This window comes from Brachypodium distachyon, chromosome 4 (assembly GCF_000005505.3).
Source record: "Brachypodium distachyon strain Bd21 chromosome 4, Brachypodium_distachyon_v3.0, whole genome shotgun sequence".
Lineage (NCBI taxonomy): Eukaryota > Viridiplantae > Streptophyta > Magnoliopsida > Poales > Poaceae > Brachypodium > Brachypodium distachyon.
In genome coordinates, this window is record NC_016134.3 from 21,400,220 (window position 1) to 21,470,675 (window position 70,456).

Genomic DNA, 70,456 nt, shown 5'->3' on the forward strand with positions numbered 1-70,456 from the left:
CCGAAGGCGTGCACATGGAGTGAAGCTCCTCTGCGTGCCCCAAGACGAAGGGCGCGCACTCCTAGAAGAGATACACCGAGGTACATGTTCCCACCATGTGGCCTCCCGGGCTCTGGCCGGCAAGGCTTTCCGGCACGGCTTCTACTGGCCTACGACGCTAGCCGATGCCGAGCAACTGGTCAAGACCTGTGAGGCGTGTCAGTTCCATGCGAAGAAGAGCAACCAGCCGGTGCAGGCCCTGCAAGTCATTCCATCCTCCTGGCCGTTCGCGGTCTGGGGGCTGGACATCGTCGGCAAGTTGCCGAGAGCGGTTGGCGGCTACGAGTACTTGCTCGTGGCCATCGACAAGTTCTCCAAGAGGGTGGAAGTGGAGCCAGTGCGGAAGGTGACCGCTCTGGCAGCCATCAAATTCTTCAAGGGCATTGTGTGCCGGTTTGGTGTGCCCAATGGCATCATCACCGACAATGGCACACAATTTACGAGCACCGTGTTCCAAGCCTACTGCGAGGACATGGGCATCAAGATCCACTTCCCTTCTGTTGCTCACCTGAGGAGCAACGGACAGGCGGAGCGAGCCAACGCAGAGGTGTTGTGGGGGCTCAAGATGAGAACCTTTGACAAGCTCAAAGGCCACGGGAAGCGCTGGGTCGAAGAACTCCAGTCCGTGCTGTGGTCAATCAGGACCACACCTAGTCGAGCAATGGGTGAAACTCCTTTCGCCCTTGTCTACGGGGCGGAAGCGGTGTTGCCCCTCGAGCTCAACCATGGATCCCCTCGAGTACGCGCGTACGGCAACCATAGCCAACACGAGCAGAGGGTTGACGATCTAAACTTCATCGAAGAACTTCGATGCCGGGCTGCACGCTACCAGCAGGGACTCCGCCGTTACCATGACAGGCGGGTCCGTCCCTAGGAGCTCGAGATCGGAGACCTTGTCTTGCGCCGGATACAAGGAACGAAGGCCAGGAACAAGCTGGCTCCGAAATGGGAGGGCCCCTTCCGGGTAGTGCAGGTAACCAGGCCGGGGGTTGTCCGGCTGGAAACCGAAGAAGGCTTGCCGGTGCAAAACAGTTGGAACCTTGAGCAGTTGCGTAAGTTCTACCCGTGAAGCGGCGGAGCCCGACCCAGAGGTGATGCTCCAGCAGCATGCCTCTCGAACTAGTGTAGCCGGGCAACCCCCGATTGTAAACCGCTAGTTTCTATGAATAAAGATAAGTGCTTTTCTTTGAGTTTCAAGTTGTCTCGATTATTTGCATGTTTTTCCTTCTGTCTCCTACTTTAGGTGCACAGAAGTATCGTTCCATCCTTGGTTGTGAGCAGGGGCCTGCCGGAGCCTCGAAAACAAAAACCCGTTGCCGGAACGCTCCGGCACGGGCCCATGCCGTTGCCGGGCTCCCCGCAACATGCATCACGCAGAAGCTGCATCCTGGAATGGAAGAGTGCTCACACCCAAGTTTGGCATCGACCCTTCTGTGCCCGGGGGCGGGGAGGCAGGAGGGTTACTTGTGCTCTATCTGTGTTGCGTCTTTTTCGTGCATTTCGAAAAAAATTGCAGTATCTTGGGCCAATCTGACATGCAGGGCAAAGATGGAATCGGGCGCACTCTAGTGCTCGTGGACCGCTCATGGGTTGTGTCTTTTAGTGGTGCCCAGTAGTGCGTGGCGACCGCACTTCAAGGTCCTCACCGCACTCCGAGGCTCCTGCTGCAGGAGGGAGCCGCCACGGGTGCCGCGGTGACTCGGTGCGCATGGTGGCAGGGTTCTTCGCCGCGCCTATAAAGGGCGTGGTGGACATGGAGCAACTCAAAGCGAGGCCAAGAAGATAGCTTCCGAGGCGAGGGAGGCCGCGGAGGCACGGTGGGGGTGCATGCCATCAGCGCTCAACGCTGATGGGTGCACTGCCGCCGTGCCCTTGCCGCACCCCTCCGACAGGTTGTTCCGAGGCGAGGGCTGTCGCGGAGACGCTGTGGTGGAGCCGCCCTCCGCGCTTGGCGCCGACGGCGGCCCTGCCCCAGCGTTCCTGCCGCATCCCTCCAGCGAGCGTTCCAAGTGGGAGAACAGACAGCTAGCTAAGTACATGGCCCTGATCACCTAACTTTCTGACGCTTAGCATTGACTCGCTGGTGTGGATTGAGCCCTCCGTGTGGCTGGGGTGTTAGAAGGACGCTTGCAGGGGGAGTGCGCCCCTCATGCCGCTCGCAGGTCCGTCGCGTGAGCGCATGCTTGGGAGTAGCTATCCCGCAAGCGGAGTGGCTCGCCGCGGCTACTTGACCCCAGGTCGGAATTGCGGGTCCGTCCCAATCCCTGGTCCGGTTAGGTGTGTCGCGCGCGAGTCCCCGGCAACACAAGGCATAGCACACGAAGGCTAGTAGATCCACCCTGCGAGTCAATCCCGGGAACAAGATACGAGTAACAAGTAGAACCGGAAAACGAAATTCATAAAAAGCAGTGAACGATTACACGAGCTAATAAAACGTTAATTGTTCGAACGGCGCCAAGCGTGGTACTTGCAGGAATCAAAAACAAAGACACAAAGATAAAACAAGGATCGGCAGGGGGCGGCGGCGGCTAGTTGCCGGGGTCTTCGGGTGGGGGCTCCGCCTCTAGCTCCGGCTCCGGCTTCCTCTGCATCCAGTCCGCCACCTCCTCAACAAACCTTGCAGTGCGTAGGGCCGTCTTGCAGTGAGTAGGGCCGTCCTCGCTGTCTGACCAGGCGTCCAGTAGCGTCTCGAAGGGGAAGTCCGGGTGGTGGAGGTGCACCCGGGGGAGGATTGTCTCAGCGATCTTCCCTAGCGCACGAGTCTATCTCCCCGTCGCAGAACTTGGAGATCCACACGTCAAGCGCCCCAAGCTTCCCCACCATGTCGGAGAAGAAGGGGATCAATGTGCTGACATCCGTGCCATCCACCTTTGCGGCCCGCATCTCGAACCTCGGCAGCAGGTCGTGCACTGCTTGGGCGATCTGGTGGAGCTTCTTGGTCTCCCTCCGCCGCTGCTCCGCCAACTTGTCGTGGCTGCCGTGCGCCTACAGCACCTCCTTCTTGGCCTGCTGGAGGAGTTCTCCTCGCCGCGAGATCTCCGTGGCCTTGGCCACGTTGTCCTCGCCCATCTTGACGAGCTCGCCCCGGGCAGTGGCCAGTTCGGCCTCGAGTTGGGCGCTCTTCTCCTTGGCAGAGTTGAGCTCCTTCTCCCGCCGTGCCGACACCGCTGCCGCGTCTTCCGCAGCCTTGGTCTGCTCCTCCAGCTTGGTGCGCAGCCCCTGGAGCTGGGAGAGGTAGCTACAGACCAGCTCGCTCTTCTCGTTGAGGCGAGCTTGGGCCGTAGCGAGCACCTCCTCGTGCTCCTTCTTGGCCTTCTCCTGCCTCGTGGCTAGCGAGTCCAGGGCTCGCTGGTGCTCGGCGCGTTGGGCCTCCAGTTGTCGGTGGAGCTCCGCCTCGGGGACAACCGGCGCTGCGGCCTCATCCCTGGCCTCTCAGGCCAGGCGCGTCTCCTCCCGTAGCCAGGAGAGCTCCTGCCGCTCCCTCTCGACGGCCTGCCGCACCTCGCCAAGCTGGCCCTTTGCGAGCTCGTGGCACTCCCTCACCTGGTTTAAGGAGGTGACGAACGCCAGTTACTGCTCCTTGATGGTGTCAAGGAACTGGTGCCCCTGGTCGTAGATGCTCGGGTCCCAGGTGATTGGGTCCCAAGTCGACCCGGCAAGAATGCCGAAATCTGGGCCGGTGGTAGCAGCGGATGACGACGAAGTCCCTGCCACCACTATTTGGCTGGGAAGGGCGTCGTTCACTTGCGGCGGAGCCTCCCGTTGCTCCCCTGCCGCAGCCTCCTCCACACCCACGGCCACGGGTTGCGGGACTATTGGAGTTGTTGCGCCCCCGGCAGGAAACGCCTCCTGCTGGGAGACCGCGGGATCCGCGTCATCGTGTCGCTGGCAGGAAACGCCTCCTGCACGGCCCAGGACGTGTCGCCGAGCTCCGCCTCGGTAGCGACGGTGGGCGCTGCCACCGTAGTGTCCGGCGCGGTAGAGCTTGGCGCGGGAGCCTCTTCCGGCTCCTCTCTCGTCCCCACGTCTTCGACGTCCGAGCCGAGATCGACCACCGCGATGCCCGCTCCCGTCGCGGGCGCAGTCGGGACTGCGACAAAGAAAAGAATTAGGATCCAAAAATAAACTAAATTACCAGGTGGTGAATGCAAGAAAGCTCTGAACGAGTACCTTGCGGTGCCGCCGAGGTTGCGGGAGGAGCCTCCTCCTCCTCCGTCCCAGCCTCTGTTGCCGGGGCGCCCGCCGTAGGCTGGACTTCGCCTCCGAGTCAGCAAAGCAGTACAGTTGCGGATCAACAGGCAGGAGAAGCGTAAACAATGGAACCAGAGGAGGGGTCAGTACCTGTTGCCGGCTCCTCCACTGGGATCGGGTCGGTGGCAGGCGCAGTGGTGGCGCCACTGGCCCCACGCCGCACTGGTCGGCGTTGGCGATGGCCCGGGTGCGCGGCTTCTTGCTCGGCGCAGCGGGTGGCGAGTCGGCTCTCCCCCTCTTGCCGGCTCCCGTGGGGGTGCCGTCTTTCGGGGGGTTGAGCCTGAACTAGAAGCCCCGGAAGAGTCCCCGCTTGGGCGGGGCCGTGAGCGCCCGTGGGGTTGCCGCGGACACTGCGGAGGTGGCCGTTGCTGTGGCGCTCTTGATCTTCGCAGGATCAAGGGTGCGTCGTCCTCGTCCTCCTCGTCCTCCTCCTCCTCCACCGCGGGGAGGACCGCCCGGGTCCTGGCAACTTGACCTGCCTCGTCGCCAGAGGACTCGAGGTCGGGCCAGCCGGGCTCTGACTCTCCTCCACTGTCCTCGACCACCCGCTTCCCTCGAGTTGCGGGTGGAGGGGGACGCGGGGCCTGAGCGGGGGAGTCGGACATCACCCCCCCCCCCTCGTCGCAGGGTGGGTAGCCGCTGACAATCTTGTGAAACCCCGGGACACCGGCGTGGAGGGAGAGAGCCCCGGGCGGCAACACTCTGTGAAGGGGGCGTCTTCGCCGGTGATCCCCTTCACCCACGCCCGGATTGCTTTCGGGGCCATGCCCCCGTGCTGGAGGTGGGTGGTGTCCCCAGGCCTCGTGTACATCCACGCGGGGCGGGAGCGCAGCTGCAGTGGCGCGATGCGCCGGCTAATGTAGGTGCACAACACGTCGAGGTCAGTGAGCCCTGCTAGCCGCAGGGCCTTGATTCTCTCGACAATGGGGAGGAGTTCAGCGTCGCGGCTGTAGCGGTTCCGCCAGGTGTTGTTGGACACCGGCAGCTCGGGGGGCGTGTAGATGAACTCCTCGGGTTCCTCCACACGAACCCAGCACCAGTCCGCGCGCCACTCCTTCTCGATCTTCTCTGACCGGACGATGAACTCCGATTTGATCCGGTCGCGGGTAGAAGTTATGCCGGAATGATGCCACCGACGGCATCACTCCGACAAACCCCTCGCAGAGGAATTGGAAGACGGCGAGGAGGAAGAGGGAGGTGGGGTGGAGTTGCACCACCCGAAGCTGGTACGCCTCCATGAGCACGTGGAGGAACAGGGAGAACGGAGGCACCAGCCCGGCGAGGATGAAGCATGGGAACACCCGGAAGTTGTTCTCCTGGTGCTCGGCGCCGGCGGAGAAGATGATAGTCTCCCCGTACTCATCGAACCGTGAGGCGACGGCCTGCCGGACCTTGTCCAGCCCCTCACCGTTATAGCCGGGTCGGAAAAAGGCGTGCGTGGCCCTCAGCGCCCGCCTCTTCTGGTCCTTCTCCGAGGCGGGCTTCTTGCGAGCCGTCTCGCTCTTGCAGGGCGCGGGCTTCTTGGAGCCTTTCCCTTTCTATGGAGCGGTGGGCGCCATGGGGAATGCGGGCGGAAGCTAGCAGGATTCAGGGGCGCGAGGGATTGTGAGGATGGAGAGGAAAGGCTGGGGGGCTAGGTGTTTGCTCCTTAGCGCAACGGTGGGGCCTTATAGCACCCCGGCGCTAAGCAACGGTCGCATCCGCACCCTACGGGTGCGCTGGGGATAACTACACTTCAAGTGGATAACGCAGGGCATGGCCTTAACCACCCGGGTTTAAGGGGGAGGTTAGGGCGGAAATCTCGCGCCCACTACTCTGCCCGTAACGGCAGAATCCTTGAAGCAGCGCATAGACGAGGACCCGAAGCGGCTCGGGACCCACGTGTCGATTAAGGGCGTAGCCCGGCAACTGACCAGGGAAGAGTCCACCCAGGAACAGGCGTTGCCGGCCCACGCTCGGGGGCTACTGTCGCACCAGTGGCACCAGGGGTACCATCGCTGCATGACGCGTGGGCCACCTCGGTTGCTCCCCAGGAGGATTGCACCCCGGGCAGCACCCCGCGAGCTGCCCGGCAAGTCACCAGCACGGCAGGGCTAGCCGGGCTGCGGGGGTTGCCCTGGAGGGCAGCAAGAGAAATCCCGCCCGGGCGCTTCCCGGGAAGGTTACTTGCCGGGAAGGGCGTTCCCGAGCGCGCCCATCACAGGAGCGGGACCGAGTGGGCAGGACAGCAACACCACGTGGCCGCTCGGCGGCCCCCCTGTGCGCAAGGTTCGCCAGGACAAGGAGTGAAGCACACTCAAGCGTTAAATGCACCGACAGAAAGGGGATTCTCCGTCCAGTCAGCCTACAATGACTGGCCCGGTGTAAATCCTAGGCACGTAGGACCCTAGTTGCAGGGCTACCCATCCTGCATGCGAGCCAGCACGGCAAGGCTGAGCTGCCCTGGCTCCCTGTTCGTCATTTGTCACGCATGCACCGAGGCACCTGTGGTATCCCCTTGAGTATGAAAGGTGGACCCCCGCCAACGGTCAAAGGGTTCGGTTCGTTCAGTTCGGGTTTTGGTGGACTCTCAATTCACTACTAACTCTAGCCAAGAGTAGCAAGGAGCAGTTAGCTAAGAAGAGAGAGAGCACCCGGGGACTCCCCCCGGCAACTTGTAAACCCTTGCTGATCGGTTAATAGCAAACTCAGAAGCAGGACGTAGGGTTTTACACCTCAGGGTGGCCTGAACCTGGTTAAAAACGATCTTGTGTTCATCGGGTCCCAACGCTTGACATTGGTCCCGCCGGCGATCGCCGGAGCGATCCCCGCTGCCCACTATCGAACCTAAAAAGGGAGTGCTCGCGCATCCCCGGTGTCAGAGCCTCGTGCTATGATAATAGGTTTCTCATTGTTCTCTAATGCAACTCTAAGCTTATCAAGTGTATCATCATGAATAGAACGCAAAGCCGTAAGCTCAGAATATATAGAGTCACAAGACTTGCAGGAATCATAGACTTGAGTTTAGTAATTTCAGAATTCAAGGATGCAATTTTCAAGTCATATTTCTTAATTCTTTTAGTAGCATGATCAGGCAAGGAACTCAATTTATCAGCACTTTTAAGTAATTCATCATACGAAAGTTCTACCTCATTGTTGCTGTCACTGTCGTAGTTGTCGCAAGAGGTAGCACTCTTGTTGCTCGCCATAAGACACATCCCACTAATGTCACGCTTGCCTTTGGATGCATCATCTTCGTCAGACTCGATATCCACATCACTCAAGCATGGTTCACCATATTCATTGATTACAGAGAAAATACTATGAGCCCCCGCTCGAGCAAAGTCACCCCTCTTTTTATTCTTGATGTTGAAGGGGCGCCTCTTCTTCTTGTCCTCCCCATTCTCTTCTTTCGCCATCTTGGATAAGAATTTGGGACAATTTTGGTGAATGTGATTGGGATCACCGCATTCAAAACACCTTGGAGCATTGTTCCGGAAGGGAATATGCCCTAGAGGCAATAATATTGTATTATTATATTCCAAGTTTGTAATTGATGTTTATATTTCTATGCTATAATTGCAATGGTTCTTGAATGTGAGATTCGGAGGAAAACTCATTTGCATGTGTGGAAACATAAATCCTAATTTAAAGGTCCCTAGTCACGCCTCTTTGACTAGCTTATATATAATTGATGATTCTGTTTTCCTGATCATGAGCATATGATGCTGGTTATATATGAGAGCACATTGTTGGTTGAACAATGGTGTTGGATTAACCCAACTAATAATATACCGAGAGATCACATCGATTACTTGTTATCGGTATTATTGTTATTGTTGTAATTATCATTATCCTTAGACCATGAGAATATCGTATGATATTTATATCGGAAGGATACTTTGGTGTTACCTATTGTTTCTCGTAATAGGGTTATCATGATGGTGATTTCCGGGTACTCCGGAAAGTATGAATTGACTCGATAGTTCAAGATTGGGATTTGCTCCTCTATCGGTGGAGAGATACACTTAGGGCCCACTCGGTACGACGATATCAATCACCGTCTGGCCACACACAAGAATGATATGATCATTGAGATATCGGAGTACGGAACGAGTTAAAAGTACAAAACCGGTAACGGGGATAACTAGGTACAAATGGAACAAGGGTTGGTTCACGGGCGTACCGGAAGTCTCACCCCGGGTTTTGTAAACGTACCGCGAAGCAAAGGGAAATGGTTTTTAGTAACAAATGGTTCGCTCGAAAGTCTTTGTGGATGTGTAGTAATTATTGAGAGTATCCAGGCTCTTTAAAGAATTATTGACTGGGTCATAGCTACACATTTCCAAACCTACGCGGTCACACGCTTAACGACGAATGGTTATTTGAAGGTCTAGAGTTTGGAATTTGGTCGAGAGTTGAATACCGAAGTTGTTCAGAATGACGAAACTTATTTTCTGGAGGTCCTAAATGTGATTTAGGAGTTACAGAAATGTTCGGAGTAATCACGAGTGCTTCCGAAAGGTTTTAGAAGCCTCTAGAAGGATCTAATGGAAATTCCGGAAGGTCAAATGGCAAAAGGTCAAAATTCAAAAGTGGGTCAAACCCTGGTAAAGGTTGACCACGTGGTCAAAGGTTGACCATGGGGGCCAGCCATCTTGGTTTGGAGAAGGGGATATAAGACTCCTATTAGGAGTCCATATCTATTCCTATTAGAGGTAGGAGTCCTACTCCTTTTGGAGGAGAACTCCTTTCCCCCTTTGGCCGGCCACCCACCTATATAAGGAGGGGAGGGGTGGCCGGCTAGAGGAGCACTCTCGCTAGTTGTCCTTTGCCCGTCAAGTCTGAGCTCTCTCCTCTAAAGTTTGGACGTCTAAAATTTAGATGTCTAATTAGTAGATCGTCTACTTTCCGATCTAGTTTCTTTCGGTGGTTCTTCGTACTGGACGTCGAAGTGTTGCTGAACTATTCCTTCAGGACGTGTGGATACGTGTGGAGAGATCGTCCACTTCGATCTTGCGGGCGGATCGTTGTTCGTCTACTTCAAGCTTTCAGGCGCAACAGATCGTGCGAGGAATATTCTCTCACGGCTGGGAGGTATAACCTAGCTGCGGGAATCTGCTACAGGCTTCAACGACGATCTACTTCTGCTACGGTTGTTGGTACGTGATCAATCTATCGCATCCGCATAGTGATCTTGGTTGGTTCGTTCGTAGGAAAATTTTAAATTTCTGCCTACGTTCCCGTTCAGTTCCCACCTCTCTTCCTTGAACAAACATTTTGCAGGGCACGTGTAAAACGAGAGGTGAGGAGTGACAACTCTTCTTCTGAGCATTGCTCTAGCTGTTCATCAGTTAGTTGAGACAAAAAAGACGAAGCATGACAATAAGAAGAAGTACCATCATTAGAGCGGCTATGGTTAGAAACAAGTGCAATTGATTTGGAACTGGTTCTCCTAGCAGGAATATCTAATTCATTAGTTTTCAGTTTTGAGTATAAGATATCAAGTGTAAGTGTGCTCATGACTGTTGATTCTCTAATAGATGTAACTTTCATCTCCCATATGGACATATCTAAAGCACTCAAAAGTTGCCTAAAAGTCTCGGCATCAGTATAAGTAACACCTAATGCACGTAAGTTGCTGAAAATCTTATTAAAACGTGCAAATAATTCATCCAAAGATTCGCCTGTCTTCATCTCAAATTTCATATACTGCTTTTTGTACATGTCTTGACGCATCTCCTTCACAGAGTTTGATCCTTCATCATAACTACAAAGAGCGTTCCATACCTCATGAGCGGATGCAAGGTGAGCAACACGGTCGAAGTCACTTCGTTGTAGACCTTGGATGATGTAGTTCCTCACCTAGTAGTTGTTCTCCACATGGACCAAGTTTGTTGGTGTGACCGCATTGTCCGCGGGGAGCTCGCAGGGCTTGGCGACTTTCTTCCATATGGCGTAGCTTTGTGCCATGATGTATGCCTTCATCTTGGCCTTCCAGAACTGAAAATCAACACCATTGAACACACAGGGTTTTGAAGAATACCTATCCATATCTAGCAAATCTAATCAACCGATTAAGATAAATTAGAAGAACTTGGCTCTGATACCAATTGTGAGATCGAGATAGGCAATCAGAGGGGGGGGGGCGCAAATTAAAACTTTTCCTGAAAGTTCAAACCCTAAATCACCTTTCTGCCCGTGACAGTATAACAGCCTTAACTTTTTGATTGGAGGAACCAAAAAATACTTATGAGTATGGAAAAGAAAGGTATTGAAATTATATAAACAACACAACAAGAATCAGCTCAATTGGACATACCAATCAAAAGATATGATCAAAACAGTAACAACTGACAGAAAGTTACGAGAATTAATCTAAAACCAATTTCAAGAAATAACAAGAAAGATGAATTAATCGCAATCTTCCATTGATCTCGTGAGAAACCTGCAGCAATGTGTTATGATCTTGTGAGAAAGCTGCACCAAAGTGTTAGAAAGATCTAGCACGAAGATTGCACGAAGATCCGAGAAGAACAGAGATGACACCGCCAACGAATCTCTTTATTGCAACGATGTCGATCGATTACAAAAGATGCGATCATGCATCCAAGAACTCTTCAAGAATTGATCTATATCTAAAGCTCTGAGTTCACTCACGTCCTTGCTTAAACCCTAGCCTAGACGACCTCTATTTTATAAGAGAAAATTCGCGACCCTAAACCGAGTCCGATTCCAACACGAACTCCTCTGTCCTGATTGATATTCTGCCCGTGGGGCCCGCATACGACCTCGGATTGAGACGACTGCAAAAGAAAAGTTGTTCGTCTCGACGACTCGCATAACTTTCATGTGGACCACTTTTCAATCGGACGCTACTCTTTAGTCTTTAAACAGCTCTCATCCAGCCACGGCTGGACCTACATGTCTTCACGTCGATGCCACTCCATGCCATCAACTCTTTTTGTGATGTCTTCAAAACTCGACCATCACGTGTCGAATATCTCCAATACCATACATCTCCGGTATAAACAACATACGACAAACCGGTGCCCTCCCGGATCATCATAGCATTCACTTCCATTGTTTCTTCGCACGAACGTTCCGCATGATCTCGATCCTCGACCTCAGCTTCTCCCAAGCTTCGTCCCTCGATCCAGTCATCAACCACGTTCCTCTAGCTCCGGCAACACCTGAAAGTGAACACACAAATCAGCAACATTAGTAAAGTCACGACTTGACTCAGGGTAAGTTTCAACACAACTCACGTCATGTTTTCACATAAGAAATTAATGGATCAACACACCACTAGTAAAGCACTAAGTCCAAAACAAGATACATGTCTTCACATAAATATCCATATTATCCAAAGTATCCACATCAATGCTTCATCTAAAACATTTGCCAATGTTACACATCACCTATGATTTCACACCAGTGCCTGTGCGTGCGCCATTTGTTGCAGATGATATGATGCGGATCGGGGTGGCCCGATCTTTCGATGAGATTGATAACTCTCGATTTGGGTAGGAGGTGACGTTGACGATCTGACTACGGCCTAGGAGGCAGCGCTTTAGCAATCAATACACCAACTCCAGAGGGTTATTGATCACGCGGGGGCACGATCAACCTGACCACGAAGGTCTTTGTTTCTGCAAGCAATCGAAGAACAAGCAAGAACAAGATAAATAGCAGATGCAATCTAAAATTGCGAATATACTATATCAAACCATTGTCTCAACGAGACAATAAGTTGGAGTTTTGACGACGGTAAAACAGGTGGTCTAACCGACACACGCGATTACACGAAAGTAGCAAAGATGGCTAAACTTTATCTAATCAAAACCCAAGGCTCCTTAGGGGGGGCTCATGGGGTATATAAAGGAGGAGGGAGAGATATTTTCGTCCACCTTGAGTAAGGAGGCCGAAATCTAACTCTATCTCTAACTTTCCTAACAAACTACAACTCTTTAGGAAACAGAAAAACAGATCCGTCAGCTTGTTTTGTCCGTCACGGTCAGCACGAGTCGAATCTCTTGATGGGGCCAGATCTTTTGGAAAGTTCTTGTAATTACCTTTCCAACAAGTACTTGTTTGCTTGATTTGGACTCCGGATGCGGCCTGGGTGATTAAAACAAATTCGGGTCTCCTGGCAGCTCGGACCCGAATCGAATTCAACTTTAATTCGTGATATCTTTCTCTAGCAAGCTCCGAATCATGTGCCGTTTGATTTGTTGAAAAGTACACTTGAAATCCTTCCCTCTCAGCTGTATGAATGCTTGATTCTTGTTGGCCCTCCCGTTCGCCTCCATCGTATCTCATCTTGACCTTGGACTTGAAAAGCTCGACAAGATGCCTACGTAATAAAACGAGACAAGATAGTAGTAGCTCCGCCTCTTCATAAATATGACAATGAAAATAATTACTACTTGAATTCACCTGATTATAAATCTTGTCAAATATTATAGAATTGAGGGTACCAAAAGTCGTATCCATGGTTAGCATGTCCATATCATGATAGCTCTCACAAGAATGATTGCTCCCTCCGTCCATGGATGGATGATCGTTTGGCTTTGGACTTGTCCACAAAAGAATGTGCATCTTTCTTTCCAGAGTACTTTAGCCCGAGGTCAAACTCGGTTACATCCCTTTGTGCACCTCGCTTGTTGGAGGTGGGAAAGTTAATGAGGAAGCCGTCTGGTTGCTACCTTCCTACTGCATGTACTGTCTCGCTTCTTGATTTTCATAAAATTTCCGTGTCTATGCTTGTTTGTAGACCGAGGGAGTGCGGCTGACTGTTGGTGGAGAATCCTACGCGCGAAGGTGCCCTTCACGGGGTAGGTGGGCGGGAGCGGGCGTGTCTCCCGGGGGCTCATGAAGAGACACGGACAGAGCACGCATCCATGCCACCCTGAAATTGGACCGCAAAGAAAAACGTCGAGCGCGGAGCAACGCCTGTGGCTGCACAAGAACTAAAATGCAACGGACCACCGTTTGGCAACGCGTTCTATACAGGCGCGTAGAACAATCGAGGTGTCCCGGGGGGGGGGGGGGGGAGCCCCCAGATGCCCAATAAAGCTGGTAAACCACGGGAAGTGGGCCCACCGGAGGCAAGGCTACCAAAAAAAATGAATTGTTGAGAAAACGCAAAATACATGGCCGCTTATGGAGGTGTCGCGATGTGGAGAAAACGCAAAATACATGGGGCCTTTGTGTTTGGTGCATTGCATATGTTCTGGTTCCGGCGAGACAACCTGTCCCGGCACGGCGCACACGGTCTTTCGGTTAACAAGAAAAGAGAAATTTGCGTTTGTTCCAGTGGTGCGGCAAAGCGAGCGTGACAATCATCAACAGAGTTTCGGCACTATGTTGCCCTGGCCAGGCGTTCCGAGATTAAACATAATTTAGTTGTTTTTGTGCTTCAGCCCGTCCCATGGATTAATAATACTGTGCGCCCGTCCGTTCTTTGGATTAAAAAAAGATGCGCATGTTTCAACGGCGCGGCCCAAAAATTTTGTGATGCAAATTTTTGGGGGCAGCCCAAAATTTTGGCCTAATTTGGGGCACAGAACGGCTGCCCCAAAACAAATCCGAGCCGCACGCGCACACTAAAAGTTCTTGCGCGCTTCTGCCTCCCTGCCACTACAACCTCTACCGGCGAAATCCCGACCATGGACGGCGCCTCCGACCATCCCCCCTCCCATCCCGTCCCTTCCGGCCATACCGCTGTTACGAGCACACCTCTCCTGATGCTGCGTTGAACCCTAAAGCCGCCCTCGTCCACTGGCACATGTTCGCGCCACATCGAACCTAGCGTCATGTTGCCGACAAAGACGAAGGGCAAGGCCGCCGGCATGAAGAGGCACCATCCGCGTTGGTGACCACACAGCCATAGAAGACGAAGGCCCTATCTAACCATGGGCGAGGAGCGTCTATACCGAAGAAACTGACAACCAATTCCTAGGCCCCCCCCCCCACCTCCTGCGCCGCCCGTGGTCGAGGAGCCGACAATCCCCTTTGCACCGACGGTCAAGCTCAACGTGTTCAATGAAATTTCCCAAGGGTTTGACAATTAGCTTTTCTTTTTTTGTTTATCAATTCACACACATGGAGATTGTTCAATGCAATTGGGACGTGATGTATAACACTTTGTTTGTATGTAGTATCGATGATGACACTTCTGCAAAAGTTCTAATGGTTGGTCACAGGAGTTTATATCTCAAGAAACACTCTCTCAAGAATATGAGACACAAGTTGAGGAGGGGCTTAACATGGAGGAGCGTTTCTTGGGGGACACTACGCCATCCCCTAAAATGAAAGTATCCTGTTAAGGAACTCATGTGAGGCCCTTCAAAAAATGGGAGTGAGACGGCCGTATCTTAACTTGGTAGAGAGTATTGGAATGAATATATTTATTATGAAGGAGCTGCTGCCACCGACTCTCCTCGTTAAGTAACTTAACCAACCATTTTTTATAGACACTTATTACTTAGGTCAAGCAGCTCAATGTCTAGTCCGCCTTCCTTGGTCTTTAGGGTGATAGAGAATGTTTCATTTGGTAATCCGATATTTCTCCTTCTGATCATTTGATTGTTAAAAGGAACGATATCTATAGAAATCCACTCCTCGCCGAACCCCGATAGATATTTCAAGAAATTATAACAAAACATAGGCATGCTCGTGAGCACATAATTAATCAGGACAAGTCGATCTCCGTACGAGAGCAACTTATTCTTTCAACACCCCAATTCTATTCTCAAAACGGTCCTTAACAGTTCTACACTCTTTGTTTAGAGTTTTTCTATGGTACATCGGAATTCCCGGGTAACAAAACGGTAGAGTTCGGGGTTCACGACTTAAAGATACGTTTATAACCGATCCAAATTTCTTCACCTTCCTCCGCAGGGCCGTTCGTCACATAAGATTAACGCACAAAGAATCATGTGCCACACTATTTGTGAAGTATAAAGAATTAATTGATCATTAGGGCTGGCACGAAAACTCAAAGCGATTGGATTAAGAACGGTTTTCCTTGTAAAGCTAGGGGATAAGAAAATAGTGTTGGTCAAAAGAGAAACCTGCAAGGCCTTGAAATCACTCATTAGCCATTGCTTTTGCCTGCCTGTCTCTGCCTGCCAAGATCGATGCATCCTTTTCCGCCCATATAATGCCACACGGCCACACCCCATCAAGCACGGAGAGATACTGTCATACTTCGAGCGATCCGTGCCCTGAGCTGCACACACGCACGCTCTGTGCTCCCTCCCGACCTGCTCGCGCCTCCGCTCGCCACTGTGCTGCCGCTGTCGTTGCCCCCCGGCGTCTTCCTCCTACAGTATGTGCCGCTTTTCCTGTCCCCTCTTTCTGATCTGCGCTTTGCAGCGACATTTTTCAGGACTCAATTTGCAGCGCTGAGCTGTTCTCGCCCTGGGAGTGCATGATTTTTCAGCTTTCTTTAGGACCTGTTTTACTGCTTGATTTCGTGCAAGGATTTCGCGGGATATTTCTTGCACAAATTTTGCCCCAAGATTTTCTAAGTCTTCGCGCTTTCTTGATTGGAAACAGAGCGGAGGCTCGCGGCGAATCGTGAGATTTTTCTTGGCCCGCATGGACTGGGCCGCAGCTCCCGAAGCGGCGTCTTGGGGCGTAGCAGCGGAGGCGGTTGCCGACCCTGGTCCGACCATGCTGTCCTTCGCCAGTCCGTCGTTCTCCTCCTCTGCCGCCGTGGCGGCGCAGCTGCAAGACCGCTCTAGGCCAGCGTCGGTAACAGCGAGGAGGGACCGCGCGCCTGGCAGCGCTGCCGGCACGGTGGCATGCTCGGTGGATGGGTGCCGGTCGGACCTCAGCCGGTGCCGCGAGTACCACCGGCGGCACAAGGTCTGCGAGGCGCACTCCAAGACGCCGGTCGTCGTCGTCGCGGGCCAGGAGAAGCGGTTTTGCCAGCAATGCAGCAGGTTAGAAACCATCCAACCCTTACACCAAGTGATCTCTAGTTACTCCGCTACACACGAAATGTTTGTAGATGAGGTCATTTGTTAATAATTGTGTGCGCTTGGTCCCCGTTTGGTTGCTAATTGGGGAATTTAGGGGTTACTTTTTAGGGCATCGTCAGGATCTGATGGAAAAGATTTAGGTCCGGTTTGGTCCCCAGCTAAATCACTATCTGACTAAACAATTGAGTTGGTAATTTCGTGGCATTTGGGATCTGATGGCACGGATTGTTTAATCTCTCCAATGCGATATGTCATAATTAAACAATTGGGTTGGTAAATTTGGTAGCTTTAGGGTCTGATCACACAGATTATTTAATCTTGTGGTTGCTATTTAAAGCAAGTTGTTGGTCTAGACAACTGACTTCTACTGAGTAGGGTATAGTTTTTCTGTGGGATGTTCAGCATTGTGCAGAATCTTTCCTATGATGAAGAGTTTCTGCATCTTCATGCTCAGAATGGAATAAAATGACAGGCTTCTGTAAAAACTTGTGTGATTGTGTTCCTGAGAAACTGACTAGGAAACTCTTCCAGTCAACAAGATCTGATTGAAACAGTTAAGGTTTATTGCGTAATTTTTGCTGGTCCCCAAACTTAGCATAAAGATATTTCATATGTTACTGTTTGGAGTTGAACCACATGTATTTGAAACTGAAAAATTAGGTTATACCTTGGTTTGCTTGATTGTGTTTCCCTTGAGTTTAAGACGTATTCGATCCCATTTTCCTACTCTCTTACTCTGTACTCTGTTATGCTATTTTGTACTTACCTGACAGGACAAGAAAATAAGGAACTACATACATTTTGTGTAGAATTATTTGGTTTCTGCAAACCTTTGGGAAATTTTTTAGTGACTTAAAGGAGGTTATCTTACAGAATGTATTACAAATTAAAGAAAAAGTACAAACAGATTCCTTCGAGGAGCAAACTCTACTAATTTGACTGCATATTGATTGAGAGTTACAATTAAAAAAGTCCAGCATAACATGCACTATCTGATTTTTACCTTGGTTTCAGAAATAACTCTGAAATATTCGTTAACTATGTTCTCCCAGGAATAAATATGTGATTCTAATGCTCTTAACGCCATATTATTTTTCAACCTCTCAAATTCTCAGTTCGAGAATGACATAAAATGATAAGTACAATTATGTTGCAAAAGAGAAAACTTGTACATTTGGTTTTACAACTGCAAGCTTATTGAACAATGCAAGATGTAGAAAGAAGCGCCCTAAGCTTTTATTGCTGTTGTCTCCAATGCATGTACATATATTCTTCAAAAATCATGCCAAAAACAGTACTGTACTACTTAGTAATCTGTCATGAACTAGGGTTCATGAGGGTAAATACTGCAATCTTGAACATTGTTGGCTGCTCTTGAACATTAAGCAATACAACAGGAGCTTGTCTGCAATCTTGAACATTGTTGAAAAATAAATACTGTACTACTTAGTAATCTGTCATGAACCTGATGTATTCATTTTTTAGGATTGGCAAGTGAATGTTGTACTACAAATAGGAGCTTAATTGAGTTTTGACCATTATGCACTACCTTGTTTTCCCTATTTCTGTTCTCCTAAGAAGATGAAAATGCACCATGCTTCGCCTTTGTTTAATAAAATTGGTAATTTATAAGTGCAATTGTTTTAAAAAACACCTAGAGGTATATTACATGCTACAAAATTTGCACTTGCAAAAATCAAGCCAAAATATGACTATTTGCACGTATAGTATATGCTCTTCTTTTTTTATCTTTTTAGATTTTTGTATATTCATATGGAAGCATTTTATAAGTGTGAGGAAATATGCAACTTGTATTTCCTGTAGGCCAAGGGCCAGTATATGTACCCGTACAAACGGGTAAAGATTCAGGAAACCCCTTATACAATGGGGAAAATACACAACAAATACATAATGCTGTACACAAGTCTAAAAACCCCCCTCAAACTCATAGTCTATGCTTCACAGCAAGATTCTTACCGCTGAAAATTTGGAAGCTATTGGTTGGCATCATAATGTAATGTGCAAGCTCTGCAACTCTCAACTGGAAACCATCAAACCTTTGCAAGGATTGTGCCTACACCAAGTCTGTTTGGGCGATCCTACGGAGATGGAATGGCGTTCAAGCCTCTGTTATTGATAGATCTGATACGAGGATTGGTGGAATGCGGACAGAGCAAAGATCTCTCTGTTCGAAGGAGGTATTTTGACAGCTTGCTCGTCTACGGTATTCGGAATGTGTGGAAAGAGTGCGACTGCAGAATTTTCACCAATGAGTCCATGGAAGAGGAGGAGGTTGCTTCGTAAGCTCCAGAGGATTTCAAGATGTTTTTGTGGGTTAATGAGGTTACCGCGGTTGTGTTGAGTCGTGACAGAGTGTAGTCGCTTGTTGTGTTTTGTGGGGGGTGGTGTGCCTTGCCCCTCCAAATCAGAGCGCTTTCTTGTAAGTATCAACTTCTCTCTTGTAAAAAAACACTTAAGGCCTTGTTTGGTACACTCCCTCTGTTCCTAATTAATTAGCGCCGGAAATTTTGCAAAAAAACCCTTGCTATTCCCCGAAATCGACTTGCAGTCCACGTTCTGCCAGAACTTTTGCAAAAAAAACCTGTAGTTTTTCGAAATCAACGCCATTGTTCAAGAAATCGGTAATCGGTAACTGCTCAGTCCGGTAGGGATTAACGATTAAATCGGATTTCGGACCGATTAATCGGTTTAATCGGTCGACCATTAATCGGTCGACTATTATAGTGTATAGCATATATAGTTACATATTCAGCAAGTACAAATGAAATCAAGGAAATCAAATATGGTAACTAACCATGATTGATGCCTTAAATCAAGGATAGAAATCCCGTGGATACTTGAGTTATATACACCACGATTTGTATGGCATGTGGCCGCGATTTCAGGGATCATAATTAGTGATTGCCTTATGCACCTATCCTTTAACCAAAGGGACAAGATCATTTATAGTATTACTCTACGTCAAGACGGAAGAACAGGGGAGGCACGTGAAGAAGGGAGAGGAGAAGACACCTCGCCAGAGGAGAAGCCCAGCCCTTCGCCGGAGGAGGAAGCCCCAATCGCCGCCTGGACAGAGCTCCCTCCCTCTCTCCCTCCCTACTTCTTCCAATTTTCATGTCAGCTTCTAATTTCCCTCCCCAATTATCGGGCGATTAATCGGGATTTCGGGTGATTAATCGGGATTTCGGGCGATTAATCAGTTGTCAGACCGATTTATCGGGCTGGACGATTTCCTCCGCCGATAAGCGTTAATCTGCACGGTGCCCTGCCGATTAGCGATTAATCAGCCGATTTCTTGAACAGTGATCAACGCGCAGTCCACGTTCAATTGAAAATGTGTACTGCAGGTTGATTTTGTAAATTATTAGGGTTTTTTTTTGCAAAATGGCCGGCGCCAATTAATTGGGAACGGAGGGAGTACTAGAGTTTATCGGGTGTTTTCTAGGGTATTATCCACTCCAAATTGAAAAACACTAGGAACCCCAAATGGTTGTTTGGTAGGAAGGGTTTAGAGGGGATTATCCCTAGTTTCCTCCCACAAAACACTCCATTTTTGTACCAAATTAAAACGCTTCTCATACTAGTTTTTTCTAAAAAAACAATGGTGTTTTGGGTGAACACCCAAACCCCTCAAATATCAAAACACTAGTGACTAGAAAATACACTAACACCAAACAAGGCCTAAATGCAATTTATGAAAAGAAAACTCATGATTAGAGGTCTAGTTTTTTTCTTCACAAAATACGTTTAAGTGATTAGATGTTCCATCTTTTATATGATCTGTTTATTTAAGATCTAACGGCTATGATTCAAAGTTTTCAAATTTTCACCCGATAGAGGTTTTCACCTGATACGTTCCCTAGAAGAAGAACGCCAACAAGGCAAACCAGCAAAACTAAACTAAACCCACAGCTAGGCTAACCAAAACCCTACAAGCTAGCAAAAAAACCCAAAGAAGGCAAACAAATGTCAGGAAAGGAACAACTAATTACAGGTACTCCTACTGCTGCTGTAGTAGCCACAGGTCAGGCAGTCTAGCATGGAGTGGCAGCCTCCTTAAAGCCTTGGTACCAGCCATCTTCCACTGATCAACCTCCAGCAACATGTCCTCAACAAAGCATTGATAGATGGGATGAGCCCCATCGAAGATGCAAGCATTTATTGCGCATGCGCCAAATTTGCCACATCATATGGGTAATGCAGGAGCACACTCCTTTCGCCTCGGTGCCTGCGTGCTCCGCCGCCGATTCCAGCCACTGCGTTATTTCCTTGGCAGCATGCCGGGCAGCAGCCTGCACATCAAAGCTTCTGAAACCTCGAACCAACCACACCGGTGAGGAGATGTGAAATAGTTTCATCGACCTGTTCACAGAGGGGACAGGAAGTTGGGATTTAACAATATTGTCTCATCCATCTTCATTCTCTTAACTTTTATGAAATCCTTTTAATTTAAATTTTTTAAATGTTCCAACATGTCTATTTGATCTGTATATAATTTAATTGTACAGCCACAAGGTGAAGTGGGTTCTCATGTTGGATACCTCTATTCTGTGACCTTACGGTAGATTTGTTCGATACCTGTTTTCATGGCGCGGGCACTCTGCTGATCAACCTCACAACTTTGATCTAGATATGAATATATGCTATGATGCTGCTTAATTGGAACCAGATAGACTCACAGAACCTAACCACCAAATCCAATTTCTGCAATGTGCTAGGAGAGCCCAGAATGTCACAATTGAAAAGATTAATAAAGTAAGGAATACACAGTTTAGCAATCTGACAAGAAACCCAGTCACAGAAGAATTCATTTGGAGATCACGGCCAGAGAATTTCAACACAATCACAAAAAAGAAACTATTTGCTTCCATAATCCTCAAATTTCCTTGCACCCAATTCTTATTCCATATCTAGCATTATTACCCACTGCCCTTGCCCTTCGTTTGTTCTTATCCTGATGTTGGCCTTAACTATGGCATTGCACGTGAAAGGCATGCATGCATAAGGCAGGATAAACTCTTGCTTCCGTTGGTTTATATACTAGAGTTCCATCCCTATCAAACAAGCTACTTTAATTATTTAGTTCAAGTTTAATCTTCCATCAGGTTTAAAACTGGGCAGATAACATATGTGCCTGCAAATTCTTAATAAGAGAGTGGCGCACAGCGTAGATCAGGTTGTCAAACATAACAGCCTTGGGATACACTTTTGCTTTGTTCAAGGAGCATTTCTTCTATCAGTGTAGGCTGTAGCTGCCCGGTCCATCTGAAAGGAGATATTGATGTCATGTGTGTAGTTATCAAAGCCGCAAAAAAATTGACACTATGGTGATTACTTCAAGGTTTGTTAAATGATTGGATTGAACTGTAAAAACAAATTAAAAAGGCTGTGAAAACAAATTGAAGTTGAAATTCGTACTACCAGTTTAAAACACTTGTTCTGAAAAATGTTGAGTGGCCATGTAATATTATCTACTTGCAGGTTTCACATGCTGGCCGAGTTTGACGAGGGGAAGAGAAGTTGCAGAAAACGCCTAGATGGCCATAACAGGCGTAGAAGAAAGCCACAGTATGATGCAATGAACCCCAGCAGTTTCTTTCCATATCACCAAGGTTTGTATGTTTGAAACATTGGTAATTTGGTGACCCTATTTACTAATTCTGTCTGTATTCTGTGTTGCAATTTATGTATGCAGTCATTATAATTGTTGACTCTTTGTTGACACTCCCTCCGCCCAGAAAAATAAGGCACACGGTCTTTCTGAAATTTATATTTCACCAAGAATGGGTTCAGTAGTGTGGATTACGTGATACGAAATTAATATTTGTCGGATTCGTATTAAAAGCACTTTTCGATGGTATCACATTGGTTAATGTTAAATCTTGGGAAATGTGCGCACACGGAGGGAGTAACAAACAATATCCAGTTTTGGGTAAAAAACAAACTGCATCCAGCAGATTGCCCACTTATTTTGTTAGGGGAAACTGTATGTATTTCTTCACTTAGTCTTGTCTTTTTCATGTTCTTTTGATAGTGCCTTTCTTCTTGAAGTGTTTTCACAATCAATACACAGGTTTTCTGATATAACATTGTCCTGTCTTACAGTGAATAAATTTTCTGTCTACCCGCGAACATTTCCTATAGCAGATCCAAATGCGGGGGCCTCAATGCACCCGCTCGAGCATCATCGACCCTTCTCCATCTCATTCTCGGGAACCACCAAAGCACCGAAGCACTTCCCATTCTTGCAGGATGGCAGCAGCATCTACAGTACGGCCAGCCCTACTCTTCCGCAGCCCTTCTCTTCTCGTGAAGATGGCAACAACACCAGCAGCAGCACATGCAATGGTCTCTCCAGCGCACTGGACCCTGAGTGTGCTCTCTCTCTTCTGTCATCCTCGCTGCACCTCTCCCCCATCAGCATTCCCAGTGCAACAGTTCCAGCGCAGTTTGCTTCTTCGCTTGCTAGGACTGCTGTTGACTCGCAAGCTGCAACCATTGCATTTGCATCAGGTGGAGATTGTGGTGGTGGCGGCGGCCATGTGTTGGTTGCTGATGCTATGCTTGAAGACCCTTCACAGGGACTGCCCTTCTGCTGGCAGGTGTAGATCAAGGTTGTGATTTGCTCTGTTTCCCTTATGCTGCTGAGTGCTCAGTTGCAAGGCTTTTTGGTGCTTGTGCACCTGTAGTATCAAGTTGATGTAAATTGTACACGATTAACAATACAAGTCCTCTCTGGTTGATGGCTGTTGTGCAGATTTGTCGTGTCTTCATTTTTTGGGAGGATGATCTGCATATTGTTTAGCTATTTTGGTTTGTTTATAGTACTTGTGTAAATTGTAATGACCTTGGTGAGCAAAAACAAAAAGGCCAATAAGCAGAGTATGGCTCTCCTCGCAAAAAAAAAAAGGCTCCCAAACCAGGAAATTGACCCCCTGCTGCTTGTACTGCAGATTGTGAAGCAGGATGCTAAGAATTAGAATAACGGCAGTTGTTTGCCACCCCACATGGGTGATGGTTTGCTTTGGGCTCAGTTTGGCATCGTTGAACTGTACTGCGTTGAACTTATTTTTTAATCTGCTGTGAAAAAATATACACGAAAGTAGGAAAAATTTGGTTAGCCAAACACGAAAATAGTGAAAAGCGGGTGAGAAAAACGGGATTATGAGAATCCACCGCAATACCAAACGCAGCTTAGAGTGACTCGTAGGTACGTTTGGCCTTGGCTGTAACTGTTCTGTTTCATCGCAACGCCTGTTTGTTTTGCTTTTGACAACCGCTGCGATCGGAAAATGGTTAGGTTCGCTTGTTGGGTCATTTGGGACGAATCGAGAGGTCACAGAATAGTACAACATAGAATTCTAAATTCTTCCACTCACTAGCTACCATCCAACACAGAAGAAATAAAATTGAATGCATAAAAATATGGTGTATGAATGATGGTAAGGCTGCCCTCTTTTGGCAGGCATTCAAAGAAAGACCGGGTAAATGAGAGGGGAATAACATGACCTTCCCTCTAAAGGAACACTTCAACAACACAATTGATCTTTCATTTCTTGAAGCCCCATTCACAAATGAGGAAATTGATGCCGTGATTAAGGATCTCCCCTTCAACAAAACCTGGACCTGATGGAGTTAACACAGACTTCATCAAGAAATGCTGGCCAATTATCAAACAAGATTTTTATGACCTATGCAAACAATTCCATGATGGGACACTCAAACTTGCATGCATCAATACATGCTTCATCACCCAGATACCAAAAACGGAGTCCACAAACAAAGTCAATGACTTCAGACCCGTATCACTGCTGAACTGTACTCAAGTTGATCACTAAACTCATGGCCAATAGGCGGCAAACAATCATCCTGTAATTGATCCACCACAACCAATATGGGTTCATTAAGTTTAGAACCATTCAAGGTTGATTAGCATGGGCTTTCGAATATATTCATGCCTGCAATAAATCCAAAGAGGAAATCCTCCTACTCAAGCTTGATTTTTAGAAAGCATTTGATAAAGTATAGTATTTAGCCATCATCCAAATCATGAGAGCCATGGGATTTTTTGGGATAAAATGGTGCAATTGGATCAATAAAATTCTCAACACAACAACATCTCAAATTCACCTAAACGGGGTACCAGGCAAAATTATCTATTGCAAAAGAGGTCTCAGATAGGGAGACCCACCCTCACCACTCCTTTTTGTCCTTGTTGCTGATCTCTTGCAAATTGTTCTTAACCGAGCTATGCATCAGGGGCTAATACAAAGACCCATCCTGTCCATGGCCTGCCCGGACTTTCCCATGATTCAATATGCAGATGATACCTGATTATTATGAAAGCTGACGACCAACAGATTCAGGTGTTGCAATAGATTCTTGATCACTTTCATCGGGCCACTGGTCTTAGTGAATTTCCAAAAATCAAACATTATCCCTCTCAATATGGCAGCTGACAGAGCATCGGATTTTGCTAATATGTTGTGCTGCCAATTCACATATCTTGGCTTGCCACTTGGCACTACTAGACCTAAAATTGAAGACTTCATGCCAATGATCAAAAGGATTGAGAAAAGACTTACCCGCTTCTCTAGTATGCTGCCATATGGTGGGAAACTACAACTAGTCAATTCTGTGCTATCTGCCCTTCCCACATTTCATATGAGTATCTTTCTTTTGCCCAAAGGTGTCATTGCCCAAATTGATAAATAAGCCGTCATTTGTCTCTGTAGAGGAAAAGACCTCGCCAAAAAGAACCTCCCACTGGCTGCATGGGAGATTGTTTGCCAACCCAAAAAGGAAGGAGGCATGGGTGTCATCAACCTGGATCTAAAGAACAAAGCTCTTCTCATGAAAAACCTTCATAAGTTCTATAATCACTGCAATCTTCCCTAGGTTAACTTGGTATGGGAGCAACACTACCCCAATGGAATCACATGTTCCCCACTTGAATGAGATTTCTACAACGATCGGAAACCCCTCAGATAGAATCTGAGAAAAAAACTCAGAATAAAAAAAAAATTTGTAATCCAACAATCGATCTTGGTTAGGATGATTAACCGAGTTAATCCAAAAATTCTGCTGATACATTCGAATAATTAAACGTTTCACAAGTAGTGAACTAAATTTTTTGTTATTACAACTAACAATTTCCACAGGTTCGGAATCATTTAATCCATAATCATGGGCAAATGCATAACTCATTCGTGGAAGGACAGAAATTAGTTGACACATTCAAGGCAATTGCGAGATGTGAATATCAGAATGGAAACTCTTATCCTCTTCTGGCAGGATGCTTGGCGAGAAGCAAGACTCTCTAAACAATGGCCTCAGTTATTTTCATTTGCCATTAAACAAGACATTAAGGTGCAACTTATCAAATCCCGCCAAGACACCACCACACCATTCCACCTCCCACTTTCTACGGAGGCATTCGATCAATACAATGAATTTCTGACTCTGATTGATTGGCTCGATCATAGTCAGGGGAAGGATAGATGGACATACAATTGGACCCCATCCACGTTGTCAACATCCAAAGAATATCACTCTCAGGTGATGCACCTTGACATTGCTGCCACATTCAATTGGATATGGCAATCTTGCAGTCAACTCAAACATAAAGTATTTGCCTGGCTCATGGTCATCGATAGACTCAACACAAGGGACATGCTGGATAAAAGGAATTTCCATCTCCAAAACCTTCACAGTGCGTGTTATGTAACGAAGGACAGAAGGAAACTAGAGACCATATATTCTTTGACTGCCCTTTTCCTCGCTTTTGTTCACGATACATCTGCCCAAAGCGCCTCAACCATCGGTACATGGCAATTTTGTTGCCATCAAAGATTAACTCAAGGTCCCATTTCATATGGAGATTACTACCCTTGTCACATCGAGTGTATGGAGGACAAGAAATGACTGCATTTCCAATCAACTTGGTATTTCAACTTGGTATTTCAGCCCTCACTCTACAGATTCAAGATGATCTTCAAAGAAGGGCTCAACTTGGTATTTCATAGGGCTAAAGGAAAGAAATGCCATGGATTTCATGATTGGATTGCGACATTTAGATAGATTTTCATTTATTTTCCACCACTTGTACATAATATTATAATTATATTAAATTGTTGTAGGTCTTTTAACCTACAGTTTTTCTCAAAAAAAAAAAGAGAGGTCATTGTCCGTTGTCGAACGTTTTTTAGTTTTCCCAGCAATGCTGCTCGCTTCAGGAGACCAGTATAGATCGATATGCACCCTATGATCAAGGGAAATGGATTTATTCGAAAAGGAGGGCAAACCGGCCTCTACATCGATCGATGCACACATCCATTAATTATTTTTATCATTCAAAATACATGTCTCAAGGTTACAATTGAATACAAAAGGATAAAAATCAACCTCCTTCTAGCATAAGACCTACGCGCCACCCAAACCGGCTAAAGAAGTACTCCCTTGTTACCATCTCTAAATGGTTGCACCCAGATTTCATAGACCCCTGCGCCACTGGGACACCCGAAGAACAATCCGCAAGAAATTAGACACTTTTTGTTATGAAAAATCAAATCATTTCTACAATTCCAGATAGACCAAAAAATCGCATAAGCCCCTACAAGGATAGGCGATTTAATTATTTTTTCTAGCCCTTGAAGCCACCGACCAAACATATTTGTGGTACATGAGTGAGGAGGTAAATTAAATACCACAAAGACAGTTCGCCACACCAAACGCACCATTGGACACTGAAAAAACAAATGTTGAATGGTCTCATCCTGATCACAAAAAACACATTTCTTGCTACCGTACCGGTTCTTTTGGCCAAATTATCTTTCTTTAGCACCACCCCACGACATAAATCTTAATCTTCCAAATAACTTTATGCCGAAATTGGCACTCATAATTAATAAGTGATCTATAAAGGAACTTCACCGAATAAATCCCAGAAGAACTCAAACTCCAAGAAAAGGAATCCACTTGATCCCCAAGTTGAACTGATTCGAACTTCTGACACAGCTGCAACCACGCTACCAAATGAGGCCCAACAATTGTTGTACGAAAAGCAACGTTAGGAGGATCACTCCCAACACGTATGCCACAGAAGTCTGACGGTTGAGTACGATCCGAAATAACGATGGAAACTGTAGCTTGAGAGGGGTGGCACCTATCCTCCCAAAACAAATAGCTGTCCCATTATTCACCGAAAAGGAGATATGAGGAAAGACAAACACTCAGTTGATATGGACATGATCCCCATGGATATGACCATTAGAACTCTATTTAATGGAGTATTCAATAACAATTATAATCAGGTGAATTCAATTATTAATTGTGTTGGATATATTACTTGTAAAGAGGCAGAGCTACTATCTTGTGTGATCTTCTTATGTAGGCACCTTATTGAACTTTACAAGTCCAAAAGTGAAGATGAGGTGCGGTAAAATGCAGCGAGAGATGCAAGGTGAAACCTATCAAATTTACTTTCGAACAAATCAAACGGCACATGATTCGGAGCTTGTTATTGAAAGATATCACGAATTAAAGTTAAATCCGATTCGGGTCCGAGCTGTCAGGAGACCCAACTTTGTTTTAATCACCCAGGCCGCATCTGGAGTCCATATCAAGCAAACAAGTACTTGTTGGAAAGATAATTTCGAGACCTTTCCAACGGATCAGGCCCCACCAGGAGATTCGGTGAGTGCTGACCGTGGCGGAAAAAACAAGCTGCAGTCACTTAAGTCATGGGGAGAGAAGACATGCTTGGGCTGCCACTTGCACTACTTATGGGCCCCAGGCCATGTAACAGCTAATCCCATCTTAGGATCTGAAACCCTAGCTTTCTTTCAGCTCCCACTCCATATAAGAGTAGCCACCACCCCCTTTAGCTGGTGGGGTTTTTTTGTTTAGACAAGTTAGCCATTGCTGCAACTTCAAATTCCCACAAGTGTCAGCTAGACCTACTGGAGAACTGCTACGGAACCCCACCTTGTTAGTCGTCTCCTTGAGACTGCTGTATTTCATCTACATTTGCAATTTCAAATTGCCTTATCTCGATTTTTGCTTGTTCTCGATTGCTAGCGGGGATTGGAACTTCGTGTTCAAGTTGACGGCGCCTTCGGTTCCGTCAGTAACCACAGGGAGTTGGTGTAGCGATTGCTAAGGTGCACCGTCTAGTGTCCGGTGTAGTCAGGTCGTCAACGTCTACTTCCGCCCCAAATTGTAACTATCCGTCTCACCGAAAGATCGGGCCACCCCGAGCAGCCAAGGAGCGCATCAAGTGGTAAATAGACCCTTCCAAAAAGGTGAATCAAAAACCCTGATAGGAACTTGTGAGAGGGAGTTTCGTAGAGATATTTATTGCGCAACACCTCTACCCAAAGCCCCTCTCCCTCCAGAATTCCAAAGAACCATTTGCCCAACAAACAAATGATTTTTAGTTCCACATTTTCAATCCCCAGGCCCCCATGGTCACGAGGCCGGCATAGGATATATCCCACTTAGCCAATTTATATTTTCTTTTATGTTCGTCACACTGCCAAAAGAACCTCGAGCGATAGAAATACAGTCTCTTAGCCACCCGTTTGGGAATTTCGAAAAAAGGCATCATAAACATAGACAAACTTGTGAGGACCGAGTTAATGAGGGTCAGGCGGCCACCACTAGAGAGAAGCTTACCCTTCCAATTACTAAGTTTCTTCTCAAAACGGTTCTCAACCCCTTTCCACCATTTATTTAGCAATTTACGATAATGAATTGGTATCCCAAGACAACGGAAAGGAAAAGACCAACCCTATATCCAAACAATTGATTGTACTGGGTTTGACACTCCTTCGCTTGCCCAAAGAAAACAATTCACTTTTATGAAAATTAATCTTTAACCGTGATAATTGCTCGAAAACACATAAGAGCATCTTTAAGTACTTAGCCTGTTCCAGATCATGCTCTAGGAAAACCACCGTATCATCTGCGTATTGGACGATAGACACCCCCCTCCACGAGATGAGGGATGACCCATTAAGACAACCAATCCCCTTAGCCCGCTCCATTAACGGGAATGGATGGCCCATATTGAGTTAAGGATACCATAAAACAGCTCTAATTAAACTTGGCAGCGATGCATACTTTAATTCTACAAGTAGCAAATCATATAAGCGCATACTTTAACTTGGCAGCCCCGTTCGTGTTTGATCCAAATCACGCAGCCAAGGACTTATTTCCTCTAGATTAGGTGGATGTGCTGAGGAAGGTATGAGTTGTTTAGGGTGCTCTGCTTCAGGTTTTTGCTTATCCCTCTCGAAAGACAGAGTAGCTCCAGAAAGAAGGAAAACAAGAAATAAGAGGTTGCGAGTTGCAAAGTGTTGGTGAGGTGTGTCTTGCATTTTGAACGGACTTGTAGGAACGGGAGAGACGGTGAGTACGACCATTGGTTAATGGTTACAGTTTAGGTGGAACGTCTATACATGCTTTCTAAAGACGAAGATTCAGAGCATCCTCTGCAAAAGATAAAATGATTTTCTTTAGCTTAGTTGCTATAAAACTTAGAAAACAAACGGACACAAAGATGGAGTTGATCTTAAGGTGTTCGCAGATCGTTGAAATTTTCAATTCTTATGAGAGTTTAATTAAATTGCAGTTGATTTCTCGGTTACCAAGCTAATGCCCAATTAGCATAATACACACTCATCAATATGCTACAGTAAGAGATATCGTCAGAACTAGAGTTGCATCCCCGACCATTAGAAAGCTAGCAGTGTATATAAAAACTGAAAGTACTATACATGCTTGAGAAAACATAAAATCATCAACTGAATTGCCGAAAGATCAACACAATCATCGACCATAGCGTGCGTCGATCTGTGCCCCACTAGAAGCTAATCAGGCGAGGAACTTGAACAATTAACCGAGGTAGACGTGGACGCCGAGGGCGAGGATGAAGATTGCGATGAGGGCGAAGTAGATGACGGCGTGGACGAGTATGGAGAGGCCGCTGGTCTGGAAGTTGCCGAACTCCACCATCCTGCCCTTCCCGGGGATCTGGAACAGCAGCCCCGGCGACAGGAGGATGAAGAGCACCAGCCCGATGAACACCGGGCCCCAGTCCGCCATGCCCTCTTCCTACCAAGCTCTCTTCTCTGACACAGGTGCACGCACGGTTGCAGCTGAGCTCACCCTTGGTTCGTGTGAGCCTTACTCTGTGATTGTTGTAGGTCCAGTGGAGAGTGGCAGGAGTGTGTGCTGCCTGGTCAGAGCAAGTATATATGGCCTTTTGGGGAGGGAATGTGATGGGGAGGCAATTGGGGAGGTGGGTGGCGTGACTGGGCAGGCTGATCCCATGTGACCGTGTGGATGGTTGATCATCATGGTGTGGGGTTGTTTTCTTGATATGTCAACGTGATATACTCACTCAGTCCAACAAAAAATGTCTCAAGTTTTTAAAATTTGAATGTATCTAGACATGACTTAGTGTATAAATGCATTCAAATTTGATCAAAATTGAGACATCTTTTGTTGGAGCCATCGCCAACCATGTTTTGCTGTTTGTTCTGTTTAGCTATGTAGAGTAGTAGTAGACCTATTTTATTTGTGAGGTGTTTAGCTACTTATTGCTCATAAAAAATTGGTTGCAATCAGTGCATGGCGTTGCAATGTTGAATTGTAGGTGTCAAATTAAGACTTGAGATATGACAGAAACGATAATAGAAATGCAATTACATATGTGCACTTTCTCTGTACTTTACTCGTGCAATTAGTCGTTATCTTCTCTGAGCTTACCGAGTACTACCACTCACTCCGTAGTACCTTATTTTCACTTGCATTAATTATTTGTGACTTACATACATGGCAAAACTGAGATGTCGACCATCATAGTGGCATCATTGCTCCTTCGTCCCTTGGACAGTCTTTTTTCGGCGATTGATATTGGTAGTTTGCTTGTCATGTCAGTTTTGCATCTGATGTAACAGGTCAACATAATTTTCTTTATTTTTCTCGAGTACTGAAAATTTCATTTATACATAATTTTGGGCAGAAACTACTCCATCATCATTTTGTTAAGTGATCTTTTTCAGCTCAGTAACGAAAGTTGACCTCGTCTATGCTAGTATAAATTAAGCCCATTCACCCTTCAAAACATAATAATTAAGCCCATCCAAATTCCTAATCTAGACAGAAAAAAAATGCAATAATAGTTAACATGAATTTGACCATCCAATTTTTATGTCAGTGCACACTTGAAACAACCTAAACGAAGTAGAAAACTCTGTTTTATTAGTTGACTCCGCACGTGCATGATTTAATAATCACTGAGCTGAATCACGATCGAAACCAAAGAACTTCAACTCGAGGATAATGTGTCACTATACAAAAAGCACGATTGAATATAATTAATGGTACTTCCACAATTAGCAATTAACTGCCTTACACAAATCCATTGAGATTGTAGAAAATCAAACCCACTGAGCACTGACCCGGCGGTGGTAGATGGAATCAAATGCAGTTGAGATCAGGAGGAGATCCCAAACCGAAGCCCACGGCCACCATGCACCCACCCACAAGCCCATGCCTAGCGACCTTTCCACAGGCTTCTTGTCCTCGTCCGCACATGTCTGCCGTCCTCTCCTCTCCTAGCTCGTTTGGTTGCAGGAGATGGCTTTTTAGAAAAGAGGGCAAAGGATTTTTGCATGGGGTGCATGGAGGGGGATGGTGGTTGTTGCCGTGTCCATTTCGGGAGTGGGGCTAAGCTAGAGGACAGACAACTCACTGGCTCAGCGTTGAGTTTAATTGCATTGTCTGTGCAAGATTTGTTAGGCGCGCACATGCTCCTTGTGGGTGGTCTCGAGGGTTTGTTGGGGTCGTGTATATTGGACAAAAGTTGAATGATTCATTGCGCTTGTTTGCATGCATGGCTGGCTTGGAGTGTACCGGCAAAAGGCACATTCGGACGTTGCTACTTTGTAGCTGATCATATTTGATGACCTCAATCACCATTTTAATACAGCCTAGATGACACTTAATTAACGTGACTCGACCTTAACCATGTAGGCTACTTTGCATAACCATGTCTTAATTTGTAGTTAGGCCGGCCCTTTGAAGCCACTAATGGGTGCAACGTGAAAGAATATTATACTGCATAAACTTGGATTGGATCTCCAATCACCCCACTATCTCTCCTTTCTCTTGGAGAAGAGATTAACAATGTGGATGTAGTACATTTGAAATAAATTTGTTAGGATTAGTGGATCCGGTACAGCTCCTCTTTGTAATGGGAAAGAATTAAGTATTATATATATTATATATATATATATATAATATCTTGTATATCTAAATAAAGAGTAAAATGCACCCGAGATCCCTATTCTTTCGTGAAGGTGTCAAGTAGGTTCCTAATCTTTCAAAATGCACATTTGGGTCCTGATTGTTTGTTAAGTGGTTCACCCCAGGTCCCTCCGTTGTATGCGCAGCTCTAGCCGCATGACGTGGCTGACACGTAAGCTTTGGGCCCACCCGTCAGGCGACGATGTGGCGTTTCCATCTTGCAGAAAACCCCCCGCACGTTTCTCCCTCTCCGTCAGGCTCGAGGAGGTCGCGTCTCCGCTCGCCGCGTCCATCCGCGCTCGCCGCCAGACCCGCCGCGGAGCCGGAGCCCCCGCCGCCACTGTGGAAGCGGCGCGGGGTGCTGGGGCAAGGGACTGGCGGGCCCCGCTCCCGCAGGCGCAGGGCGTGGCGGTGTGGTGAAAATGAGAGGGAGAAACATGCTGGGGGTTTTCTGTAAGATAGCAACGCCACGTTGTCGCCTGACGGGTGGGCCCAAAGCCTACGTGTCAGCCACGACATGTGGCCAGAGCTGCACATACAGCCGAGGGACCTGGGGTGAACCACTTAACAAACAATCATCCAAATGTGCATTTTGAAAGATTAGTGACCTATTTGACACCTTCGCGAAAGAATAGGGACCTCGAGTGCATTTTACTCCTAAATAAAAGTTCTTCACTATATAGTTTACTCGACATGCACTTTGTGATATGAATTATGCCGTCTCTTCAAATCATGCATGTCCTTTTTTCGCATGTATTTATTTACATAATTTTGTATGCCACCTCATCAAGGCATATTCATTTACGTTTTTACATTAGTATATCAATCCAAACCATACCACCTCATTAATTCAACAGTGTCCCTTTTTTGGGGGCAATTTTTCTATTTTTATACATCATTTTGTCACATGCTTCTTAGGTTTTATTTTTTCTAAATGTATAGCAAGAACACTTTTACCTTTTTCTTCACTAATTTTAATTAATTTTAAGTATCTTTTTACGCATTTGTTCTAACACGGTTCCAGAGCAACGTGTGGGGTATTGTCTTGTTAATATAAGATTTAAGACGGAAGGATCGAAACTCAGTCAACAAACACGAGCTTACATTCCCTTCTGCCTCAATGTACAGGAACTGATGCATGCCTTCAATTATTTTCTCTAGGCCAATCAATAATTTTCCTTGAATCACGGTGGCCTCGTATATAGCTAGATAATCAAAGTACTGTGTATCCATCCCCACAAAGAGAACTCTTGCGTGAAATTCTGACCCGTATGTGCTAGCTTTAGTCTCCCCATGTAAAAATGTCATGTGTTTTGTCGCTTCAGCCTGTGGCGGAGTTAGGTGGGTGGTACGATGGGCATGTCCCACCCTAAAAATTTAGTCTCGTGTATATATGTTTTATATATAATGTATAAAAACTTAAAAACACAATCTCTTATAGAGGAAAATTCCAACAAAATCACACTTGCCCCGTCGTAAACTTTTGTTCTAACTACGCCACTGACTTCAGCAGCACCAAACATGTCGAAAATGTCACACACACAAAAGCATAGCAAAACCGTGCAATTATTCCTTCAAAGTAGACATGGGGACCAAGTAGCAGGTGTAGGTGGAAGCTTCTTCCCAGCTGCCCTGAGTTAGGTGCATGGGCTGCATCAGCTATTAGACCATTGTCTTCGTCCACCGAGTGAGAAGAGGCAGGGTGTGTATGGCTTTGGATAAGTTTAACTCTTTAATAGTTTATATTTTTTTATTATCTTAACTATGCCAGGTAGAAAAGTTGCTAACTTAGACCGGATCACCGAAGAGAATTGGATTGAGAGATGATATCTTTAGAAGAACTAGAGGAGTGGCCCGCGCAAATGCGCGGGCACCAATCATGATATTATTTTAGTTTGTCAAAAATAAAATATGGTTGATTCAGGAATTACATCGACTATGAGTCTATCATTGTGGTCAAAACTGACTGCGCACTATTTTAACAACTAAAATCTAAACTGTGAAATATATGAACGCCGGTGCTAAAATCTAAACTTATCGATGACCTCACGGTTATGCACAAAAAAGACTTGCTTTATGATCTTTTTAAATCTAACTTGTAGACGATCAATATGAACAAAAGCTACATCTAGAAACCACTAAAGTTACAAGAGGCAACATGTTCTTCCTAATTAGATCTCATAGTAACTCCCATCTTGCCGCCCCATGTGCGGCTTCTCTCTTGATCGATGATAACCTGAAGACAGAGATAGATTGATGTACGTATTATATGTCCTGGGAGATGCAGCAACCACGGGCACGTTCTTCCTATGGCTCCGTCGAGGGCACCGGCGTGCTCCTCAGCTTCTCTTCTTGTCCGGCTTGCCGCCGCTGGCCTTGGGCACGCTCAGCCCGCCGCCCTGCATGATGGTTCTTTGCATAGGGCGCTGCCGGCCGCGCTCCTTTGACCCGTGCAGGCCCTCCCCATCCTGGGTATTGGGCGCCCAGGTGATGTGCCGCTGCTGCCTTCTCTTCCTGATCGATCTGTGCTGCCCTGCGTGCTGGCTCTGTCTTGGGTCGCCTTGTGTTAAAGTGTATAAGTGGATGATGAGGACATTCCACATGTTGATACACCCGCAGCACCTAAAGTCACATTACCAGGACCTATCACAAGAGCTCGTGCACGCCAACTTAATTATCAGGTACTTTCGTTTCTTGGAACGATTCTTCACATACATGAGAATATGATGCTGCCTAAATCAGATGTGTTTGTCACACTTAGGAATGATGGACCTAGCATGGATGAGAGGGACAAGCATTAGAGCATGATCACACATGGAGATGAAGGCAGCAAGCGTGTGAGGATTGAAGATGGCGTCGCAACGGGAGATTACAGAACGTTGAAGCCACCATAATGAGAGATGAAGACGTGGACGAAATATAGAGCTTTTCCCTTCATATTTTCGTCCACATAATTATATGGTGCTGCGTCACCTTTTAAGTTTGGGCTAGGCCCATGCAATTTTCGTCCACCTACATGGACTGAACTTTTAGAGTCCGTATAGGTGAAGGAAACCAACCTAAAGTGGGGTTCGGCCTTCTTTCCCAAGGCTGGCCGCATATCCCTCTAGTCCTCCATATATACCCCCGTTAGGTCTTCGTTTAGACGGGGATTTTGTTTAGTTTAAGACTTAGCTATTTGCTACTCTTCGCCATAGACACAAGTGTCAAATCGACCTTCTGTACTACGCGCTTGCAGAATCCCATCAATAAAGCTTCACCTTTATTCACAATATCTTGATTGCATCTATAATTCTTGCTTGTTGTTCGGTTGCATGCAGGGATTGATTCTTCGTGATCAGGTTGATCTAGCTCCGGCGTGGTCAATAACCTCGGAAGTTGGTGTAGCGATCGCTAAGGCGCAACGTCTCGCACGTTTGTAGCTGGTTCGTCAACGTCTACATCCACCCAAAAATCGATAGCTATCTTCTCATCGAAAGATCAGGCACCGTTACCCCTATCAGTGGATTACCTAGCCCTTTCCATCAGATCGGTCTTTTGGTTACGTTGGCTAGCGCATGAAGCTTGACATGGTATCAGAGCCAAAGGTCTCAAGTTCAAGTACTGGCTTTCACAATTTATCTTAAAAATTGCTGTTACCCCCTCCGTCCATGTATTGGCCTCTTGAGCCACTATACCTCTGAGTTTACACTTCTCTTCACCGTCACACATGAGGGGGGGTGTGTTAAAGTGTATAAGTGGATTGTCTAGCCCTTTCCATCAGATCGGTCTTTTGGTTGGAAAAAGGAAAGAGATTCTCATAAAAAATTACATCACGGGAAATATAGACACGATTGGAAGGTACATGAAAACACTTGTACCCTTTGTGTAGGGAGCTATAACCTAGGAAGACGCATTTCGTGGAGCGGAATTCAAGTATGGGAGAAGATGGGGCCAACACGCACAACCAAAAATCTTAAGAAAGGTATAATCTGGTGTTTCATTGAGGAGACGCTCAAGCGGAGTTTTCATGGCTAGAACACGAGTAGGAAGACGATTAATTAGAAAACATGCTCTAGAGAAGGCGTCGCTCCAAAAATGAAACGGAACAGAAGAATGGGCGAGTAAAGTGAGACCAGTCTTGACAATGTGACGGTGTTTGCGTTCAGCAGCCCCATTTTGCTGATGCGTATGTGGACAGGAGACACGATGAATGATGCCAAGTTTCTGGAAAAACGTGTTCAGGTTACGATACTCCCCTCCCCAATCAGATTGGACATGAAGAATTTTATGATTTAGGAGGCGTTCAACATGGTTTGAAACTGAACAAAAACATTGAACACGTTGGATTTGCACTTAAGTAAATAAAGCCATGTAAAGCGACTATAGGCATCAATGAAGCTGACATAATAGTTGTGACCACTAACAGAAGTTTGGGTTGGACCCCACACATCCGAAAATATAAGTTCAAGAGGTGCTTTAACAACGTGATCAGAAGAAGAAAAGGGCAATTGATGGCTCTTGCCATGTTGACACGCATCACAAACTGCAATATCGTTATTATTACTAGACTCGAGAGGAAGCTCATGTCGATGAAGAACATGACGAACTATGGGAGAGGCAGGATGACCAAGACGAGCATGCCATTGAGACGGCGAGACGCGAACACCACTGAAGACTTGCGAAGTGGGCACATCAAGGGCGTAAAGGCCATGGTGGTAGCGACCTCTAAGGAGTATGTCCCTCGTGACTCGATCCTTAACAAACAAATCAAGAGGGTGAAATTCAACAAATACGTTATTATCACGAGTAAGTCGAGGAACGGATAAAAGATTGTGAGTAACAGAGTGAACACGAAGAATATTGCGAAGTTGAAGACTTTTAGGAGTATGAGTGGGAAGAGATGCATGACCAATATGCGAGATGTGCATACCTGCACCATTGGAGGTGTGAACTTTGTCGTTGCCGCGGTACGTGTCGAGCACAGTGAGTTTGTCAAGCTCACTGGTGACATGATCCGTCGCGCCGGTGTCCATGTACCAGCTGGCATCGACTGGATACGCTCATTAGGACGTCCGTCATTGCCGATGCCGAGGAAGTCGCGCTTGAACCGCTTGTAGCACGGTGATGTGAGATGCCCCGGTATGCCGCAAAGCTGACACACAGGACAGTGTCGGTGGTGTTGCGGTTGGAGTTCACCGTCGGCGTGATCTGCTGCTGCGGTGGCGGAGTAGATAGCAAAGGCTTCCCACCACCCGCGCCAATAGCGGGGCGTGCAGGTGCACGGGAGCCTCTCCGGTAAGCAGCGTTCGCCGACGGCGTGGCGGAGTAGATGTCAGCAGAGCGGCGAGCCTCGATGCGTTGCTCGGTGCTGAGAAGACGAGCGTACAAGTCACGAGGCGGCATGGGAAGATCCCTGCCATTGACCACCTCGACGAGGGAGTCATAGTCACCGTCGAGGCCGTTGAGGACATAGGAGGTGAATTCCTCGTGACGGAGAGGCTGACCAATGGAGCTCAAGGTGTCAGCCAAGGTCTTAACCTGCTGGAAGAAAACGCTGGCGGGAAGATCGCGCTTCTTGAGTTCACCGAGTTGACGGCGAATCTGCATGGAGCGAGCCGTCGACTGGGATGCGGAACTTGTCTGCAGGGTGGACCAGGCATCGCGGGAGGTCATGGCGAAGAGGACCATGCCAACACACCTTTGGAGAGAGAGGACTGGATCGCGGAGAGAATCGCTTGGTCCTGTTGGATCCAGGCCCGGTGTGCCGCAGCGTTGACGAGGATCGGCGGGCACGGAAGGGAGCCATCGACGAAGCCCACGAGGGAGTGGCTGCGAAGAAGCGGCAGAACCTGTGCACGCGGTAATTCTCCGGCGTCAGCTTGATGGAGAGAAGATGCGCGAAGTGAAACGGCGCGGGCGGCAAGGCATCGGCGGGGAGCGAGCCGAGGAGGTCGGGGACGGAGGCGGCAGTGGTCCCTCGGATCGATCTGTGCCGCCCGCCGTCCTGTTCTTGGGCGTCTCCCCCCGCCTCGATTTCACCAGGCGCCGCTCTTTTTACAGGCAAGAGGCTGGCTCGGGTGAATGCCTTGGAAAGAAGTTGGCGTTGGCGATGGCCTGATCTCACGGGCCGCTCCTTTCTTCTCGCGTCGTCTGTCTTGTTGATTATCCGAAGCCTCTCCCATGCGAGGAGCTGCCCAGCTACACGTCCTTATCTCCGTTGGCTGGATAAACATTGCATTAACAAAGCAAATTAAATATTATTGGCGGATAACGATCGAGCCATCCGGCGGTCCGGCCAGGCATAGCTTCGTCCGTCGCGTGGGCTTTATCAGATCAACCGCACGTACTACTGCTTGCTAAGCCAAAAGAATCAACATAAACAAGGTAGTTAATTAATAGAAAGAAAACAGGCCCATGCATATGTTGGTGCATGCTCGATGGGCTTTAGCAAATAAATAAACAAAGGATAACCTGTCAATTAATTAGCCCAAGCACACAGGTGCTAATTGGCCATTTTGGGCTTGAACGTGGATATCAGTCAAGCTCCATGATGATTATTTCAAGCACGTGACATGCACTGTTTTTCTTGTCTTTATATTATTTTGCACCAAATTTTGGTACAGAATATCGTCGAACACACTGTAATAATTTTAGGCACGACACGTATATCTAAGACTTCCAATTTTGTCCACTTCCCATATGTTCATGTGTGTTTAGCTCTTTGCACTTTGAACCTGTATTGATAATTCTTGTTTGAGGCGGCCTGTTCTTTGTTAGAAACTTCATTTGATTCAAAATACAATAATTCACACTTTACTGGAGTTACAGGGCAATGGTTATTTTTACATGCAAATTATTTGGTGTTGTAACCGGAACGTTTTGGTTAGTTTAGTACTTGCAAATATATGCTTTTTTTTGTATGACAGGTTAATCACTCCATTGTAATTCCATAGGCATGAATTCATCATGGAAAAGTAATGATAAATGGTTACAAAGGATAAGTTTTTTCTCTCTCTCATATTGTAAAGATTTTAAGCATATCTAGCTTCAGTTACAAGTTCTAAAATGAAATGGTTTGCTTGTTTTATTTTTGTGTGTGCAAACTCCATTTTTCATGTCTGAAATTCAGGGCACTGTACAACCTCAAAAGCAATGTCTACCTAACCAAAGTTTAATAATTGATCCAAGTAACCTAAATAACACTAGGTAACGAAGATGAGATGCAATGCAATGGATCTTTATAACTCACATGACTCGAAGAAACTCCAACAACATAAGGCAGCTTTCAACACACTGTCATGCTACGACCCAAATAATAATTGCATGTGTCTGATATCGTTGAACCATTACATCTATTTAAGTGGGGCGTCGTATCATATGCATCTGTGTGGCGTGTTTTTGCAAAACTTACAGCCTCGTTACTAAGTTGAAAGCAGTACGCGGCGTTGTGTTGCAAATTTACCATGTTAAGTATATCTGCCGTGAGACGTAGAATGGCCGGTGGAAATGCTTTGGATGCACGGATGCACGGACTCATGCGGATGCACAGGATACGACCTATTTAAGTGGCTCGATGAAAAAAAAACATTAAGAAAAATCAATTAGAAGAAAGCAATTTAAGAAACATGAAATTCAAAAGGCATGTTTTTAGATTCTTAACGGACGGAGGGAGTATTTTTGAAAACTCCTAGCCAGATAGTCAGATGAGATCGCTAGCGTGTGGCGGCTCCAAGTCCAATGCCGGAGATTTAGGTGAAGGGAGTGTGCGCGGGGGAGGGCTCCGCTTAATTGGATGGACAAGTGACTCTCGTGTGACCTCATTTGGACCGTGTTTTTTCCTCTCAGAAGTGTTACCGTCAACTAGGCGTGCCCTGTTGCTAGAGATCACTCCCACCGCAGGTTATAATTGGCCGATGCAACAATGCATTGTCCTAAACGAGCAGATTACTTTCACGGATGCCAAAGAAAGCGCGGAGGCTTGCAAGAGGGCAGGGAGGGACACCTCAAACCCAACAAAGCATGGCCCACGTTTCGTACGCTGCGCCCCATTTGGTAGTTTGCTCTCGCAATCGCCTCGCCGTACGCACCTCCACAACGCGGAATGGCTGGCCGGCTGTCGCCGCCACGGCGGACGATGTCGATGGGAAGCGGCTCCCTGGGGCGGCGCACGGCCCCCGGCGTCGACAGCCCCAAGCCCGGCCTCTCTCGTTCCATGTACATATCCATCAATTCTTCAGCTTCGAGTTCTTCCAATTCCAGATGATGTATCATTTGCATTCCGGCCGGTTATGCATCAGGACCATGGGGAAGGAGCGCACGGTAAAGCGGCTGCGGCTGTCCAAGGCGCTGACGGTGCCCGAGAGCACCACCGTGCTGGAGGCGTGCCGGCGGATGGCTGCTCGCAGGGTCGACGCCGCGCTGCTCACCGACTCCAACGCCTTGCTCTGCGGCATCCTCACCGACAAGGACATTGCTACGAGGGTGATCGCCCGGGAGCTGAAGATTGACGAGACGCCGGTGTGGAAGGTCATGACGAGGCATCCTGTGTTCGTCATCTCCGACACGCTTGCGGTCGAGGCGCTCCAGAAGATGGTCCAAGGTCCAGCTAACACCAGGCTTAATTTCTGTCAAATGCTTAACTGAGATTGGCAGCGGTTCATGTAATTTCAGGGAAATTCAGGCACCTGCCGGTGGTGGAGAATGGCGAGGTGATCGCCATGCTCGATATCGCCAAGTGCCTCTACGACGCCATCGCCAGGATGGAGAGGGCGTCCGAGAAGGGGAAGGCGGCCATCGCCAACGCGGTCGATGGCGTCGACAAGTATCATTGGGCCGGCAACAATCCTAGTAACCAATCCATTTCATGATGTCAACTACACACTGATTCTTCCTTCAAAAAACTACATACTGATTCCAATCAAATTAAACCGTTCCGAGGTCCGACGAAATAGCACAAAATTTAGTATGCTTGCCCTTTAATATAATTTCGATCTGCAGGTAACTCGAACTCGCTGATAGAGGCCTTCAAAGAGCAGATCTTCAGGCCGTCCTTGTCAACAATTATCACCGCAGACTCAACGTTGGTTCATGCATGGCTCTGACCTTTATGCTAGTACGTTTACATACATAAAACAATGTGCTATTTATGTGCCGACTTGTCGATCCATGATCGCATCAACAGGATTGTCATAGCATCGCCTGGCGATTCGGTGCTCGCGGCGACAAAGAAGATGCTGGAGGCACATTCCTGCTCGGCAGTCGTGGCCGTTGGCAATAAAGTTCAGGGTATCCTAACGTAGGTGACGTTACTCTATAAAATGCTGCCATTTCCCTCGTGTCAGCGTGATTATTTCCTAACCTTTTGTGTTGGCAAAATTAACAATTGATTGGCAGTTCGAGGGACATCTTGATGCGCATGATCGCCAAGAATCTCCCCGCAGACTCGACCCCAGTTGACAAGGTTGGGATTAGTTTTCTGTTTGCGTTACTCAGTTTCAGTTTTTGCATCGATTGATAAAGAGGTAGGAGCTATCCCTCTTTTCGGAAAAAAAAAGAGAGTTTCAATTCGTGCACCAAACAGTAACCACCATCCAACTGCCTTCCACAGTTTTGACTGTATGTGAGTGTGATGGAGGAAGCTAAAATATGACTCAACAGGTCATGACTCTGGATCCTGATTGCGCAACAGTTGACACGCCAATACTTGATGCCCTCCGGACAATGCAAGAGCGCAAGTTCTTGCATCTTCCCGTGATGGACAGAGGTGTGCACAGCAGAGTAGAAAGAAAACTGGAGGGGATGACCAGATATGGTATCACCATTTTGTCGTCTCTTTTTCCTTTCTGTCTCACCGTCTATTTTCTGACAGATGGTTCCATCGTCTGCATTGTCGACGTGATTGACATCACACATGCCGCGATCTCAATCGTATGTTGGCAAATCCTCCATTTCTTTTGTACTCCCTCCGATTCTAAATTGTTGTCGAAATATTACATGTATCTAGACGCTTTTTAAGAATAGATACATCCATATTTGGGTAAATTTGATTCAAGAATTTAGTATCAGATGGAGTACTTCCTTGTTCTGTGACTTCTGTCAAGTGTCAATTGTAGCTCAAGACAGAAAAGGTTCAGATCCCACGAGAGTTCTCCTACTAGTTGCAAAATGCTATGTGCAGGTTGAGAGCAGTGGAGGTGGGGTCAGCAATGACGACGCCGCGATCTCCATGATCCAGAGGTTCTGGGACTCCGCAATGGCGTTGGAACCGCTGGACGACGAGACCGACTCCCAGTCTCAGATGAGGTTATATTTACGAAGTTGCATGACCACTTGCTTGTGTTTGCAACGAGCATATAACCTTTCTATTCTTTCACTTGCTCTTTTAAACCAATCAGCGAGGCGTCGCGGTCCCAGATCATGTCCGAAGTAAACCATGAAGCAGCTGGTGCTGAGCCCCCATACCCTGCTTTGTTCTCGTTCAAGCTCCAAGACAGGCGAGGGTGGATGCACCGGTTTAGCTGTGGTAGTGCTACTGACCATGCCGTTTTCAGTACAGTACAGTAGTTTCCGGTGAGTAATTTCAGCTGCACTGTAGCTCGTCCGGCAAACTGAAGCCTTTCCCTGCAGAGGTGCAGAGCTTGACGCCGCTGGTGACCTCCATCCTCCAAAGGCTCGGCGCCGACATTGATCACGACCGCCTGCCTCAAATTTTGGTTAGTTGATGGCATGGATAGGATAGAAATACCCAAGATGGAAAAATTGGATAAAGTTGATCTTCAAAGGAAAAATAATTGGTCTCTCTTGCAGTATGAAGACGAAGACCAGGATAAGGTGGTGCTGGCATCAGACGACGACCTAATTGCAGCGGTGGACCACGCGAGGCTGGCCGGATGGAAGGCATGACCACTCATTTTTCATTTTACTGGTTGACGCAATTAATAAGTTTTTGTGAATAGTATTGCACAAGTTTGATACTTTGATTTGCAGGGTTTGAGGCTGTTCTTGGATTATTCCGGTACCACGGGCCGTAGGAGAAGTCTCGCTACTAGCGGCGGAGCGACGATGGCCCTAGCGAACAGGGACGCCTGGGCGGCTGCTTATAGCGGGGTGGCTGCTGGCGCTGCCCTAGTCACTGGGCTGGGGGTAATGGCCTATCTGCGAAGATCCAGCTAGCGCAGTAGCTTGTAAACCCACGTCTGAAATCATTTCGTAGAAAAATTCTATTTGCACAGTCAAGTTTTAAGTTTTAAAGTGATCTTTCACGGGCACCAACTTGACTGGGGCTGGAAAAATTAGAGCAATGAAGGAAACTCTATGTCAGAGGCGGTTGAGCTCAGCACAAACATACCCACTGCTGCATATGACACTCTACTACTGACGGGTATTAAACCCTCACCTGTGACGTATGAGGATACGGATGAATTATCCTCAGTAGTGGTGACTTTTTCATCATTGACGGATAAATTACCCTCAGGAATGACTGACAGGTCTTCGTCGCTACCTATAAGCGATGGTACTATCAAAATTCCAATGATGGTTGTTGTGTTTACTCATCAGTGGTGGCATTGTCATCACTGAAGTTTTTACCCAAGAATGATGACTTTGAATGATTTTTAGGAGAAGAATCCATATTGCTAGAAATGCAATTCATCCAATTATTCAACGCTCGTCAAATTCATTCAACGAACAAAAAAGATTCTGAAGACACAACTTGCAACAGTCCCTAATTTTATTTTAACAAGCTAAAACCCCAAAATAGCTCATATGAGCCATTGAAGAAATGCTAATTGACAAGATACAAAATTATCACAACCTAATCGGTTAGATTGATCTACTTTTTTCCCCTAAAAAAATCGGTTTGAGGTGCACTGAATTTTTCTCCAATAAGCGCAGAACAAGATCCAGCTATATACAAGCGCGCTGAAGCATGTGACAACGTTCTATTGAGCTGACTTATATGCCGTGATAACTACATCAAATACTTCATTCTTGAGGTGTTTGCCGAGCTGCATAGGTAATGCACCTTCCGTTTTCAAACCCAAGATATATTAAATATGTAATCAAACTTACGTTCTCCTCGATGAACCAGTTTCCGCAAGCATGGAGCGGGCGCTTACTGTCACAAAACTGACTACCGCACCATCGATTATCCTAAGTCACGGAATCGGATTACCGTACGCTGAATTATCCTAAGTTAACGACAAATGCAAAATTGATCCTAAGATAATACATACTAATTACGTATTCCGGAACCTGGATATGCTCGCTTGCTTTTATAGGATCAAGCAAGAATGTACACATATCCAGTTGAATACCACGTCACAAACAAACATAATATGACAAGTTCAAATGCTTAAGTAGTTATTATAACACACTCAGTGGCTTCCCTGCATAATGATGAATACAATTTTAAGTGCGGGAGAAAGATGGATCCAAATTGCCATTAGATGGCTCAAGAGAAACATAATGGCAATCATGAAAACACGCACAAAACTTATAACCGACGTGGATAAAACAACTAGGTGATGGCCGGCTCAACGAGGCTTCTTGGCCACTCGGTGATAAGCACGAACTCGGTATCCCCGTTGTACAAATTGGTTTCCGTTTCAGAGCCAAATGCTAAAGTTTGTGGACTTGGCTTCACGGATGGGAAACAAAGATGCTCCACTCATGACACTAACTGGGTCCGATCAATTCCATAATACCAAGAGTTAGTAATTTGTTCTCCACTCGGAGTTCATGATAAGCCTGTCAGCGGGCCTCAACCAATGTCCGAAGGCCGGATCTTTGGGTATCACCAAGACTTTAACCAATATTATCTCACCACTAACCTTTCCAGGTATCACCTAAAGTCCATCAAGATTTGTCAGACGCCAACTCAACAACCCCCTACGGTCTACTCACAGAGGAGTCAACACCAGCAGTGAGACCATGAAGGACTCGGGGGCTACCGTCGAGGGGATCCCCTTGGGAGTCCCACAAGGGTGTGATTTGGCCCGCTAGGCCCAGGATGGCCAAAATCTTGGGAGGCCACCCGACTGAGTCACCTTCGAGCCATCATCCGACTGGGCTCCCACTGAGTTACCACTCGGCAGGGGCCGTCTCCACAATTACTCGGTAGTCAGATGAAGCATAATAGCTACGCTCATCAAGACACTCATAACGAAGACGCTATAACACGGATGCTACTACCCATGATAAAACAGTTAAGGCTTAAAGCATAAGCCGTTGTTCCACAGCCGGCCTGGGCTGCAGATTCTTGAGAAGCAGTTGGAGATTCTTGGACCTGAGAAGCAGCTGGAGATTGTCAGATTGTGCTGGTGCTGGAGGACTGTTTGGCAACCTGCTTCTGAGAACAGCTGGTGGGGCTGTAGCTGGTGCTGAAAGTCTGAAATGCCCTTGTTTGCTGAATGTAATGATTAAGTACTAATTTAGCACAGTTTATCTGTTTCGATTGATCTAGGTACCATTTGGGATTCGAAAGAATAAATAAATAATATTATTTGGGTTGAAGAGCAAAATAATGAACCGCAAAAATGAATTCGAACATACGGTGCAATACACACAAGTGCATATAGATTTTACCACAAGTGACTAGTTAAATATAATAACAAATAGTCCAGAATATGAAGTGCTCATACATTACTACGAACCACTAGTAGGAAATATAATAACAAGTAGTCCAACATATGAGGTCCAAAATACATACTAGCTCTAGCGTGCAACTTTCCTATCGACCTATCAATCCATTAGCAATCCTTTCACGAAGCACATCCATGTTGGCATTATGGACTCCTTGATGAAGACCAGGAAGGTCCACTGATGGTGTAGGTTCTATGTTCCTCGGCATATAGTTCTCATCTTGGTCACATTTGTAGGATAGAGCACTCTCTCTAATCCAGTTATGAAGTGCCATGCATGCAACTATTATACGTGTTTGCTTCTCAATTGCATAAGAAGGCACATGTAGTAAGATGCGCCATTTCATCTTCAACACACCAAAAGAGCGCTCGATGACATTCCGAAGTTGTGAATGAGCATGATTGAAGATTTCTTTTTTACCAGTTGGGTGTCGACCTTCTTCAATGCCTCTTCGGAACTCCGGCAAATGGTACTTTTGTCCTTTGTATGGAGCAAGATATCCGGTCTGATTCGGATAACCAGAGTCAACCAAATAGTACCTCCCTAGAGAAAAACAATGTTAGTGATAAGTAAAGGAGGAAATAATATAGTTTGCAAAATAATAGTGCATAAGCAAACCTGGAGGTGGATGTGGGAAGTTTTTTAAATAAGTTATCAACGTGTCTTTGAATATCCTTGTGTCATGTGCGGATCCTGGCCATCCCGCAACTATTGAGGTGAACCTCATGTCAAAGTCACACATAGCCATCACATTCTGTGTGGGATATCCATACCTTCCTACATGGTTGGCAATATCTTCAGCTGGCACGACAACACGTATGTGTGTCCCATCAATTGCGCCTATGCAACCATTGAAGTGGGGTGAGAATCTAGAGTCCTGGAGCCTTTCATGCACTGTTGGAAACTGAGGATCTCTTGGTTTGATGATATCTGCTGCTAGTTGGGTCAAGCAACCCAATACATGTTCGAACTTCCGGTGGATTGTTTCTTTGGACCTCTTGAAGCGGTTCTCAACTTGGGTCACCGATTCAGGACCTCCAACTGTCCATAGAACCATAGCTAGTGTCTCCATTGAAGACATCTCCCTAGTTGACTCCAATTTGTAGCGTCCCACCAATGTGTTATGTGGTCCATAAAAACAAGCTGGATACATTCTGAACATTGCATAACAATCTTTTGACATGCTCAGGTTCTCAAAGACCCACTGTTGTCTTGTGCATAAAGGTATTCTCCTCTTTCTCTTCATCAGGTATTTGTCATGATGGTTCATAACAAAATATGCAGTCATAAGCATTAACTGATCTTCATTTGCTTGGGAGTCCATATCACTTTCATCATCACTTCCGCTCTCGCCTGTGCTCATCTAAAAAAACAGCAATATATGGTTAGTATTATGCTAGAATAATACAAGAATAGTTTCAGCACAGCACAACAATTTCAAAACAGCCCACATTAATTTCAGAACAGTTTCAGCAATTTCAGAACAGTTTCAGCACAGTTTCAGAACAGTTCCAGCATGGCACAATAATTTCAGAACACAACATAACTGCAAACAATAGATTCAGCACACAAATATCCATGTTTTACACGACCGAGACAAAGGGAAGCTAAATGGAAAGTACACCAGAATAGTTTCGGCTAAAGGAAATAACACAACAACATGACAAGGATACAAATTCTAATTTCTTTTTCGATCTTCATACATCCTTGTTAGCCAACACAATCTTCCCTCTTTTGTCTTCATAGTATTAAAGAAGACACGATTCTCAACTTTGCCAAACAACTTGGTTGCCATGTAGTACTCAGGACTTTCTTCGGATGCCCCACATTCCACCACCTTCTGCATTATGCTTTCAATCTCACAGTTAAAGTGGCATTACTAGTAGATGACACCGATGATCGGTCAGAAGTATAATGATCAACCATACGCTTGAATTCTCTCTGCATGGGGGTCTTTTTCTTATTTGGGCTTCCACCACCACTACTACCCACACGCTTTCCATTCAAACACCCAGACTTCTGACTTGTAGGAGTAACTAGTACCTCCTCACCTTAATTATCATCTTCAATAATAACTTGCTCATTGCCTGCCCCGGGCATATAAGAACTCTTCCCATCAACATGAGCTCCCGCAAACATAATTTCAAGTTCATCTATGAAACCTGGAGGTCCTTTACGAAAACCTTCAGCAAGTTTATTGCCCTATGAATAAAAATAGTACAAATTAGCATTGAATCTCATACCAACAAAGTGTGCACATAATATTAATAACCTTTTAATATAAATAGTACAAATTAGTAACTATATACCTTTATAGTCTCTTGCCACCAGTCCTCGTCGGCGGTAACAGTTCTTGTAGCTTGGTCCCAACCCAGCCAGTGCATCTACCTCTATAGTACTTCCATGCTGAGTACAAAGCTTTCATGGCATCTCATCTATTTTTGAATTGTCTTCTAGTGTAGTTTCTTCTGGTTTGTTGGAAAAAATCTCGCTCTAAGTTCTTGTACTCAAAAAAGCCGTTGGTCTATTTCCTTCAAGCGTTTGTTCAGCGCATATCTCACAGAATGCTTTGGCAGCAATTGCATCCCAATTTGCTTTTGATTGATTTACTTTTTGTTGATCCATCTATATACATCGACAGCAAGCATATAATTGTTAATACCTAACAGCAAGAACAGCCCTATCCATGAATGCTCCATCAATACACCACAAAATCCATACATCTATACATCCACACATAATACATGTACAAAAAAATCTTAGGTTCATCCAAACATGCAGCAGAGAGGGCATCCATACATGCAGCCATATAAGAGACAGCGGAGAGGGGGCTCACCTTGGCCAGATCCACGGGACTGCAGAGGGAGGGGCGGTGGAGGGCAGGGGACTCCGGCAGTGGATAGCGGTGCCGGCGGGGGAGGGCGGGGAGGAGAGATGCTCCGGATGGGAGGAGATGAAGTCCGCGGGGAGTACAGCGGCGCCGGCGGGGATGAGGGCGGTGAGGAGAGCGGCGCCGGCGGGGGAGGGCGGGGAGGAGAGATGCTCCGGCTGGGAGGAGACGGAGTCCGCGGGGAGGACAGTGGCGCCGGCGGGGATGAGGGCGGTGAGGAGAGCAGCGCCGGCGGGGGTGGGCGGGGAGGAGACCGGCGGCAGGAACCCTAGCCGCCGCCTCCCATGCGCGTACGAACGGAACAGAGAGGAGAGGGTTGGGGAATCGGTGGGGGTGGGGGAGAGGGAAAAAAAGAGAAGGGCATTTTTCGTAATAACGGGGAAGAGGGGTGAGCGGGGAGAGCCAGAAGCTCGGGAAGCACCTCAGGAGGTGCTTCGGTGCTTCTAGTGCAAAAGAGAGAAGTGCTTCCCATAAGCATTGGACAGCTTTTTTGCTGTTTGTTTGAGATTGTGCTTTTGGAGGGCTAGAAGCAGCACAAGTACAAGCACAAGCCCAAACAAACTGGGTCTTAATAAGTAGACCTAGCCGGTACTGTATAAGACAAGACAAGGGTTCCTTCATATGGGATGACAACCTAACACTTGTAACTCTCTCCCTAAAAAAGACATCGAGAAATGCTATATAAGCTGGGGTACTAGTACGGTATTACCTCATAAATTGAGGGCCTGTACCTGGGTACATCTTAATCGTGTTAATCTTGATCCCGATCGTCCATGTGCGCTAATCCCCATAAGTCACTCATAATATGTTTACCGAGTTAGCACACCGCATGCTGTCGTAGCACAGGGCTTTGACACCAGGGGACTGCGGGGCCCCCTTTTAGGTTCGGCACGGGCGACGGGGATCGCTCCGGCGATCGCTGGCGTGACCGATGGGCCAATGTGACCTGCGGAATTTAATGCAAGCACATGCACGCACGTTTTTACTCAGGTTCGGGCCACCCGGAGGTGTAAAACCCTACGTCCTGCTTGTCTGAGCTTGTATTACCGAGCAAACAACTGATTACAGGGTTGCCGGGGAAACCCCCGGGGTAATCTCTTTTTGGCTAAGCACTTCTTTCTACTTCGGGCTACTGCCGGTGTGCACTACTAGTTGGCTTTGCAAACAAACCAACGAGCCACAGGGAAGAACTTAGCGAACCAGTTGAATTTTCTGAACCTGCTGGACCGAACGGAACCGAACCCTTTGACCGTTGGCAGGGGTCCTTCTTTTATAGCCAAGGGGATACCACAGGTGCCACGGTGCATGGTTTACAAGTGCCACTGGTGCGACAGTAGCCCCCGTGCGTGGGCTGGCAATACCTGTTCCCGGACGAACTTTTCCCAGGTCGGTTGCCGGGCTACGCCCCAACCGACGCTTGGGTCTCGACTTGCCTCGGGCCCGCGTCTCTTCGCCATCCCGAGTACCCCGCCGCTACGGACGGAGTAGAGGATGCGTGATTTCTGCAGTAACCTCCTCCTTTAAACAGGGAAGTTACGGCCACTCTTCGCATTATCCCTTTGATTAGCAATTATCCCAGCGCGCCTGTAGAGTGCGGAGCTGGCCGTTACCAAACAGCCGGGGTGCTATAAAGTTTTTACTGCTGTTCCAAGGGGAAAACACTTTACTTCCCAGCCTTCGCCTTCCAACTCCTCCGCATCTTGCACCCAAGAGTTCTTGCTAACTTCTGCTTTCATCTCCCATGGCGCCCCCCACCACCAGGAAGGGAAAAGAGGGGAAGGCCCCGAAGAGAGCAGCGGCCAGCAAAAGCGAGGCGGCCGCCAAGTCTGCCGCCGACATGGATCAGAAGAAGCGGGCAATGAGGGCCATGCTTGCCTTCTACCGGCCCGGCTACAACGGCGAGGCGCTGGACAAGATCCGGCACGCCGTCGCCTCCGGGTTCAACGAGCACGGGGAGACCCTGATCTTCCCCGCGGGCGCCGACCACCAAGAAAACGACTTCCGGGTGTTCGGGCGCTTCCTCCTCACCGGGCTGGTGCCGCCGTTCTCTCTGTTCCTCCACGCGCTGATGCAGTCGTACTAGCTGCGGGTGACGCAGCTTCACCCCACGTCGCTTTTCCTCCTCGCCACCTTCCAATTCCTCTGCGAAGCGTTCGTCGGGGTGATGCCATCGGTGGCGCTCTTCCGCCATTACTTCTACCCCCGGATCGATAACACGAAAGCGATGTTGTCGGGGGTGGTGTTCCGCGCCCGCGACCGAATGAAATTTGAGTTCATCGTCCGCTCGGAAAAGAAGATCGAGAAGGAGTGGCGCGGGGACTCGTGCTGGGTCTGCGTAGAAGACCCCGAAAAGTTCATCCTCCCGCCCATCGAGTTGCCGCGACCCCACGTCGGCTGGCGGGACCGGTACCACCGCGACGCCGATCTCCTCCCCATCGTGGAGAAGATCAAGGCTTTGCAGTTGGCGGGGCTCACCGATGTGGACGTGGCGCATACCTTCATCACCCGGCGCGTCGCGCCGCTCCAACTGCGCTCCCGGCCTGCGTGGATGTACACGGGCTCGGGGGACAGGAGACGCCTCCACCGCGAAGGCGTGGATTCGGAATCCCTCCAAGTGTGGGTGAGGGGGATCTCCGGCGAAGACCTCCCCGCAATAGGGTTCCCGCCGGGGGTCATATCCCTCCATGCCGGTGTTGCGGGGCTCAACGACATTGTCACGGCCTTCCCGCCCTGCAACGAGTGGGGATTGATGGACGATACCCCCACTCGGACCCCGCGCACTCCCCCGCCGTCACCTCGCGGGAAGCAGGTGCTTGAGGAGAGCGGGGGCGAGTCGGAGATCAGCTGGCCCTCCCTCCAGTCTCTGGACGACGAGGCGGGCCAGGCTGCGGCGTCCCAGGCAGTCGTCCCTGTGGACGAAGACAATGAGGACAGTGATGACGCGCCCCTGATCGTGCGGAGATCAAGTGCGTACGCAGCGGCCGCGGCTATCTCCACGACGGCTGAGGCGGCACCCGCCCCAGCGGCCGCTACCAGCTCGGCGGCGGCAGCCGCCCCAAGGGCGTCCGCCGGTACTTCGGCGGCGACCACACCCATGGCGGTCACTGGAGCCACGGCGGTGACCGCCCCGGCAACGGCTGCCAGGGCCGCCGCGGCAGCCACACCAGGGACGGTCCCCGACGCCGCGGCAGCCACACCAGGGACGACTCCCCGCCCGCCGCGCCGAGCAAAAAGGCGCGCGCGGACGCCGGCAGCGCTGCCGCCCCATTGTCACTGGGGCCAGCGGCGCTGCCATCGCATCTGCCAGTGGCCCAATTCCAACGGAGGTGGCGCGGGCATCGGGTACGGCTCCTTCCTGCGCTCTTTCCTGCATTTTCGATCGTCAGTTAATCTCACAACCGTACCTTCTCTTTCCGTAGGTGGCACCTCGCCCGCGGCAAGCCTCTTGGAGCCCCCTGCTGATGAGGACATCCCAACTAATGATACAACCACAGCCCCTACAGCACATACACCTCAAGTACCGGAGATACACGGACCAATTACTAGAGCTCATGCACGACAACTAAATTATCAGGTACTTTCGTTCCTCGGTACTTCATTTAATATTAGTGAGAATATGCTGCTGCCTAAGATGGGTTCTTTTATATGTTTTAGGAATGAAGGACCTAGCTTGCACCTCAAGGATCAGCGTTGGACAGCAAACCATGGAGGTGGCAGCAAGGTGGCGGGAGCTAGCTCAAGTGATGATTTCAGAACATTGAAACCGCCATAACGAGAGATGAGAAGAAGGCCGCATCCTCTTCATCAATGGGATTTCGGCCAAGTGGAGGATTCTCCCTCCAATGGGTATCTATGGGCCAAAGATGAGGGTTATAACCTTGTTTTATTGGGCCTAAGGCCATATAATAGGGTCCAGCCAATTTTTAGATGTTTTCGTTGTGTTTTAGGAGGATTCCTAGGCCGTTTCGGAGTCCCTCAAGGGCCTGTCCGAAAACCACCTAGTTCCCCTCCTATTTATACCCCATGAGCCCCCCCATGGAGCCTTGGGGTTTTGATTAGATAAAGTTTAGCCTTTGCTACTTTCGTGTAATCGCGTGTGTCGGTTAGACCACCTGTTTTACCGTCATCAAGACTCCAACTATATTGAGTATTCAGATTCGTGAACCTTCATATCTCCTATTCGCAATTTCAGATTGATTTTCATCTTATTCTTGCTTGTTCTTCGATTGCTTGCAGGAACAAAGACCTTCGTGGTCAGGTTGATCGTGCCCCCGCGGGATCAATAACCTTCTGGAGTTGGTGTATCGATCGCTAAGGCGTTGCCTCCTAGGTTGTAGTCGGATCGTCAACGTCACCTCCTACCAAATCGATAATTAGGTATCTCATCGAAAGATCGGGACACCCTCGAGGCTATCACGTGGTATCAGAGCTTAAGGTTGCTCGGTGAGATTTTTCCAGTTTATCCGTAGTTTAGATCTGTTTTTACCTATCGTCCAGAAAAAGCCAAACAAAAATTAGAATTAGTTACCTTGTCCTAGAACCAATCTGAGCCTTGCAATTTTCACATTAGTATCTGCATTGTTGAATCTTTGCTGCATTAATCGTGTCGAGTTGCTGGATTAGATTGGATCGTTTTTCAGATTTTTTCTACTAGATCGAACTTGCTTTTGGTTTTCTTGTTCTTCGTGTGACGCAGATTTCCTTCATCAATCTTTTGCCGCCAAACTTCCTGCCACACCACCGCCATAATCTTCCGCCGCCACCATATCTTCCACCGAGTCCCTCTTCGAGTCCTACACCGAGTCCCTCTTCAAGTCCTACACCGATTCCTTCTTCCAGTCCTACACCGAGTCCCTCTTCGAGTCCTACATCGAGTCGGGAAGTTATAGTGTTCAGCTGCGAGTTCGAGTCCGAGTCCAATAAGGAGCGCTTTTGGAAAGTGTTTCATAATAGATCGAATTTTGTTTAGAGATCAAGTTGTTCGGAAAGTTGTGAAAAAAAAAGAAGGAAAAGAAAAAAAAAAAACGAAAAAAAAAGAGAAAGAGTTCGAGTCAGTTTCGGACCCGAGTCCGAGTAGAATTTTAGTTTCGGGTGGGTTTGACCCGTGTTCAGTAAAACGAACGTATCTTTTGCATACCAACTCGGATTTGGATGTTCTTGGACTTTTTGGAAAGCCCACGACGAAGCGCATCAGGAAATATCCAGGGCGCTGCCCTGCACTTTGACCCTAAAATTCGGCCTCTAAGGTGGACTTTTCGAGCTCCAAAGTTTCTGCACCCGTTTTACGGCACCGGGGCAGCGCATTATATCTCAGTTTTCTCCACCGTCCGACCTCCGTTTCGAGTGATCTTGCACTTGTTGGAAAGCTTGTTTTGATACGCTTCTAACCCATATTTTCTCATATTTTTCTGAGTTTTCCTTACTACAGCCTTTGCTATTCTCTTACAGACCGACGTGCAGCTTTCCGGTCTTAACTTCTTTTGCGTGAGTTTCTGGGGATACAAAAAAAAAGAAAAAAAAAATAGAAAAGAATAAGAAGCCAAACAGAAGGCCAAAAAAAAAAGAAAAAAAAAAGAGAAAAAAAATATTCCCCAGAGATTTACTTGTTTTACCTTTCATTTGATCTTTCCTTTCTACCTTTTTCAGTATCTAGGCTTAGTTAATTTCTGTAATTCGTTCTTGTCGACTCCAGCAACTAGGACTAGCATTTTTGAGCATATTTTCAACTTTGCATTGCTGATTTGATTATTCGTTTTTCCTTGCTACTCACATAAGCCTCCAAGGTCCACAGATTCTACACCTAGGTTGGTTTGCCTCGAGGCATTGATACACTAATCTTCGGAGGGCTTGTTCTCGCCGCTGGCCATCACCTTCCTGTTTGCTGGGTAAGAAGGAGTAAGAACTTGATTAAAAGTTGAGTGGAGTGATCTTTGGAACCCCACATCCTAGTAGTGCATAGGGACTTTTCCTTGTGATTTGTTTCTTGTTTTCTCCTAACGATGGCAGGTTCTGACGATGATTTACAAGGCCACTCTCCACGCACAAAGGGCATTATTTCACATTTTGATCGCAAGCTTAGGCTCCGTAACGAGGAGCTGGATGAGGACGTTCGGGTTGCGAATGAGAGACTTGGAACCTTGGAGAGCGCGCACATTGAAACAAATACCAAGCTAACATCTTTACAGAATTCTGTTGCTACCATTAGTACTTCTCTGGTAGAAATCACGACGCAACTGGCGGCAATTGCTGCAACGACCATCGCTACATCGGGAGGAAACAATACACACAACCAGCGGACCGCTAATAACGGTACCTTCGCAAGCGAGGTTGAGGAGAACGACGACGACTACTCCGCGGATACGGAACACGACGGGGCCGTAAACCATCACAACGACCGTGATCATCGCCGAACTCGTTTCAACCGCCGAGGTATGGGACCGACACGACCTCACAGAGAGGAACATGACTTGCTGCATTCTATTAAACTTAAGGTTCCTCCTTTTGATGGAAAATATGACCCTGATGCTTACCTTACATGGGAATTAGAATTGAGTCAAAAATTTACTTGCCATGATTTCCCTGCTAATAAGAGGGTTAGGGCTGCTACTAGTGAGTTTACTGATTTTGCTTCTGTTTGGTGGCATGAGTATTGTATTGCACATCCTAACGCTATACCACCAACATGGGATGATTTGAAAAGAATTATGCGTGCTAGATATGTTCCTTCATACTATTCGCGTGACTTGTTAAAGAAACTACAACAATTAAGGCAAGGTAGTAATTCTGTCCAAGATTATTATCAAGAAATGCAAAAGAACATGTTACGTTGTGGTTTAGTTGAGAATGAGGAAGCTGCTATGGCTAGATTCTTTGGTGGTTTAAATCGTGAAATTGCTGACATTGTTGATTATAAGGAGTATAATTCTATCAATCGATTGTTTCACATTGCTTGCAAAGCTGAAAGGGAACTGCAGGGACGACACGCGAACGCGCGGACTAACTTTTCTGCAGGTCGTACTTCCTCATGGGCAGCACGCAGCCCCGCTGCCCCTTCCACACGCCCAGCTGCACCTCCTACACGTCCGGCTGTTCCGATTACTTCCACCAACAAGCAAAGTACCTCTACACCTACATCCGCAAAGGTTGGACCAGCAGCAACAAGAAATACACCCGCTGCCTCTGCACAAAGTTCAGCAGCGTCCGTTGCTTCCACCGGACGGACCGGAGATAACCAATGTCGTAGGTGCAAAGGATACGGGCATTTTCAGCGGGACTGTCCAACCAAACGCGTTATGATCATACGTGAAGACGGAGTATATGATTCAGCCAGTGATTTTGACGAAGCTACCTATGCTCTCATTGCCGAGGAAGAGCAAGAAGACCCCGCTGCCCACCATGACGAGGAGTTAGTGGGAGCTGAAGCCGCTGATCAGTACTTGAGTTTGATTGCACAACGCACCTTGAGCGTCCAAATGAGCCACGCCGAACAAAATCAGCGGCATAACTTGTTCCAAACAAAAGGGGTCATCAAGGAGCGCGCTGTTCGTATCATCATAGATGGGGGAAGTTGCAATAATTTGGCCAGCACGGAGATGGTGGAAAAACTTGTTCTTACCACCAGGCCGCACCCCCACCCTTACTACATTCAATGGTTTAACAACAGCGGTAAGCTCAAGGTAACTAGAACAGTCCGTGCATACTTTACTATTGGTACATATTCTGATTTTGTGATTGTGATGTGGTACCTATGCAAGCATGTTCTATGTTACTCGGTCGTCCATGGCAATATGATATAAATTCTGTTCATCATGGTAGAACTAATCATTATTCTTTTATGCATGCTGGTAAGAAAATTGGTTTGAAACCTATGACTCCTGAACAAATTGTGAAAGATGATCTTGCTAGAGCTAGTAGAGCAAAGAGCAAAGAGAAGAATAAGAGTGAGAACCATAATGTCGCTAAAGAATTTAAGCACCAAGCGTCTACTAGCAAATCTGAACCGAAACATGTTAATGAAATTAAATTGAAAGGTGCATGCTTGCTTGCAAGTAAATCCGATATTTCTGAGTTAGATACGAATAATTCTGTTTGCTATGCATTCATTTGCAAAGAGGCTTTGTTTTCATTTGAGGATATGCCTCCCTCTTTGCCCCCTGCTGTTACTCACGTTTTGCAGGAGTATTCCGACATCTTTCCACAAGACGTACCACCAGGATTACCACCTATTCGAGGGATTGAACATCAAATTGATTTAATTCCTGGTGCTTCGTTCCCCTCCTATTTATACCCCATGAGCCCCCCCATGGAGCCTTGGGGTTTTGATTAGATAAAGTTTAGCCTTTGCTACTTTCGTGTAATCGCGTGTGTCGGTTAGACCACCTGTTTTACCGTCATCAAGACTCCAACTATATTGAGTATTCAGATTTGTGAACCTTCATATCTCCTATTCGCAATTTCAGATTGCTTTTCATCTTGTTCTTGCTTGTTCTTCGATTGCTTGCAGGAACAAAGACCTTCGTGGTCAGGTTGATCGTGCCCCCGCGGGATCAATAACCTTCTGGAGTTGGTGTATCGATCGCTAAGGCGCTGCCTCCTAGGTTGTAGTCGGATCGTCAACGTCACCTCCTACCAAATCGATAATTAGGTATCTCATCGAAAGATCGGGACACCCTCGAGGCTATCACCTGCCGGGGCGGAGGAGGAGAGGGAAGCTCCCCCCTCAAGTCCGTCGGCCTTGCAAGGTAACCGTCCTGAGCCCCCTCGTCCGCCTCTAGGCTATTTTTTCGCTTGCCGCTTCTCACGCTTCTTGCCGCTGCAGGCCCAAGCGCACTGGGAGCGGGTGCTACCGTGGCTGATCTCGACTCAGACGTGGAGATCATGGGGGTGGCGGAGGAGCCGACAGTGGCTCCTGCACCAAGCCCTGCCGGGGGCGCGGCGGCCTCACCAGCCCCAGAGTCCCCGGGTGCGTGTGAAGGGGAGGTTGCCGGGGAAGGGCAACGGGATCCCCTGGCACATGCAGACGACTCCACACAGCTCTATGGTGGCGGCGGGGGCTTCGTCATCATCGGCCCCCTTGCCGGGGTGGCTTGGAATCCAATCACCGACCTCAGCACCCTTGCCGGGGTGGCTTGGAATCCCATCACCTGGGATCCGAGCGTCTTCGAGCGAGGGCACCGGTTCCTGGACGCCGTCAAGGACCAGCAACTGGCCTTCGTCACCTCTTTCAATGAGGTGAGGAAGCACCATGCAATCGCCAAGAGCCAGCTTGGTGAGGTGCGGGAAGCCGTGGAGAAGGAACGGCAAGAGCTCTCCCGGCTGCGCGAGGAGACGCGTCTCGCCAGAGAGGAGGCGCGCCTTGCCCGGGAAGCCCTGGAGGGCGCCGACGAAGCAGTCGTCCCGGAAGCGGAGCTCTACTGGCGGCTGGAGGCCCAGCACGCCGAACTCCAGGGGGCGCTGGACTCGCAGGCGGCGACGCTCGAGGAAACCAAGAAGGAGCACGCCGGGGTGCTCGCGGCAGCACAGGCCCGGCTTGACAAGAAGAGCGATCTGATCGCCAACTACCGCGGGGAGAACCAGGGCCTGCGCGTCAAGCTGGAGGTGCAAGTCAAGGCCACCGAGAGCGCGGTGGAAGCGGCGGCCCGACATGAGATCCAGCTCGGCTCTGCCAAGGACAGAGCGGCCAAGCTCGAGACCGAGCTGGCCGCAGTCCGGGAGGAGCACGCCAAGGCCGGCAATGACAACGCGATGAAGACCGCAGAGCTCGCGGCGCTTGAGGGCAACCTCCGAAAGGCCAAGAAGGCTGCGCATGACACCCGGCTTCACCATGGCACGTTGATTGGGCAGCGGCAGATAGAGACCGAGAAGCTACGCAAGATCGCCCAGGCGTTCCGCGACCTGCTGCCCCAGTTCGAGTTGCAGGCTGCGGCGGTGGATGGCACGGATGTCTTGACGCTGATCCCCTTCTTCTCAGACCTGGTGGGGAAGCTCGGGGCGCTCGACGTCGGGATCGCCCAATATGGCGCCAACGAGGTTGCCAACTGCGCCCGGTAGGTTGCCGGGACGATCCTTCCGAGGATACACCTCCGGGACCCGGACGCCTGGTCGGATAGCGAGGACGAGCCCACCCACACTCAGGCGGTGCGTGGGTTTGTTGACAAGGTAGTCGAGCGGATGCAGCGGAAGCCGGACCCCGAGCCGTCCCCGGAGCCCTCGGCGGAAGACGCCGGCAACTAGTTGCCGCGGCCTCCTGCCGGTCCCTGCTGCTTTCCTGTTTATCTCCTTTCATTTTTGTCCTGCAAGTGTGGTGCTCGGCGCTGTTTGAACAATTACATTTTCATTAGTCCATGTAATCATTCGCTACTTAATTTAGCGTTTTAGTTCTGCTTAATGCTTGCTCCTTGTTCCCGTGGCTGCCTCGCGGGGTGGATCCCTTTGCCTTCGTACGCCGTGCTTTGTGTTGCCGGGGACTCGCAAGCCTCACTCTTGACCAGACCAGGGACCCGGGACGGACCCGCAGTGCCGACCTGGGGCCAAGCAGTAGCGGCGAGCCACTCCACTTGCGGGGTAACTACTCCAAGCCATGCCCTCCCGGGACGGACCCGGGAGCCGCACGGGGAGCGCACTCCCCCCGCAAGCGTCCTTCTAACACTTCGGCCGCACGCAGGTTCTGGGGTCACACTTAGCGAGGCAGCATTCAGTTATATTCTGCTCTTAAAGAGTTTAGCGTTCAGGTTCAAGCACTTAGCTTTTCGTCCAGTCTTGTGCTCGGCACGCTTGCCGGTGATGCGCGCTTGGTATACCGCCCTTGAGAGAGCCTGCTGGAGGAATGTGGTGGAGACGCCGTGGCAGGATCGCCGCCGGCGGCAAGCACCGACGACGATGGTCCCACCGCACCTCCACAACAACCCTCATCTTTGGAAAAGCCCTTGCTTTCAGGGGAACCTGTCCCGAGAGGTGCGGCGGGGACGTCGTGACTTCCTCGCCACCACCGGCGAGCGCGGGTTGCGAGGACGCCACGGCGTTCCCGCAGCAGCTCTCGCTGCTTGGAAAAAAAACTGCCTGAGGGACGCAGTAGGGACACTGCGGTGGGCCGGAGCGAACGGCGAACGCCGGCACCGGCACCATCACAGCGTCCTCGCGACGACCCTCGCCTCTAGAGGCGCCCTTTGGAGGGGTGCGGCAGGGGCACTGCAGTCGTGCACCCGTCGGGAAATGCACCACCACAGTGCCTTCGGCGGGAGCCCTCGCCCCGGAGCTGCTCGCTAGAGGAGACGTAGCAAGGACACGGCGGCAGTGCACCCATCGGTGCGGAGCGCGGATGGCATGCACTTCCACCGTGCCTCTGCGACGCCCCCCGGAGTGGGCTCGGTGGAGTGAGGCGGCAAGGGCGCAACGGCAGTGCACCCGTCGGCGCCGAGCGCTGATGGGATGCACCACCATAGCGCCTCTGCGGCTCCACTCCCTTCCCTTTCCCTGGGTGCGCTCTGAGCCGTTCCATGGCCGGGACGCTCCTTTTATAGGCGCGGAGGGGGGGCTCGCCACCATACGCGCCGGGTCAACACAGCATGCGTGGCGCCCCGCCCCTTGAAGTTCGGTGCAGTCTTCGCCACTCCGCACGCCAAGTTGTTGTGGCACACGTGGCGGCTCCTTCCTGAATCAGGGGCCTCGAAGTGCGGTGAGTCCCTCGTGGTGCGGTCGCTCCGCACCACAAGGCGCCGCTACAAGCCGCGACCCGTGGGCAGCCCCCGGGTGTTACAGTGCACAAGATTCCACTTTTACCCTGCAGGTTAGATTCTTAGCAAGCCCGAGATGCTGCAATTTTTTTTCGAAATTCACGAAAAACTCAAAGCAGCATGGATAATCTCCTGCTTCTCAGCCCCCGGGCACAGAAGGGTCGATGCCAAACTTGGATGTGAGCACTTCATCCCTAGACGCAGCGAGTACGTGGTGCACGTTGCGGGGAGCCCGACAACTGCATGTCCCGTGATGCACGCTGCGGGAAGCCTGGCAGCATGTCCCGTGATGCACGCTGCGCGAAGCCCGGCAACTGCATGTCCCGTGCCGGGGCAACCCGGCGACGGGTTTGTATTTTCGAGGCTCCAGCAGCCCCCTGCTCACAACCAAGTAGGGAAAGACACTTCTGTGCACCCAAAGTAGGAAACAGAAGAAGGAGGAATCATGCAAATAAACGAGGCAATCTTAAAACTCAAGGAAAAGCACTTATCTTTATTCACAATAACCAGTGGTTTACACACGAGGGTTGTCCGGCTACACTAGTTCGAGAGGTATGCATCGGCGGCATCACTTGAGGGTCGAGCTCCGCCGCTTCACGGGTAGAACTTGCGCAACTGCTCAATATTCCAGCTATGTTGCACCGGCAAGTCATCTTCGGTTTCCAGCCGGACAGCCCCCGGTCTGGTTACGTGTACTACCCGGAAGAGGCCCTCCCATTTCGGAGTCAACTTGTTCCCGGCCTTCGTTCCTTGTATCCGGCGCAGGACAAGGTCTCCGTTCTCGAGTCCCCGGGGATGGACTCACCTGTCATGATAACGACGGAGTCCCTGCTGGTAGCGCGCGGCTCGCACAGCAGCCCGGCATCGAAGCTCTTCGATGAAGTTCAGATCGTCAACCCGTTGCTCGTGTTGGCTGGAGTCGCTGTACGCGCATACCTGGGGAGATCCGTGCTTGAGCTCGAGGGGCAGCACTCGCTTCTGCCCCGTAGACAAGGGCGAAAGGAGTTTCGCCCGTTGCCTGACTAGGTGTGGTCCTGATTGACCACAGCAAGGGCTGGAGTTCTTCAACCCAATGTTTCCCGTGGCCTTTGAGCTTGTCAAAGGTTCTCGTCTTGAACCCCCGCAGCACTTCCGCGTTGGCTCGCTCCACCTGCCCGTTACTCCTTGGATGAGCAACGGACGTGAAGTGCAACTTGATGCCAATGCCCTCGGAGAACTTGTCGATGGCCACGAACAAATACTCGTAGCCGCCGACTGCCCTCGGCAGCTTGCCGACGATGTGCAGCCCCCAGACCACGAACGGCCACGAGGAAGGGATGACGTGCAGGGCCTGCGCCGGCTGGTTGCTCTTCTTTGAGTGGAACTGGCACGCCTCGCACGTCTTCACCAGCTGCTCCGTGTCGGCCAGAGCGGCGGGCCAGTAAAAACCGTGTCAAAACGCCTTGCCGGCCAGCGCCCGGGAGGCCACATGGTGGGAACATGTGCCTCGATGTATCTCTTCCAACAATGCACGCCCTTCTTCTTGCAGCACGCAGAGGAGCATAACTCCGTTTGCACGCCTACGGTAGAGGTTCCCGTCCACCATGTCATACATCTTGGCTTGCCGGGCCACTCACTACGCGGTGATGTCGTCTTCCGGGAGGGCCCCCTCCTTCAGGTAGCGGGCAATTTCCACTGCCCAGGGAGGGGTCTCCCTGCCAACGCATGCTGCTACGTCAGCGGCATGGACCCATGTCATTGCGGGGTTTCCTTCGGTTGCCGGAAGGGCTTCCCCGGCAACTGGCTTGGGGGCGACTGAGGGCACAGCTTGCCTGTGCCTGAACACCCCCGCCGGGGGCTTCCGGCGTTCGGCTGCCATCTTGGACAGCTCGTTAGCTGCGAAGTTGTCCTTCCGCTTGACGTGCTCGAATCGCAAGCCTTTGAACTTGCGTTCTAGCTTGCGGACTTCCTCCACGTACGGTGCCATCTGCGGGCAATCGTAGTCCTTGTTAACCTGGTTGACCACGAGCTGGGAGTCCCCGCGAACGACCAGGCGCTTGATGTCGAGGGCGATTGCCGCCCGCAACCCGCCGAGCGAACCCTCGTACTCCGCCGTGTTGTTGGTGGAATTCGGGAAATCGAGTTGGACGACAAACCTCAGCTGGTCCCCCGTCGGTGACTCAATGACGACCCCGGCGCCAGCTCCCTGGAGACTGAACGCGCCGTCGAAGTAGAGGATCCAGTGGCCTTCTTCCAGCCTGCCGGGCAGGCTCGTCTCCGGCTCCTCCCCTTCTACGCTCGTCGACGTCCACTCGGCGACGAAGTCTGCCAGAGCCGCACTCTTGATGCTCTTGGAGTTGGTGAAGTGCAGATCGAACTCCGACAGCTCCATCCTCCACTCGGCCACCCTTCCGGTGGCTTCACGGTTGGTGAGGGATTGCTCAAGGCAAAACCCCGACACCAGCGTGACGCGGTGCACTTGGGAGTAATGGCGTAGCTTGCGGGACGCAAGCAAAATCCCCAGGAGGAGCTTTTGCACTTGCGGGTACCTCGTACGGGCGTCGCGCAACACCGTGCTGACGAAGCACACTGGGTGCTGCACGAGCTGCTTGCGCGGTGCTGGAGTTGCCAGCTCGGGGGTGGTCCCTGGTTCCGAGGCGGTTGTCGGGGGCCGTTCAGCCCCCTGCCCCGCAGCCCCGGTCCCCGGAACATCTTCCTCCCTCTCAGCAACCAGCACCGAGTTGACCACCTAGTCAGTCGCAGCTAGGTAGAGTAGCAGCGGCTCGCCCGGCTTGGGGGCTACGAGGACGGGTGGCGATTTCAGGTACTGCTTGTGATCCTGGAACGTCGCCTCGGCCTCGGGGGTCCACTCAATCGGGCCCTTCTTCTTCATCACCTTGAAGAAAGGCAGGGCACGTTCACCCAGCCTTGAGATGAAGTGGCCTAGCGCGGCAACGCAGCCGTTGAGGCGCTGGACATCCTTTTCCTTGCGGGGAGCCTCCATCTTCTCGATAACTTCTATCTTGCGCGGGTTGGCCTGTATCCCCCTGTGTGAAACCAAGAAGCCCAGAAGCTGGCCCGAGTCTACACCAAAGGTGCACTTCTCAGGGTTCAGCTTGAGTTTGATCCTGCGGAGGTTATCAAACGTCTCCTACAGGTCATCAATCAACGAGTCCCCGTGCTTTGATTTGATGATGATGTCGTCCATATAGGCCTCCACATTCCGGCCTAGCTGGGGTCACAAACACTCGCGCAACGCGTGCTGGAATGTTGAACCCGCGTTCTTCAACCCGAAAGGCATGCACGTATAACAGTAGCAGCCAACCGGGGTGATGAACGCTGTTTTCTCCTCGTCCTCGACTGCCACCTTGATTTGATGGTAGCCAGAAAAAGCATCCAAAAAGCTCAGCAGATCGCAACCAGCAGTGGAATCAACTATTTGATCAATGCGGGGTACAGGGAAAGGATCCTTGGGACATGCACGGTTAAGATCTGTGAAATCTACACACATGCGAAGCTTATTTCCCGCCTTGGGTACTATTATAGGGTTAGCTAACCAAGTAGGGTACAGAACTTCCCTGATAGCCCCAACAGCCTTGAGCCTGTCCACTTCTTGCTTGATGAAATCTTTGCGCTCCCGTGCTTGTCGTCGAATCTTCTACTTGACGAGGCGGGCGTCTGGGCACACCGTGGGTCGATGCTCAATCACCTCCCTGGGGACTCCGGGAAGATCCGACGGCTCCCAAGCGAACACGTCGGTGTTCTCCCGGAGGAAGGTGATGAGGGCGCTTTCCTATTCAGCAGTAAGGTTCGCACCGACGGTGACGGTGACGGTGCGTTCCTTGTTGCCGGCTTGGAGGGGCAGCTTCTTCACCTTGGCAACCACCTCTCGGAGCTTCTGGCCCTTACCGGGGCACGAGCTCGAGCCCGCGCTTCCCTCGTCAAGCTCTTGTGGGGCAGCGCGGACTTTCTTTGTTGCCTGGCTGTCGCTCGGCGAGCCTTCGTCTCCGGCAACGTCTCCGTCACCGGCGTCGGCTGCGGCGGCAGCCCTGACGACCTCGCCAACGCACCAGGCCGCATCCTTGAGGTCGCACCTGATGGAGAGGACTCCGTACACGGACGGCATCTTCATCACGCCGTAGGTGCAATGGGTCGCCGCCATGAACTTGATCAGCGCAGGCCGACCAAGGATCCCGTTGTGGGGCAACGGGGTGTGCGCCACGTCGAACACTATGTGCTCGGTCCGAAACGCTTCCCGGTACCGGAAGGTCACCGGCAGCGTGATGCGCCCTAGGGGGCGCACGATCCCGGGGATTACTCCCCGGAACGGCTCGGTGGGCTTCAGCTGCTTTACCGGCAACTGGAGCTTTTCCACCAGCCTGGCGGACAGGAGGTTGAGCCCCGCTCTGTTGTCCACCAGTACCTTGGTCACCGTCATGTTGCTATGATCGGCGAGACAACGAAGGGTATTACCCCTGAACCCAGCTGCCGCGCTGGGTGGTCCTCGACGCTGAAGGTGATCGGGACGTGCGACCACCTCAGCGGCTGCTGTGGCTCCGCGTCCGGCAACAGTGCGCACACGTCGCGGGTAAGGTGCCTCACCGCAGCGTGAGATGGGAGAGCGTAATCTCCCCCATGGATGCAGGCGACGCCGCGGGGCTCCTGGAAGCTCGGCTCATCGCCGCCAGTGCAGTTGGACTCGCGTTGCTCCTCAGCATGAGCCCTGTCTCGTCCCCGGGGAGGGCGCTCCCTGCCGGCACGGGCTTGGCCGCATCCCCCCTGGACTTCCTCCCTGCCAGCGTTGCCGCCAGCGGGCCTCGGTCCCGCTCTGGGGTCGTTCGGGCAATCTCGAGAGAGATGCCCGATGTTGCCGCAGTTGAAGTAGGCACCGGCCGCTCGGCGCTCCTTGTGGCGCTATTCGCGCCGCTGCTTGATCCCTTGCAGGATGCGGCAGCCCTGCGCGTCGTGGGTGGAGTTGGCGTGGATGGGGCAGCGGGGCGCGTCGCCCTGCTTGCCACTAGACCCGTCCCCCAGCGAGCCTTCTTTGTAGGCCTCGTGGCAACAGTCCTCGACTCCGCAGCGAGAACCAGCTTCCCGCTGCGCTTGCGGGAACCCTTCTTCTGCGAACCCTCCCCAAGGCTCGCGGCAGCCTTGGCGGCTAGTTCGGGCGCTAGGCGCCCTTCCTCGGCCATGGCGCACTTGTGCGCCAGGGCGTACAGGTCCATTGTCGTCCGGATCCGATGCGTGCTCAGCTTCTCGCGCATCTTGGGGTCACGGACGTTGATGGCGAAGGTGTTGACGATGGCGGTAGCCTCCGCCTCCGGGATGGAGTAGGAGAGGTTGGAGAAGCGGTTAACAAAGCTCCGCAACGTCTCTCCTAGCTTCTGCACGACGGTGTGCAGCTCCGCCATGGTTCCCGGGCGCTTGTAGCCGCCCTGGAACGCGCTCACAAACTACTCGCGCAGGTCCACCCAAGTGGCGATGAACCCGACGGGTAGGTTCAGCAGCCAGGTTCTCGCTGATCCTTTCAGGACCATCGGGAACCAATTGGCTCCGACCTTGTCATCGGTGCCGATGGCATGCATCCCCAACGTATAGGTCAGGAGGAAATCCTTAGGATTCACGGTCCCGTCGTACATACCGAGCGCGGGTGCTCGGAACTTGCGAGGCCCATAGGAGCATCCTCCTGCTCCTGTGGGCGTTGGCGCTCTACCTCGCGCCGGCGCCAGCGCTCCAGGCGCCGACGAAGATCCTCCTGCTGGCGGGCATTTAGGATGCCGCGCGCGTCACCTCGTGTGACGGTGGGTGACGAGTCCGAGGACCCCTCCGAGTCCCCGTCTCCCTGGCCTCCCTAGGGGGGAGGGTTCTCCCCTTGTCATGCGGCGCGGGGCGCGTCACCGCGCTCCGGGTTCTGCCTGCGGCCGGAGCCTGCTGGGACGCCCTCGCCCTGCGGCTGTTGGGCGGCGAGCGCGAGGAGCGCGTCCAACTCCTTGCCCCACGCCTCATGCGTCGGCGTGCCCTGCTGCGGTTCGTACCGCACCATGACCCGCGCGGCGATGATGGCTTCTGCCGGGGTTTGCGCGGGGGGCAGCCGGTTTCCCGAACGGCTGCGCTCCGCTCTACCCCCGGATGCACCCGGGTGCGCGGGGTGTGACTCCCCGGGCGTCGCTCGTGACGCGGTATGCTCGTGGCACAGCTGGCGCTGCACGTCCTCGGCCCACAACTCGACTCGCTGGCCGGTGTGGGCAGCAGCATGCCCGCTCGCGTGGCTGGCCCCGGCGCTAGGGGCCGCCGGCCCCCTCAGCCGATTGTCTGCCGACGGCCGAGGAGGCGGAGGAGGCAGCGGTGACTGCTGCACTCGAGAGGGTTCAGGGTTCTCCTGAACCCGCGACGTGGGCTGCGCGTCATGCGACCGCGTGTGTGCTGTTGGGGCCTCACGCGGGTCAATCCGAGGGTCACCAGCCCGATTGAGGGGCATGGTGGCCGGCTCCGTCGGCGAAGAAGACGAGGCCGACATCGATGTAGACACTGCCGCCGGCAGTCACCGGCGAGCTCTCCTCTCGCGCCCCCTACCTGGCGTGCGAGATGTCGTAGCACGGGGCTTTGACACCGGGGGCCTGAGGGGCCCCCTTTTAGGTTCGGGAGGGGCGGCAGGGATTGCTCTGGCGATCGCCGGCGTCGCCGATGGGCCAACGTGACCTGCGGAATTCAATGCAAGCACATGCACGCACGTTTTTACCCAGGTTCGGGCCACACGGAGGTGTAAAATCCTACGTCCTCCTTGTCTGAGCTTGTATTACCGAGCAAACAGCTGATTAAAGGGTTGCCGGGGGAAGCCCCCGGGGTAATCACTTTTTGGCTAAGCGCTTCTTTCTGCTTCGGGCTACTGCTGGTGTGCACTACTAGTTGGCTCTGCAAACAAACCAACGAGCCACAGGGAAGAACCTAGCGAACCAGCTGAATTTTTTGAACCTGCTGGACCGAACCGAACCGAAACCTTTGACCGTTGGCGGGGGTCCTCCTTTTATAGCCAAGGGGATACCACAGGTGTCACGGTGCATGGTTTACAAGTGGCGAGCAAGGAGCTTGGGCAACTCCTCCTCGGTGCGCTGGCATGCATGCATGAGCGCCAACCCCGCTGCTAGGGGTCTAGGTCCTAAGAAAATAGGACTAGATAGCCACTGTTTGTCCGACAAGACGGATAACGCTTCTCCTGTCGGCTCATTGAGTGCGCCGTGCGGCTCACTCCTTGCCCTGACGAGACTGCACACTGGGCGCCCAGTGCGCGCCCATGTGGCTTCACTGCTTTGCTCCCTCGGCCCCACCCTTACGGCGGGAACCAGCGCCCGGGAACCCCTCCTCCCGGCAAGTGACTTCCCGGGAGGTGCCCAGGCGGGAATATTCCCCGAAGCCCCACTAGCGCTTCCGGGCTGGTAGCTTGCCGGGCAGCCTGCAGTTGCCGCCCGGGGTGAGATCCTCCCGGGAACTCGGCGACGCGACCCACGCGTCGTTCAACGGTGGTACCCTAGGTGCCACTGGTGCGACACATGCACTATTTTAAACTACTAAAATTGAGAAAATTACAAACCTCCCAAGCGGGGCATAAGGGGAATGGGTTTAGGGTCTTCCGATCCAATGAATCGAATTCGTCGCCAACTGAGGGCAAATTGGTGAAGGCGATGCCACAAACATGTGGTAGTGGAAGAGTAGTGAATTTGACGTTTTTGATGTTCCAAATGGTGTTTCGACCTGTTACAACTTACAAATGTACCTTTTTTTTCATTGTTTCATACACTATATCTAAATGTTGCAAAGGTTGGGTTTTATGCTGGATATGTTGTCACCTTTTAGGTGTTTTACTAAAACGACATGGGATTTGTTGCATATGCATTGCTACATGGGCATGGCTATTAAGTTTCAAGGTTTTGGCTGTTCTTTGGAGAGACCAATGTTGCAGTGTTAGTTACAAACATAACAAAAAAAAAAGCCACATGCGAGAGTTCAGTGTTGTAACAATCGGATGGATGACATTTGATTTTTTAAGTAGATATAGAACTGTCAGAATCTGGTCGGTAATCATACCAGCGACCCAGCTACGTCGAGCGTTGCCCTATATTACTCAGCGCCGCCGCCCCCTCTGCGTTAATCCGCATCAGCGCCTCCCGAAAAGGCCAACGACGATGATAGTGAAGCCGCCGACGGACTTCCTATTAGCAGGGTGCTGAGTCGGCCGCCTCCTGTTCTCCGTCCAGTAACCAGGCATGGTCCGCACGGATCTGTCTCCCATGGAACGCCAGATTTATCGTGCTAGTGCTAGCCTTGGAATCACCTAATCTCCTCATGGTACGGACTTGCCTTTGCTTTAAAATCGATTTTGTTCACGGTCATGGGTACAAAGGGCTGCAAGAAAAGGAAGGCAGCCGACGGGGCTGGCGTCTCCAAGTCAAGCGGCGTCGTTTGTCTCCGATTTAGGCGGTAGAGGTAGCCGTATTCCCAAGGGAATGCCGCCATATATGGTCTTCACCGGCGATACGAAGTCCGCCACGCTCTTTTCCCTCGCTAACGAGTCAGTAAACGTGTTCGTCCCGGACCCTGCAGCACATATATTTTTGGGCTCCTCCGGCAGCTTGCTGGTCACCGTAGACGATCGGGCCCGGATGCACCTCGTCAATCGGTCACCAGGGAGCAGGCCGCGCTGCCGGGCATCACCACCATGGGGACGATCCGTGACAAGGGGTTCAATTTCACTCTAGACAAGGAGGGCTAATGGCTCATAATGAGCTCATGACCGGTTACAAACACTTTGGCAACCGCGTGAGCAAACAATCCCTCTTCGCGATCGTACGAAGTGAATGAAATCGCCATAACCGAGTCGGAGGCGGCCGGAGCGGGGAAAGTGCAAAATTGCCAAACTGATAGGTGGGTTTAGACTTAAACGGTGCTGTCTTAGCTTAAGACCAAATGACACCGTGTGGGACCTAGCGTAGAACGTACAACGGCTCCTGGGACCCACTTGCTTGCCACGTCGGCTAGGTGTTTTACCTGGTCGGCCCTGCCCGAAGCTTCGAGGTGCCGCCACGCACCTGCGACGCCACGCACCGCCACGCACCTGCTCCGGCACTCGTCCCGCCGCTACGCCCCGTAGCCGCCGCCCGTCTTCTGTTGTCGGCCGTTCGCCTCGCCTTCCCCTTCCATCCCCGCATTCATCCGCCACCGGCCAGGTCAGGTCGTGTAGTGGAAGGATGGATCCACTGCCAGAAGCTCCAAGCAGGTAATTTGTTTACTACGTTGCTTCAATTTCGTTTCTTTCATGGGGATTAGCTGTAGTTCGGTTGAATTTTGCTGGAGGAGAGCGTGCAATAGTAGATTAATCTGGTATCGTTCTAGGGCTCCTACGGACGATGGTACTGAGATTGTGCCAGTGAAGTTCCGCCCATGCATTTCGAAGCTTGATGATGGTAGCGAAGATGTAACTGAGCGCAATTTTACAGTAAATTTGAGAGTTAAAGCAGGGGACATCACAGTCCAGAGATTCATAGAGAAAATTGGGAAAATTGTTAAATGGGGTAAAGGGCGGGAGGTTGAATTGTGTTCATATGGAAAGCGACAGAAGCTTGTGAGAATCACCACTACCC

At 49.7% G+C, this 70,456-nt stretch overlaps 4 protein-coding genes and 1 long non-coding RNA gene across 5 annotated transcripts; 2 read left to right on the plus strand and 3 right to left on the minus strand.

Annotated features, from left to right (window-relative positions):
• The first annotated feature begins 15,387 nt into the window (after nt 1-15,387).
• On the plus strand, nt 15,388-23,039 carry LOC100843099 (putative squamosa promoter-binding-like protein 19). The gene is made up of 4 exons (XM_003577506.4): nt 15,388-15,604; nt 15,835-16,223; nt 21,765-21,895; nt 22,389-23,039. Exons 1-4 carry the CDS (start codon nt 15,437-15,439, stop codon nt 22,889-22,891), a joined length of 1,191 nt encoding a protein of 396 aa, XP_003577554.2. The 5' UTR covers nt 15,388-15,436; the 3' UTR covers nt 22,892-23,039.
• Nucleotides 23,040-29,900: 6,861 nt separating this feature from the next.
• On the minus strand, nt 29,901-30,533 carry LOC100843401. Its single transcript, XM_003577507.4, has one exon. The coding sequence runs from the start codon at nt 30,387-30,389 to the stop codon at nt 30,180-30,182; it is 210 nt and encodes a 69-aa protein (XP_003577555.1). The 5' UTR covers nt 30,390-30,533; the 3' UTR covers nt 29,901-30,179.
• A 9,987-nt stretch (nt 30,534-40,520) lies between these two features.
• LOC100844016 (CBS domain-containing protein CBSCBSPB5) lies at nt 40,521-44,188 on the plus strand. Its single transcript, XM_010239409.3, has 13 exons — nt 40,521-40,793; nt 40,877-41,178; nt 41,250-41,426; nt 41,577-41,658; nt 41,761-41,874; nt 41,973-42,039; nt 42,237-42,342; nt 42,448-42,506; nt 42,757-42,881; nt 42,974-43,101; nt 43,206-43,291; nt 43,386-43,475; nt 43,566-44,188. Exons 1-13 carry the CDS (start codon nt 40,681-40,683, stop codon nt 43,749-43,751), a joined length of 1,635 nt encoding a protein of 544 aa, XP_010237711.1. The 5' UTR covers nt 40,521-40,680; the 3' UTR covers nt 43,752-44,188.
• Nucleotides 44,189-47,748: 3,560 nt separating this feature from the next.
• Nucleotides 47,749-48,608, minus strand: LOC112268807. Its single transcript, XR_002960289.1, has 2 exons — nt 48,530-48,608; nt 47,749-48,422 (listed from the first exon to the last, which is right to left on the minus strand). It is a non-coding gene; the product is annotated as an uncharacterized LOC112268807 (long non-coding RNA).
• A 444-nt stretch (nt 48,609-49,052) lies between these two features.
• LOC112268655 (UDP-N-acetylmuramate--L-alanine ligase-like) lies at nt 49,053-52,206 on the minus strand. The gene is made up of 2 exons (XM_024454575.1): nt 52,085-52,206; nt 49,053-49,389 (listed from the first exon to the last, which is right to left on the minus strand). The coding sequence occupies exons 1-2, from the start codon at nt 52,204-52,206 to the stop codon at nt 49,053-49,055; spliced, it is 459 nt and encodes a 152-aa protein (XP_024310343.1).
• Between the last annotated feature and the right edge of the window lie 18,250 nt (nt 52,207-70,456).

Coding starts and splice junctions, on each gene's coding strand:
- LOC100843099 (XM_003577506.4), top strand. CDS start 15,437: ATGCCACACGGCCACACCCCATCAAGCACGGAGAGATACTGTCATACT. Junction 16,224..21,764: donor TTTTGCCAGCAATGCAGCAG/GTTAGAAACCAT, acceptor ATCTACTTGCAG/GTTTCACATGCTGGCCGAGT. Junction 21,896..22,388: donor TTTCTTTCCATATCACCAAG/GTTTGTATGTTT, acceptor CCTGTCTTACAG/TGAATAAATTTTCTGTCTAC.
- LOC100843401 (XM_003577507.4), bottom strand. CDS start 30,389: ATGGCGGACTGGGGCCCGGTGTTCATCGGGCTGGTGCTCTTCATCCTC.
- LOC100844016 (XM_010239409.3), top strand. CDS start 40,681: ATGGCTGGCCGGCTGTCGCCGCCACGGCGGACGATGTCGATGGGAAGC. Junction 42,040..42,236: donor ACTCGACCCCAGTTGACAAG/GTTGGGATTAGT, acceptor ATGACTCAACAG/GTCATGACTCTGGATCCTGA. Junction 43,476..43,565: donor CGAGGCTGGCCGGATGGAAG/GCATGACCACTC, acceptor TTTGATTTGCAG/GGTTTGAGGCTGTTCTTGGA.
- LOC112268655 (XM_024454575.1), bottom strand. CDS start 52,206: ATGGGTGTGGTCGCCGCCGAAGTACCGGCGGACGCCCTTGGGGCGGCT. Junction 49,390..52,084: donor GAGATAGCCGCGGCCGCTGC/GTACGCACTTGA, acceptor CGCGCATGGGAG/GCGGCGGCTAGGGTTCCTGC.